The 72,089-nt window shown below is 41.1% G+C and overlaps 1 long non-coding RNA gene across 1 annotated transcript; it reads right to left on the minus strand.

Annotated features, from left to right (window-relative positions):
* Positions 1-14,780: 14,780 nt before the first annotated feature.
* LOC142833943 (uncharacterized) lies at positions 14,781-42,644 on the minus strand. The gene is made up of 3 exons (XR_012907474.1): positions 42,569-42,644; positions 31,984-32,090; positions 14,781-15,620 (listed from the first exon to the last, which is right to left on the minus strand). It is a non-coding gene; the product is annotated as an uncharacterized LOC142833943 (long non-coding RNA).
* Positions 42,645-72,089: the final 29,445 nt, after the last annotated feature.

Below are 72,089 nucleotides of genomic sequence, written 5' to 3' on the forward strand. Positions count from 1 at the left end.
GTTACCATCCAATGGCTAATATTAAGTACTGAAATAGAAACGATCACAGGACTTTGTTTTGAAGGTTGTCATGCGGGCTTCTCAGATGGTGTAATTAACACATTTATGGTCATATCCTTTGGACTTTCACGTTACCTTTCCACCTGGCAAAAGAAAGGTGTTTTTTGTTTGTGTTGGGGGGGGTGTTGGGATAGGCAAGTGTACGTGCATGCACACACGTGGAGACTTTATCATAGTTTTTGAGAGACACTACTTGTAGTTCACCAATTAGCTAGACTGCCTTTCCAGAGAGCCCCAGGTAGCTTCCTGTTCCTGCTTCCCCAGGGCTGGGATTACCGCTTTCGCTGCCAGTTCAGGTTTCTTACATGAGCGCCGGGGATCTGAACATAGGTGCACATGCTTCTGCAGCAGGGATTTTACCAGCTGAGCCATCTTTCAGGCCCCAAGGGTTATTTTTGTTGTTCTTTTCTTCCCCTTCCCTATTTCTTTTCATCTTCTCCCCTCCATCCCTTCCCCTCCCCTCCCCTCTCTTCTTCTCTCCTCTCCTTTCCTTTTCCCCTTTGTCTTTTGAGACAGTCTCATTTAGCCCAGGATGGCCCCCATGTAGCTGAGGTAGATAGGCCTTACTAGTTGATCATCTAGCCCCTATCTAAGACTATAGTCACCTGTTACCACTCCCTTCTCTTCCTTTTAAGGAATACATTGGCAGACCCGTTCATATTTAGAAATCCATACAACCAGAGAGAAAAGACACTTGTGTGTATGGGAGACAGATGGGTGCTAGAATGGGAGGGGCTGAGATTGTAGCTCAGTGGTAAGATATCTGCCTTGCATGTATGATGCATTGGGTTCTATATCCAGTACCACCAAAGCCAAAGGTGATAGGTACAAAGGAGACTGTAATTTTTGGAGTGTAGGATAATCATATTTTAAAAGAAAGGCAGTGAGAACTATCCTAAGTGCCTGAAACATTAGATGACTTGCCATTTTGTTGGTCAGATGGTGCATCATTAAAATCATTGGTTCAGATTCAGTGGAGCAAAGCTTTTATAAGCCGAAGCTAAGTGCTTTTTCTGCTGACATTAAATAATGGGATTTTCCTAGATCATATACAAATAAGCTAATGGAAAGAGCTGTCTACATTGTGAGCATTCCCCAGCATAAAATTGTCTCAGGCCACTAGTGTGAACAATGGCGTGTAAATCTTGGCTTCTTGAGGCGATATCTGATTTGTGTATAACATACAATTAAGTGTGTCACAGTAATAATTCATGATGTCAGCTTACAGTGCCATGACCGCTGGATGTATTCCTTCCCTTAAAGAAGCCAGAAGACAACAGATGAGGAAATTGATTTATTGGCCAGAGTGCGACATAGGGCTCCGGAAGAAAAAGCAAGGTATCCAGGCTTGCTTCTCCGCTTGGGACTTAAACTGAGAGGGCCACTGGATGTCATCCGTGGAGTTAAAGAGCGTCGTGTCTTTGGTATTCTTTTCTTTCTTTTATATTTATGTATTATAGCACCATCACTATTATATTTACTATTGAATGGCAGAGGCATGGTATGTGGGGTTGTGCAGCCTTTATGTGGGCGTGTGTACGTCATGACACACACGTGGAAGTCAGAGGACAGCTGGCTTTCTCCATCTACCTTCATGTGGGTTCCAAGAATCAAACCTGGGTTGCCAAGACTGCTTGGTTGAGCCATCTTCCTGTTTAAGCATGAAGATCTAGCTTTAGTGTGTAATACACAATTAATTTCGACACTTTTAAATTTATTTAACTTTTTAAAAAATTTTACAGACCAACCCAAGTTTCCCCCAACCCACCCACATCCACTTCTTGGAGTAGGGAAAGGCCTCCTTTGACTTCAGAGGGGGAATCTGGTATACCAAATTGAGGCAGGACCAAGCCCCTCTCCCCGGTATCAAGGCTGAACAAGGTATCCCACCATAGGGAATGGACTCCAAAAAAGGTCAATTCAAGCACCTGGTATAAGTCCTGGTCCCATTGCCAGGGCACCCCCAACAGATCAAGCCGCATAACTGTTGCCCACATTCAACTGAACTCCAGGAGCTCAGTCCACTGCTTGACTGTGGAGACTTTTCTAGAAGACAGTGTTACCATGTTACCATTAATTCTTTGTGTTCCTCCCAAAAGAAATACGTTTTATTATTTATTTATTTATTAAAGATTTCTGTCTCCTCCCCGCCACTGCCTCCCATTTCCTTCCCCCTCCTCAAATCAACTCCCCCTCCCTCATCAGCCCGAAGAGCAGTCAGGGTTCCTTGCCCTATGGGGAGTCCAAGGACCTCCCACCTCCTTCCAGGTCTAGTAAGGTGAGCATCCAAATAGCCTGGGCTCCCACAAAGCCAGTACATGCAGTAGGATCAAAACCCAGTGCCATTGTTCTTGACTTCTCAGCAGTCCTCATTGTCCACTATGTTCAGCGAGTCCGGGTTTATCCCATGCTTTTTCAGACCCAGTCCAGCTGGCCTTGGTGAGTTCCCGATAGAACATCCCCATTGTCTCAGTGTGTGGGTGCACCCCTCGCGGTCCTGAGTTCCTTGCTCATGCTCTCTCTCCTTCTGCTCCTGATTTGGACCTTGAGATTTCAGTCCGGTGCTCCAATGTGGGTCTCTGTCTCCTTACATCGCCTGATGAAGGTTAATATTCAGGAGGATGCCTATATGTTTTTCTTTGGGTTCACCTTCTTATTTAGCTTCTCTAGGACCACAAATTATAGGCTCAATGTCCTTTATCTATGGCTAGAAACCAAATATGAGTGAGTACATCCCATGTTCCTCTTTTTGGGTCTGGCTTACCTCACTCAGGATAGTGTTTTCTATTTCCGTCTATTTGTATGCAAAATTCAAGAAGTCATTGTTTTTTACTGCTGAGTAGTACTCTAATATTTATATATTCCATACTTTATTCATCCATTCTTCCACTGAAGGGCATCTAGGTTGTTTCCAGGTTCTGGCTATTACAAACAATGCTGCTATGAACATAGTTGAGCATATACTTTTGTTGTATGATAGGGCATCTCTTGGGTATATTCCCAAGAGTGGTATTGCTGGATCCAGGGGTAGGTTGATCCTGAATTTCCTGAGAAACCACCACACTGCTTTCCAAAGTGGTTGCACAAGTTTGCATTCCCACCAACAATGGATGAGTGTATCCCTTACTCCACAACTTCTCCAGCAAAGGCTATCATTGGTGTTTTTTATTTTAGCCGTTCTGACAGGTGTAAGATGGTATCTTAAAGTTGTCTTGATTTGCATTTCCCTGATCTCTAAGGAAGTTGAGCATGATCTAAAGTGTCTTTTGGCCATTTGAACTTCTGCAAAGTTAAACCAAGACCAGGTGAACAATTTTTTTTTTTTTTAGCGTAGTGTGTAGATAGAAGTTTCAGTTCCCCCTGGTCTAGTCCTGGAGTCATTTAGTCCCAAAGAAACACAAAGAGGCTTATATGAATTATAAACTGTTTGGCCTATTAGCTCAGGCTCATTATTAACTAGTTCTTCCAGTTTAATTTAGCCCATAATTCTTGTCTATGTTTAGCCACTTGGCTTGGTACCTTTTCTCAGTAAGGCTTCCTTATCTTGCATCCTCTCTGTCTGGTTGGCAACTGTATCTCTGCCTTTCCTCTTCCCAGAACTCTCCTGGTCTGGTCACCCCACCAATACTTCTTTCCTGGCTACCGGCATATCAGTGTTTTATTAAAGTAATACAAGTGACAAATTTTTACAGTGTACAAGAGCATTATCCCACAGCACTGTTATATTAAAACCTTGTTAGTAAAAAATTTTTAAAAACCATAAACCTTTACTTTACTTGATGAAAATCCTGACCATCATTTCAACCACAGTGTGTAGAGAGGAGAGACATGACAACAGTGACCTCATCCCTAAGAACGCAGTTTTAAGATTACATTACATTGTTTTCCTGAGTTATCACTCTTTTTGGTCTTGCTGAGAAGACAAGCAAGCCATTAACTTTTAGATTCTCTTATAATTTTATCATGTCCTAAAAGGAGCTAGGAATAAAACCCACTATCAGAGCACACCAGCGAGGGATTATAAAAAAAAAAATGGCTAGAGACCAGAGAAATGCCAGAAGAAAGGCTGCTGCTCACCACTGCTTTCTAAAGCTCTGTCAACAGATGTTTAAAAAGTGAAGACAGTAAGGTGCTAAGATCTGATTCTAAAAACAGCCTCTGCATATATAGTGTGACTTGAGATGCTCAGTGTTGCACAAACAGGGAACAGACCAAAATTTTAAAATTTTGGAAATTCCACAGAGTATGAGGTCCATCGACTAGAGAAACCCTTCCTTCTTTAAAGACTCTTTAACTTGTTCACCCAGTAAATCACAGAGCAAAACTCCACGTATAGCTTGAGTCAAAAAGAACATGCCTTACTGACCAGGCATCTTATGAGAAGATGTAATGTTTCATTTTCTTCTGACACAGTTTATCAACAGTGCAAGTGATCAGGTAAAGGGTGGTGAAAGAAATGGTAAGCATATAAAATTGGGAAATTATGTGGGTTCTGTTGGGAAATGTAAGGGAGAGAGACAATGACTGTAAGATTTAAGGCTCTGCATCATCAGTGATCTGAAAGATATCACTTTGGTTCTTGATGCCTTCTACTTGCATGTCTTATGAGTTCATACACTAGATACTTTATTGTCAAGGAAGCCCGAGACAGTATCTGATCCTTAAACTATATAGACATAACCAAAATAGCTTAGGTAAGAAAGTACTCTTGGAGAGCTTGGCCAAGGAAGTGACTGCAGTATTTCATGTGCATGTGTGTTCATATTGGAAGTACTGTTGGAGACAAGGTCTTATTATGTGACCCTGGCTGGCCTGAAACCTGTTATGTAGAACAGAATAGCCTCAAAGTAATAGATATCTACATGCCTCGCCCTCCCAAGTACTGGAATTAAAGGTGTGTTCTACCATTTCCAACCTTGGAGGTATTTGGTATATTAAATAGAATTTTTGGTTATCAGATACTGACTAAATATATTACAATGTAAGCTGTAGCCAGGCAGGAAGTATAGGTGGTAACCAGGCCGGAAGTATAGGTGGTGACCAGGCAGGAAGTAGAGCGGTGAGAACAGGACCCAGCTGAAGAGGAAGCAAGATGAGAAGGCCTCACTGATAAAAGGTACCCAAGCCATGTGGCTATTATAGGCAAGAATAATGGGCCAATTTAAGATGTAAGAATTAGTTAATAAGAAGCCTGAGCTAATAAGCCAACCAGTTTATAAATAATGTAGTAGACCTCTGTGTATTTCTTTGGGACGAATGGCTGTGGGACCGGGTGGTACAGAAACCACTGTCAACAAATGTGGAAAGCACAGAGTACTGGTCCTGAGAAACAGGGTTGCTGTGGTGGAAAACCTGACTGTGGTTTGTATGTCTCTGGGGACGATGCACAGAGAGAAGGTGAAGAATTTGGAGCTGGAGGCTGGAAGAGTCCTGGTAAATAAATCTTAGTGGACCATTCTTGTGGGATTTTGGAAAAGTAGGATACTCAAAATAATGCAAAGAGTGGAGGGACAGCTTGTGAGGTGGAGAGAACAAGGAATCACTTTGGAACTGGGCGAGAAGTAATTTGTGTTACAGTCTACCATGGAATTTGCTTTTATTCTGTCTGTAGCCTAAGAACTTGAGTTGGGGCTGCATTCAAAAGTAATGGACTAATTCGTTTTGCTTAGAAATTTTCAAGACAGGAAAACATGCAGGCTGTATCCTGGTTACTGATATTTCTCTTTATTACACTTTCTTCTTCAAAGGTTTTAAATATAATATCTCCTTTAATTCTTTGAGAATTTCACGCACTGTATTTTGACCATATTCAATTCTGTTCCTTCCCTTCCTTACCTACAGACCCCTGCACCCTACCAACCAACCTTGTATCCTCTTTTTTATTTTATAATCCACGGAGTCCAACTCAACATTGCTCTTATCCAAATCTACAGTGAAGACCAAGTGGAGCAGAAAGACAAGAAAAATATGCAGTTTAAGCACATTCTCTTTCCTGTGTGGATCCTAGCTTTACAGTTCAGATTTATACATTCAACTTGGAATGGCTGTAGAAGTCAGGAAGCAAGAAAATACCATACGAGGAAGAGGACAAGGAGCCTTAAGTGGTGGAGGGGATAGTAGAACATGTAATATGAAATATTAGAGAAAATACTGGGAGTTAAAAAGTGTAAGCAGGGATAAGGTAGGAGGAAAAAGAAAAGTGTGTGTGTATGTGTGTGTGTTTTTAATCAAAACTAAGAATATATGAAAAATATCTAATGAAAATACTTTGTAAATTAATTAAAATTATAATTAAGAAATAAAAATAATTCAAACAGAGCTATTTTCATGGGTGATAATAATGCTGCTCCTCAAAACATGGCTGATTAAATAAAAACCTCAGTGCCAGGCACAGGACACCTCCCTATGAGTAGTTAGTCACAAAGGTCCCAGAGGTCCTAGAACAAAGTAGATGATTGCCCTTGGTCTTGGAAGCTCACCAAGGCCTAGACTATAAGACTCTATTGTGTAAGGTCTGCTATTACCTTGCTATGCTCCTGTTCTTCACTTTGGGAATGGGATTGCTTGTTCAATGACACTGCATATTAGAAATAGAAAACTTATTTTTTACTCTATATGGGAACACAGTTAACAGATTATTGTGATCTTCACAGGAAGACCTGTGAATTTTGAACAATGTGCAAACTTCTAAGACTTTGAGGAATTTCAGAGATGAACTAAGTGCATTTTTGCATTATGAGATAAAAATGAGACCTTATGGGCAAGGGATATAATGGTATGATTTAACGTGTCTTAGTTGAAAATGGGTTGGCTTGTGGTGGTGTCTTAGCTTGCTTTCTATCTTTGTGAAAAACACCATGAACAAAAGCAACTTGGGGAGAAAAGAGTTTATTTCAGCTAATAACTTATAGTCCATCTTAAAAGGAAGTCATTGCAGAAACTCAGGCAGGAGCCTGGGGGCAGGAACTGAAGCAGAAACAATGGAGGAACATTGCTTACTGGCTTGCTCATTATGGCTGACTCAGCCTGCTATTTAATAAAGCCTGGCACTGCCACCGAATTTAGTGAGCTGAGCCTGCCTACATCAATCATTGTACATCGACTATTAACCAAGAATATTCCTCAGAGACTTGCCTACTGTCTAAATCAATGGAAGCATTTTCCCAACTGATGTTTACTCTTCCCATATGATCCCAGTTTGGGTCAAGCTGACAAAAATCTAATCACGAGATGGTTAATCTTCAAGGCCGATATGACTAGGTTTATAATCACCATGGAAATGCACCTGCAGTGTGGCTATGAAGCTATTCCTAGAGAGGATTACTTGAGGTAGGAAGACCCACCCTGGATGTGGACAGCACCATCCCCTGGGCTGGGATTCTGAACTAAACACAAAGGAAAAAGACATGGTAGCTGCATTTCTCTCCTTCCTGGATGCAGATGTCACATGATCAGACCTCATACTCATGCATCCACGCTTGTCCCCCAAATCATGGACGGTATCCTCTTAAACTGCAAGCCAAAATAAGCTTCCTCTCTTAAGCTGCTTGTTAGAAGTTCAGGCACAGCAATGAAAAAAAGAAAAATAACCAACGCATGAGTTTATTCAAGCAGGTAGAGAACTTTGAACAGGCTAAATCAGCCAAGTATTAAAACTATCAAATACACATTTTAGGAGGACACTTTTTGCAGGGGTGTGAAGATTTGGGTTGTGTGGAGGGTGTAACAGAAGTTGGAAGGACTGGAAGATTTTAGAGTGTGGAATTGGAAGCTGGGTGTGAATGTAGGGAATGTCAGTAGGAGTGGGAATCACTGAGTATATGTGAGAGAGACTGTTGACGTTGACGTTGACGTGGCACTTAATAGGATGTAGCACCTACTAGAAACAGGCAATTAAGGACAAGAAAGACAGAGAGAGAAAGAGACAGAGAGAGGCAGAGGGAGAGGGAGAGCGAGAGAGAGGGAGAGAGAAGAGAGGACATTTGGTTCCCAAGGTATATTAGTGATGAAGCTTATTATCAAGATGAAAGAGGATATCATTCGGGTGGGGAGGGATTCTGGTTTCCTACAAGTTGAGCTGGTGGCCCTGAATGCATAGCCCTATGAAGTGGCATAAAAGGCAATTGGAAACGCAAAACAGGAACGAAAGCGGTCTTGACTTCAAAGATGTGTTTAGTGTAGTCAACAGCTGAAAATCATGATGCAGATACAGAGGGAGAATGTGAAATCAAGATACAAAAAAGGAGAGGACTAATTTAAAAGATGTCTGAAGGGGGAGGGAAGGAGAGGCCACGAGGAGACAGACACTGCAGTCAAATGTGGTAGATACACAGCACAGGGTTCCAGAAGTCAAAAACATGGAGCCCAAGAACCTGGGGGACAATGCCGGCATGGCTGCTGGACTCAAGACTAAGTCATGAGCTGCCAGGAAAATGAAGTTTCATCTCCCTGGGGGAGCAGAACAAAGACTGCAGAGGGCCAAGCTCATAACAGATCACGAAGAAGCTAAGCCAGCATTTGTTCTTTTTGCTAGAACTTAGCAAACTAAGAGAAGCATGGATGAAGCAGAGAGGAGTTCAGCTTCAAGAAGAGTTTAAATTCTAGGCTATGTGGGAGGGAAGAAGCAAATGAGCCTGTGGAGAGAATCTGAGTACTCAAGAAAAAAACCTCACAGGGCATGGTGCACAGGCCTTTAATCAAAGAACTCGAGAGACAGAGTTGGGCAGACCTGCGAGTCTGAGGCCAGCTTGGCCTACATTGCAAATTCGAGGCCAAGCAGGGCGATGTAGTAAGACCTTATCTCAAAATCAAAGCAAAACAATAGCAAATTAGAAACCTCTTCATTTCTACGGGCAATGACTTTAGACACTTCTTCGCTCATCCCATTCATAAAAGCTGTGCTCTTTAATAAGGATCAGGAGACCTGTGCAGTCCCTGCTTGTGAATCTTAAACAATGTGTTCTTTCCCTCCTTATCACCAACTGTCCAGATGGTCCTGACGCACTGAAATCTGCAGCTTCAGGGACTCACACGCTCTGGCCTTATGATGAAACTCACCACCCACCTCTAAACTTAACAACGTAAAAAAGGACCTCTCCCTTGGATTGTATTTCCCATTGTGTTTCCACTCAGACTCCTCACAGAGCTTGTTTATCTGTTTTCTTAGACGGAAAGTAACAAGAAAGTGCTGTGTACCTGTTGGATGAGAATGGATCAATAACTTTTGGGTACACTACTGAAAGATCCTAACGACAGAGGAAGCTAGGCCAAGGTTTTCTTTCTGTATGTGTTCATGAGGTTGCAGGGGAGGAGGGAGGTAATGAGTTAACATCAAGGTCTTCCCCAGTTGCTCACTCTCCAGCTTATTTTGTGAGACAGGGCTTCATTCAACCTGGAGTTCATATGTTAGGCCCCCAATCCCTGGTGACCCTCCTGTTTCTGCTTCTCCAATGCTGGGATTCAAGGCTGGTGCTGTTGTACTTGGCTTTGGCGTGTGAGCACATGTGTGTGTTGGGCATGGGTGAACTCAGATTCTCAAGCTTGAACGGTAAGCAGTTTACCAACTGGGACATCTCTCCAGCCCTGGGTGAGGGTTTTTCACACTTTCTGTTGGAGGAGGGTCATGTGTCTATGTGTTACTTTCATTGGTTAATAAAGAAACTGCCTCGGCCCTTTGATAGGACAGAAGATTAGGTAGGCGGAGTAGTCAGAACAGAATGCTAAGAAGAAGGGAAGTGAGGCAGACACCATAGCTCTCCTCTCCAAGATGGATGCAGGTTAAGATCTTCCCGGTAAGCCACCACCTCGTGATGCTACACACATTAATAGAAATGGGTTAATCAAGCTGTGAGAGTTAGCCAGTAAGAGGCTAGAGCTAATGGGCCAAGCAGTGTTTAAAAGAATACAGTTTCTGTGTAATTATTCTGGGGCTAAGCTAGCCGGTGGCTGGGAGCTGGGTGGCGGGAACTACAACTTTCAAATTAATTACTGCTAGAACTTTAACGTTCAGTTCAAGTATTGAGGAAATTATATACATACATATATATATATATACATATATATGAAAGGAATTATAAGCATAACATGATTATTTGAAATGCGTGTAGAGAAATGTTTAAAAAGTATTCACCTCAAGACTGATCATTTTGAAGTGGGAATTTCTTTCCTTTTTCAGCTTGAAACTGTATTATTGTACTTTATCATTGCAAAACCTCTCTAGGGAAGTCTTTCTTTCCAGTGAACTAGAGTTGGATATCAACAACTATCCCTACCTTCCAGCCCAGCAACAGATGAAACAGGTTTTTTATGCTAAATCTCTGAAGTCCATTTTGTGGAATTAATTTGGAATCAGCAAATCAAGTCACTGATCATTCTGCAAAGTCAAGCAATCAGACAGGACATTTTAAAGTATGCAAATCGTTAAGCTAAAGCACGGCTCATTTCCCAGTCACTCCTTTTCCCCAGTTTTATTTCCTCGTGCATACTTGATTCTTCTCTCTGCAGGGATTTCTAGACTTCTTGTCTAAGTTTACGCAACTTGTCTTTGGCAATACCTTTTTAAATCATGGGTCTCATGGAAGGTACACAGGCATCAAATACACAGTCATCAAAAAGCAAATCTCTTTTTGTTTTTGTTCTTTTTGTCATGCAAACTAAGATGTTGCAAGTTTTCCAGACTACAGGGAAAGGGTTTCTGCTTTTGTCTTATATTGCAGATCATGCACCTCTATGGATGTAAAAGGCCAGGTTGACAATGAAGATCATCTTATCTTCATGACAGTACAAATGCCCAGTGACCTACTAACACCCCGAAATTGCCTAGTCAGCTTCTCAATGAACTTATCACTTATCAACAATGCCTTGGCTTAGACACTTCCCTTATTATCTGAGAAGTGGTACTAACCCTAAACAGGATCTCTGGGGAATGGTGCTGAGTGTGTATAATTTTTGGACAAAGGACACTAATCCTCTCTTTAAGAATTTCTTCATGCATATAAATAATACACATATCTCAAAATGAACCACACAGTGGAGAAACTTCAGGTAAAAACTGAGCATGTTCTTCATGAGGCTCTCCCCAACTGTTCCTCTGCATGACTTTATCCAAACTTCAGTTTCCCAAAGTTTGAGCAATGTTTTCCTAATATCTGTCAAATTCACTGACCATATACTTCTTAACATTTTAACTCAGTTAACTTTCAATACATTAAAGAAAAGTTGCATTTTAAAAGGAAACTGGTGTGTAGTTTAACAGGAATGAAAACATTGTCTACATCACAGTGAAAGCAGGACATTGATGTTTCTTGTGGTCTGGAAAAAGTTTATTCTTTAGGGAGTTCACTGCTATGACGGACACCCCCAACCTTCCCTATTAGGTCTTCTATGTACCTCTCAAGGACATAACTGAAGCAAGATGAGGCTACCGTACGAATGCATTCTGACCTCTCTGCTACACACCAAAATTAAACAATTAGGATCTCATGTAGACAAGATAAAATAATTATACTAATATATCAACTACTCCAAAGCAAATTTTTGTAGGATTAGAGAAAAGAATTGGATGAACTTATAAACAATATAAATTTACAATTTAGATCTTGTTTCTAGTTTGACACTTTGCGATGCCAATCAGACAGGAAGTGTGAGTCATGAGTCATTATCAAGGTACTCTTGATTCCTATTTATTTGTTATATAGCCAGGGATTGGACCTATGGCCTTGAACGTTAGGGAAGTACTCTGTCATTGAGCTACACTATTTGATTTTGACCTCTTTATATAGCCCATACCAACTTCTCAAGTAACGATCCTCTTGCCTCTGCCTCGAGTACTGATCTTATAGGCAGGCACAACCACACTCTGCTTCAACACTTTTTGTTTGTTGCTTGTTTTTATTTACTTGCAGTGCTGGGGACTGAACCCCTGGCACATTACTGCTGAGTTCCATCTTATTCCCCAGGTCCATGGTTTTCAGCAGCATGTAAGAGTCAGGAGTTTCTCTTGGGACAAAGTTAAATACAAAAAGAAGTGCCTTACACTGGATGAGAACAAAAGCCATTTGCCTTTGTCTCAGAACTCTATTTAGTTTCTTATCGAACTGGACAATAGTACAAAGCAATAAGACACTGAAGAAATAGAATTACATTTATTTGTGTGGCTGTATGCTGTAAATACATCAGTGGGACCTTGGAAGTCAGAGGACAATCGGAGCAAACTGGGTCTCTACTTCCACCTTGAGAGTCCTGGACATCAACTGCAGGCTGTCAGGCCCAGCAACATGCTGAGCCATTTTGACGGCTTTGAAAACTTTTAAATAAAGTTAATTCCTACTGAAATCCAGAACTAGTTTCTTTTTATAGATTATTTTCATCTTGCATATGCAGTTTTTACAGCTGTTATTTTTTCCCTTTCTTTCTCATATTTCACATAATCTTTCCTGCCATTATCTGCTTTACAATTAAGAGAGTCAATTAAATTATCCACCTGAATCATTTCTAGTACAAGAAGACGACAGGTGTGGGCCCTGCCCAAATCCTTTTGCCTCTCTATCTGAAGCTTTTCCTATTACACAACTCTATCTCAAAATTAAAAGATGTCCTAATTTATAAAAAAAAATCCACAAAAACATGAACCTAAGAAATAGATCAATTAAGATATGACCCCCTTGGGTTACAGAAGGATTTACAACCGTTAAGAGTCCTATAAATCTTGGAAATTCCCCTTCTGCACAATTAGAGCTCATCTGTGGCCTGGAGGAGCTCATGTATCATTTACATTTTGACAGAAACCCTTCAGAAGAGGAACTGTTTAGAGGTGAAAGATTTGGGTCAACATTATGTCAATCAGTAAAGAAAATAATAGAGCATGGAAGCTGTAACGTGAACCCCTGGAGAAAAGATGATGGAAGTTAAAAACAACTCCACAGAAGCGCTGCGGCCTGGGGCCTGGGGTGCAGTTTATGGGCTGTTTATGTAAGTGACCTTAGAGGCTGGATCACGAGCACAAAACATTGTTCCAGTTTTCCTAAGCTCAGACACAGTGGGAAGGCGGGCTCCTTCCATGGCGGTGGCCGACTCCTATACTGAAAACTGTGTACACGGTTTTAAATACTTGCCCTCTGACTTAGGACTTAGGTTGAGAGTTTTCAAAGTATGGCACCTTCTCAAACAGAATCCAGGCCAACAGGATTCTCGTCAAAAACGAAGAGTCTTAAGTCTTCATGAACACTTCATTCAACCCACTTCTCTAGGGGTGGTTTGGGAATCTGCATTTTAAAACACACTGCAAATGCAGCATCCAGAACAGGTCAGATCTGCTGGTCATCTTAGAATCCCAATTTGCTAGCATCTCCCTTGGATGTTTCTTTGTGCTAAGCCCTCTTCTGTGACTGTTTAGTTGGCATAAAAAGGAGAGGGCAGGTGTTTATGAATTACAGTCAAGCCCTTTCAGATGAGGAGTGCTTATCTAAGCTCCAAGCTCATTTCCACACTTATCAGCTGCGCTGAGATCAAGAGGGCAGTGGATATCTCTACAACTGATGCAGTCAGAACTATGGAAAGGGCAAAGGAACCCCAAGCTCCAGCAACTTTTAAAGACTAAGTATTTGTGGAAATAAATCTTCCAAGTTTCCATTCTTAAAGTAAGATGTATGTTATTATGATGTATGACCTATTGATTCCCCAGCATTTTCCCCCATCAAAATAATGAAGGAACGAAGCAAAATGGCCATCAGGTTTCAGCAGCTAAGTGGGTTCCTCAAAGTCTTCGTGCAAAGTGTTGCATTTATTATGACCTCCCAGGATCAGTGGTGGTTGTTCTTTATCTTTATTTCTAGCTAATAACTTCTAGAATTGAAAGAACAAAACAAGGTGATAAATTGACAAAAAACCAAGAGAATCAAATCTGCAGATACCTAAGATTAGAAAAAGTACCTAACATTTTTGAAGTCACTTAATTCTCATATTGCCTTGTAAATATTAATTACCCTTGTATAAAGAGAACATTTTTATATATATTATCAAATTACCACACCTTTATGCTTCGCACCTGTTAAATTAAGGGCTCTGTTCAGTATACCCTCAGAGGCATGAGCAAGACATAATGAGTGTTTTCTGGACACAGTAGTAACAGCACCCAGCTAAGAGTGATTCTTACTTTCTTCCTTGGAAAAGCATCAAGTTAATATAAAATTATGTGCATCAGCAGCAAATATTCCTACTAAAGCTTTAAAATATAAATATCAAATACACAAGCATTCTTATTCTAATGAGACAGTGGATGAGTTAAAGGCCCAGGCTGACAGACAATGAGTAAACTCCAGAAACAAGGAAGGCAAGGAAGAGGAAGGAACCAGAAGAAACATTTGAGAATCATGATAATTAAATGTTTGGTCTCAACCTTTCTGTGTCTTAATGTTGAATGCTACGTGCTCTACAGGTCTGGAATTTCCACTTAAGATCATTTTCTTCAAAGTAAAGAGTTCTGGGCATAAAATAATTAAAAACTCATGGCATTTTAACCAGTATGAACACACCATAAATTTTCCAGATAATAACTTTTAGACATGATTAAGAATAATCTCACTAACTTTACTTGGAGGATGCTGTAGGGTCAGTATTATCTTACAGCAGGAAAAAAAAATATGGTTTAACTAAGAACACAGAAGTAACAGCCATGGTGAGATGGGAAAATAACTTTTATTTTGAATATGATGTCTTTTCAATACAATATGTTGTCTTCTGAATTGGTAGACTCGATAATAACTTTATTGTAGCTTGGGTTGATAAGATGCTGGGTTGCAGGCCTAGAAATCAATATTACTTATTTATGCTTTGTTACTTATAAACCAATGTTTCGTCAGAATCCTTCATGGCATGATAAGATCTAATTATTTGACACCTCTGTTGCACAATAAGTTCAGGGTAGAGTTTCAAAAACACGAATTGAGGACTTACAAGTGTCAGGCTCTAGGGATACAGTGAATAAGCACGTCAAGACTGGTCTCCCTTAAAGGACTCACAGTCCGGTACAGGAAATAAGGCAGCAACCAAGCAAGCAAACATGTTCAGATAAAGACCAGTATTTTTGAAAAGACAGAGCAGGGTCATGAGATGAACAGTGGCTGGGCACATGGAAGCTTTTATAGACAAGGCCACTATGAAAGAGTTTTCCAAGAACACGATGTCTTCACTGGCAGCCAAATGATGAAACAAAGAAAGATGAGTGAAGAGGCAGGACCATCCTTGGTACGTCTCAGAACCGCCCCCAAAGGCCAGTGTGGATAGAATGGAGCAAGTGATTTGGTAGATGACTGAAGAGAAGTCGGGGTAAGGCAGACCACGTCACGAAAGCCCTACATGTTGTGTATTGGTTGTAGCAAGATACGGAGAAGCAGCATGGAGGTGGCCAAGTTGCTGTCAGACAGGAAAGATGGCAATATACTGGCATAGCAGGCTCTCAGTTCAACAGCTATGCCAGCATCTTGCCTCCTCTCCAGTTCCAAGTTATAGGAGCAATACCACGCCTCTCTGTCATTTTGTTTTTCCACAGTCTCTCCTTCCACCTGAGGGAGGAAAAACACACTCGTTAGTTAAAAACACAGGCTTTTCCCTAAAGGAACAATGCAGTCTTCCTTAGACTGTTCAACTTTGAAGGCAGTTCTGCACAGGGAGGTCCTGGTCAGTTCCTCTTTTAAATGTCCCTTAAATAAAATGAACCCCAGAATATTTGCTGCTTGCGAAATGACAAGGCAGTTCTGAAGGAACATTAAGGAATATTAAACACTGGCAATGATGATTACAGCCATAGTCACAGTCCGTAGCACCATGTTGACCTCAGTAAAGTATTTCATATTCTGTTTGTTAATGTCAGCCATTGGATGCACCGTAACAATATTAAGGTGTCACCTCACAGTGTGTGGCTACTTCATTGCTTTATGGGCTCTTAAACAGAAAGCCTTTTGAGCCAACAATTCTCAGGGTGGAATATTTATACAAATACAACTGAGAAAGTTCTACATTTAGAGATGTTCACTACAGTATTGGTCTTCATGGTGAAAGACTAGAAAGATTAGGAAGGTCCAAAACATGACAGACACCACCTAAATGAACTATGATATAGTTATAAAACAATGCTTCCTGGTCCTTATAGGTGATTAAGGCATAATAATATTATGTATGGTAACTTCTGTGTGAAATGTATACATATATTATATATATGAGTGCATGCTTATAACATTTTTCTTGAAGGTTACAGAAGTGATTATTTTAAATAGTGATTTATTATTTGAAATAATTAGAATCACAAATTACTTTTATTTCTATTTTAATGGATTTGTGTTAAGGTATCATTTACAAGCAATAAATAAGTGTGAGATGGAGCTCCAGTCTACAGAGATGAACCATTTTAGTCACTTGGATATAGCTAACATCAACTGTGTTTTCTAGAAACCAAAGTTCAGCATTGCACACAGCCATTCAGTATCACATGCGAACTGCATGGTGTGTGTTGTTTTGGTCAGCTAGGAGGTGAGGAAGGATCTATTACACAAGACCCCTTCCAGTCTTGCCCTGGAGCCAGGTACCGAGTGGAAAAGATACTAGTTAATGTAAGAGTACTTAAGAGAAGATACTAATTACTCTATGGATAGTTAATAGATCCTGGTTCATCCAGTATGGTACATGGTTCAAACACGAATACCAAAGAAATACAGATAACAAAATACACCATAATATGAAAATTTCATGGACTAAAATATCTCAAAAACAAACAAACAAACAAACTCATTTGTTCTTTTCATTTTCCTAACCCCTGGTTTGTGATTGTGAGGCAAACACAGGTTACATCATTTTAGGCAGCACACGCTACACATTCAGAAACACTTTCTGTGACCTTTCCGGATTCATTTCAGAACGTGAAAATTCCAGATTCATTTCGCAAAGAAACGTGAATGATGCTGATGATTGGATTTACCAAAACCTGTAATCATCTGAGCGCTCACAGGCCAAGGATGAGGCTCCCTTGGAGAGAGGCAGGGTAACTTTGTAATTCATGCCCTCCTTCCACCCCTTGTTTCCCTTCCTATCTGAAAAGGAGCACGGGCTTACTCTCTGCCCCAACCTAGAATTCAAACCCCAGAGGACAGTTTGCACCCTGTCTTAGTTTCTTTCCCATTGCCCTGATAAAATAACCTTACAGAACTCAAGGAAGTAGTGTTTGCTTAAGCTCCCAGTTCAAAGAGCAGTTCACCATGGCAGGCGTGTCCATAATCAGAAGACTGCAGAGACTGTACTGTTTCTCAGCGCTCCTCCTCATATATGTGCAGGGGATGCTCCTACCCATAATTAAGATGGGTCGTTCCACATCAATTAATGGAAACAAGATGATCCCCACAGTTATCCCCAGAGACATCACCCAAGTGACAATTCATTCTAACGATCACACTACCCCTATTGAGGAAGTTGCTACCATTGTTATACATTGGGGGTTTGTTTGCTTCTCTGATACCCAGTGAATCAAGGACCCCAAGTGACTACTGTTAATATTTACCCCTCATGACATAAACATTGAGCCTAACCATAATTATAACTACAAAACAAAACAAAAAATGGGCGATGAATACTGATCACAAGCCCTTAGCAGTTACAGCTGGATCATGAAATATGCTGGCAGAAAAATGCCCTGAAGAAGATACATGGAACATTTATAGTATTTTTATTCTAAAGAAATTTTTTTCTCTTAAATCTCAAACTTTTTTTAGTGTAAATATCAAAATAAAATTCCAGCTAATTTTAACTTTGAAACTAGCAATCTGATTTCCTTTATAAGCATTTGATTTGAAACCATTCTAGGAGCAATACTAGCATCTAGCATGCCCGAGACACGTGGGAGCCAGGGGAGTGCCAACTACACAAGCTATATCTCCTATGCAGAGATAAGGAAGCAATCAGCTCAACCACATGACTCCAGAGCTGGCACAGAGACTCTTGATGTCTCTTTCCAGAACCAGGATACAATTTACTTAATGTGTCATGTTTAAAATATTTCCCTAAAGGAGGCTGGAATGGGGGTTACTGATGATTATGAATAAAGAGTAGACTGTATTATTTTTTAAGTACAGCATTATGGAAAAATCTGTGGTCCAATCAAGAACATAACTGTGGGGGAAAAATACCATTTACTGAATATGTTGGGATTGCTTTTGGGAACAGACAGTTTAACAGGATGTGCTTAAAGCTACTCCCTAGTTGATAGAAGCCAGATGTGTGTCTGCTTTGCATCTGGTAGGCTACAAAAGGAGAAAAATATATATGTACACACTTAAAAATACATATATTATATACACATATAGCTTATGTATATATAGGTTAAAGTAGAAAAATACCATTTCTTAAATATAGACAATGATATAAGAAGGTCGCTGGAGAGCTATAAACCTTCAAGAGAACCACATGTATTAATGTCATACATTGTGTAGTTACTGTGTGTTTACATATAAAAATGTTCCAATGAGAGGAAAAATTACAGGGTGGCAGGGGGAATCAACTCTCTGTCTCCACACATACACACTCACACTTATGCACATATGCATGCACATCCAAACATGCACAGACAGAGAAGATAAAAATAAACACATAAAATAACAAAAAAGTTTCAAGTTGCTGTACTAAAGCACTCAGTCATATGATTATTGAAGAAAAACCCTTAAACGCGAGATCTTTTAAAAGAGTAAAAGTTCTCTTTATAGAAAAGGAAATGAAATAATACGATTTAGGTTTCTCAAAGTGCCTTTTTCAGTAGGAGGACTGTATAGCATTGTTTGTATATGTACATGGACACATTCATGGCATACATAACTTTAATTTTACAGGATTCTTTTTAGGGAATAAAACTGCTAAAGATATAACTGTTTAATTTAGGAATAGTTATGAGATTCAACTGAACATTTGTGTAATTGCTACAAGTACTAATATACAAGGGAACGGCTCCTAAACAAGTTTTATTTCCTGCCTGCCCTGTGGAGCACCCTCTTGTCTGTGGAATGACCTCAGCTCGTCCCTCGGCCCACCCAATGCTGTCCTTCTCCCAGTACACAGCTGTGGTACTCACAGCCTTGTTTCCTCTCAGGGAGTCCCATTTACCAACGTTACACCTTCTACTCATTCTTGACTTCTTTTGTTCCTTGTGTATGTTCTTTACAGAGGTGGAGAAAGAGGAAATACATCTAGAATGACGAGAGTTCAAGACAAAGCATAAATGATAAATTTAAGCCCTCAAGATCTTAGTTTTTAAGTGAATCCTATATAGAATTAGTTTTTGACCAGTAGAAAACGTGAAAGATATTTCAATAGGAGGATCTTTGGTAAAGAAGGCCAAAATTAAGAAATTTTGGCCTAAATTCATATAAACCCAGGGGGAAATAGGGGAAGAGCTACAATTAGCTTTTTAAAGTAAACAGCATGAACACTCCCCTACACAATCCTCAGAAAATGGCAGTGGCATCATTAGGATGATGCTGACAGGGTCCTGTGATCTCAGGGAGGTTAGCGATTCCACCAGTTCAACACTTGTGGGACATCTGTGACACGTGAAGCTCCACTGTGAGACTTGGGTATCTGGTCATGATGAATTCCCAGGTGGGAGTTGGCTAAAGGTGGCTCTTTAACATAGCACAGGCTGGACAGTGCTGGCAACCATTTTCACAAAGAATAGGAGCAAAGACGCCATTATGATGGGTTCTAGGCCCTCCCCCCCGTGTATGATTCTGCAGTAGTGGTCCCTGGCCTGGAGTGAGCTGTAGGACTTGTTTCAGCTGACCTGTGACATTAGACAGATTATGGCGCAAGTGTCATGATCAACGTGTTACACACCTCCCAGGACAAGTCTATAATCTCATTACAGCCTGGAAGTATGCAGGCAACTTCATAAGCAGTAAATTACCTAATTTATCTAAGTTGTGCAATGCTGCTTACCAAAGACAAATGCTATCTACCTTTTGGGGTCACAGAGAGATCCCATTGTGACAGAGAAATGAAGGTCGTAATAACTAAACACGATGTATATACAAGTTTTCAACAACATCTGGCCTATGAAAATTCTTTACTCCAGTCTAATAGACAGCCCTTGGTCCTTTTCTACTCTTTTGGATAAATAAATGTCAACAAATAAGTGAAGATTGTGGACTGAATATTTATGTTTCCTACTACCCTAAAATTGAAATCCTTCCTCACCCCAGTGGGGTTGCACTTAAAGATAGGGCTCCTAAGGTGATTAAATTTAAAGAAATTAATGTCATAAAGGGTGGTGACCTGATCCAACAGGATTTGTGACCTGGTAGGAAATGTTTGCGGTCCTCTTCCCCTACCCTGCCCCCACAGGATAGATGTGAGGGAAAGGCTATGTAGACACGGCAGTAAAGCCAGCAAAGCTGCATCATCAGAACCCAGGTCATCAGCTGGAGACCTGAGGCTGGAACTCTAGACCAGAGCTGAGGGAAAGCTGGCCTACACCACTTTCCTCAATGGCAGTCCGAACAGGCTAATGGTCAGTCCCTTCTGACAGCACTAAGGACTACAACTTCACACTCTGGATGTTCTCAGCGGTTCCACCCTGCAAGGCATGTTGATGCCATTGATGAAGCCGTATCGGCAACTTGGGTCCAATCACCATTGTGTTCACAGCTTTCGGTCTATTAAAAACTGGTACTGTGAGTCGCTAGTGATGACAGGACAATGTTCACATCCGAAGGCTCCCAAACTGCCCAGAGGAGCTGACTCTAAATGGGGTTTCGAGAAGGAATGCAGCCTAGCCTCTTTAAGGGGGCTTCTGGAAGTCAAAGGGAACAAGCTGGGTGGCTTATGGTGGGTAGTGGACTAGTTGGCACTCTGCAGGAGAGAAGTGCTTTTAGCCACAGCAGCTGCCCTCCGTGGCCACACTATGCAGGCACTGCACCATTATTCAAAAATTTCCAAGGCTCCTAAAGCCCCACAAGTATAAATAAAGCAACATCGTTCTATTGTATTCTCATACAACCGTACAGAGCTACACGTGGTGGCTTATGCTCTCGGGAGACTGAAGCAGGAGGGCTGCCTTGAGTTCAAGTCCACACTAATGCACACGCATAGCAAACGAACAACAAGAGCATGCTGTTTCCCCTCTGTCCTTCTCCTTATGCTTGCCTTCAACAGCTGTATCTCCGAGGTCTCACACTGGGCTAATCTTTGAAAACGTTGATTCCCACCAAGGAAAGCTAAGCGCTAATGCCCATGGGAGAAGAAGCTGGAATCTGAGTATAGGTGTGCCTTTTTAGATACCCCCGCCAAATCACTCTAGTATCCTGGATCATTTCCCCAGGAAATACCCAACACAAATAATGAAGAAACAAGGAAACCCAAAGAAAACCTGGACAACCAAGGCCACCAGCTCACCTTGGAGAAGACACGTGCTAGTAGGGGGACCTGGCAGGGAGCCGAAGGGTGGCCCTGGGGGCCACGGTGACAGCACTGGAACTGCGATCAGTACCCTTCAATACACATTCCTCACCCAGCGATGTTCAAACCCCAGGGAGAAGTGCTTGTTCCTGCAGAGGGCGAGGAAGCCACTGCCTCTGACATGTGTTATTTGCAGAACCAGGTACATTACTACAAATTTGATCCTTTTCTTTCGTAATCAGCATGAAACGCCATTCTTATGCTCTTAGGTTTTTTTTTTTCTCGTTTTGGGTTTTTTGGTTTGTTCTGTTTGCTTTTTGCTTGTATTGAAAAGGGTTGTTTCTTTCTAAAGCATTACATCTGGATTACAACGTCAGTGTAGTAAACGTTCGCTCTGGAAGGGCCGCATGGAACCAAAGCAATTTCATTTCCTGACGATGGCCACTAATAGATTTCATAAACACGTTGCCGTCTTTACAACATAAATATGGGAAGAACAGTTTTAATTAGTTTACACTCTCGTTTTCTCTTGTGCAGCTGCAACTGGAACCTCGGCAGGAAGGATGAAGGATGCATCCGTTGGGTGATTTCAATTGAGGTGCAGCATTCAGGAGGACGAGGCACCGTCCTGGCGATATGACGCTGCCATACCTTTCTTATGATGTCACTGACATTGAAACAAAGAGCAGACAACATGGGATGAGGCCCTTTCCCCAGGCCACTGGGGTGCTCAGCCCAGAACGAGCAACGCACAAGTTTTATAATAAAACAAAGAAAGTGCATACAAAAGATGTATGGCTTACTACTTATTTGGGCAAGCCATAGAAGTATCTTTACATAATAAACCAAAGGACATTTATTATATGAGAGAAATGGGTACTTTTAGAAATAGCATTCTCTTGAAATTATACCTAGAAAACATTAAAATTTACTGCCTAATTTAGAATAATTTAGCTGAGTCACTTTGGAAACATTAAAAATTAACACATTAAAAATATGATTGCCCATGGTTAAAATACACTTTCTCCACAATAAACATAAATATAATGAGTGTTGATTTTTGTGCATCCAGAACACACAGTAATCTCTTTAAGTGTACAGCAGGATGTCAGCGGTGGATCGTGGGAAACATAACTCTGTACATCCGATCACATGTGCACACAAGTGTTTGTGTCTCACTGGAGTCTTATTACTCAACTTATTTCTAATTTACAAAGTATCATAAAAACAACACAATTATAAGCAGTGTTGTCACAAGACCAGAATACTTCTTCAAGATAGAGTGTGCTTTCATTTCCCCTGGATTTTACAATCTGGTAGAGCAGAGACTACACCTACCGCTGCCCGGGGTTGGACTCAAACTAACCTGCTCTTTCTGGGAACTGCAGCTCTCACTAGGCCCCAACCAGATCAGAAATCCTCAGTCCTTGCTAGGCACTAGAATCTCTGAGCGTTTGAAAACTGATGCACTGGACACAAATACAGCACAGTGAGCAATTCAGACACTGCAGAGAACACCAATATATTTACAAAAGTTCGGAGATTACCTGTGTATTTGTGGTAGATACCCCAGGTAGTCACCTCTCAGATAGCTGGGTGGTTACATCATTACTAATGCATTATTAGCTAGCTAATAAGCTAAGTATAGAGTGGAGAAATCATAAGCCTCCATAACCTGGGAACTGCCATGAGAAGGCTCCATCTGTAGACAAGGAAGACAGGGTCTACAATCATGAGACTGTACAACCTGGCATGACCTCATCACATCATCTAAGTGTCCAAGGTACACATCAGAAAAGGAGGGGCACTACCCCGAACACAGAAGTTGTTATATTGGACTTCTTCATGAAACCTCATTTCATGCAAGGGTTCAGGTGCTATCTAGCTGAGTTATATAGCTGAGACGTTCTTCAACCTCACTATTAAGGTGGATTTAGAACACACATGAATATAGGAGTCAGCCCACAGGTCCTGCGGAGAAAGAACTGAAGGTAATCAGGGCGATGCTTGTTCTCTGTGGTTACACACCCACTCCTGTCACTACTGACCTCTGTGGCCAGGAGGTGTTTACACAAGGTGCCCCCACATCCGCCGTGGCTTTCCCTCTCTCTGCATCTCTCAGGTCCTTGATGTCCCTGTGGTTTTCCCTTCCACCACTGCATTCCGTTTGTTTACAGTCAGGTTACCTGCCTGTCATGGAAAAATAATCAACTTACTTCCCGATTATAGGCTACATTAGAGGCTTCAAAATACCTTTCCACATACAAAAAGCTAAATGTGTACCAAGGCTCCTCTAGGCTTCTCCCTCCAAATTAATGTTCTACCATGAAGGATGGCCTAAAAGAAACTGCAGCTACAATTCCCTGACTACTTCTTGGGACCACCTAGGAGAATCCTCGGTAAATGACCAGAGGAAGGAAGTCAGAGCACCCAGTCCCTGGGTTCCCTAGGGGGTCCAATGGCTGTGGCTCTCAACTGCAAGTTTCTCTGTTTCTCAAAAGGGCCTTTGTCCTTACAGGTTCCAGCAACCACTGAACTCTTGCTTCAGGGTGAAACCATTTTCTTTTCAGATCGTGTTATGGATTTTCCACATTCTAGTTTCCTTTTAAAACCACTCCATTATTGAACTCCCCATAAAATATCCTAAGCTGCTATTTTCTGAGAGGATCTTGACACATATTTCTCGGTCAAAGAGTTTCACAGCTTTGAGAAACCCAGTTTCTGGGGTGCCATTAGTTTGGATAGATAAGTCACCACCAGGACAAAACAGAGTGGATGACACCTGGACCACCTGCTCCTTCCTGCACCAGGAACCAGCTCCTCAGCCACTGCTGGATGATAAGCAGACCAGAGGAGAGGTGGGGGACAGAAGGGCTGATGGGGACCCCTTAAGTAAGGCAGTATTTCCATACTGAACAGTGTAACTAGCCCAGCTGAATGTTAAACTGGTATACAATGACATCACACAAAATGATTAATCAGACCAAATAAAGAAAACAAAAGTTATATCATCAATAATAACATGGTGTGTTTGTATGACAGAATGTAACAATGTACTAAAATATATCATATTTATTGGTATGTGAAAACAACATAAACTATTTGACAAAAGAGCAGAGCAGTTTCAAAATAGCATCAACTGTAAAATCCCAATTTTGTTGAAATAAGTATATACAAGCAGTGGAGAAATAACTAATTCTAGTTTCTATTTTAAACACAAACAGCAGTTTGACAGAGATACATTCCAAGATCCCAATGGGATTCTATATATCCTGTTATTTCCTACATAAACGGTAAAGTTTTAAATTACAGAGTAAGCAAGTAAGAGATTAGCAATAACAATACTGAAATTTACAGGCGTGTACTACCATAAAGCTTATTTGAAAATCATTAATTCTTTGCTTCTGTAATTTTTCACTTATTATTTTCAGACCACAGCAGGCCGTGGCTAACTGAAACTATGGGAAGCAAGACCATATGATAAAAGTAAGACCTCCATTATATGTGTTTTCAATTTTTCCCGCCAACAAACAGAAAGTTTAAGAGAAAAACCAAGCAACTACTTTTACAAACTGGAACACCGTTTTAAGAAGTGCTGAATTACATTTTAAGCTGGATGTTAAGAACGCTCAGTGATTGTGATATTTGTATTTCATTTCATCTCAATAAAGTCTTGTTGCTTCAGTCTTCAATACCAGGGCCTAGATGAGCCCCATGCAGCTCAACAATGGATAATTAACAACTGCAAGGAGAAGGTGAGCAGAAAAAGTAAACACAACACTATAAGCAAAACTAGCAATGTCTGTGATGAAATAAACCAAGGGAAAACCGGAACTGTTTGACTGGAAGGGGGTCGTGGAAGACCTCCCAGAGGGAGAGAAGCTGTGCCGGACAAGCAAACACTGGAAACAGAAGCATGGCTCCAGAGGCTGGGAGGGAGAGGCAGGCAGATAGGGAGAATGAGTTTGATCAGTGCACGCTGTATTTGTGAATGAAAGATCACGTGGAACCCCATTAATATGTATAACTAATGTTAAATCACTTTTCAAAGGAGGTGGAGGCAGAAGGACCAGCAGTTCAAGGCCATTCTTGAGTCTGTAGTGAGTTTAAGGCGAGCCTGAGACACAAGGGGTCAAAAAAAAAAAAAAAAAACCCTAGAGAAGCCAAGATGGAGCTTCACTAGGGAAGAATAAAGACTCACCATACACCAACTGCTCAGGCACCAGAGACAGCCAGGAACTAAAACCAATAGGCTCTGTTGTCCTTATCCTGAAAATGTAACTTGCAAAGATCTTGACTTTGACAGCGGGAAACAGCATCTATGGAAAACACCATGGGACACGACATGTACTTGCTTTTAACAGAGAGCAGACGCCACACGAGAAACCCGAGGATCCTGTAGGAAGGAACCGTCACGGCACTCCTGGGATTACACTCTTGTGGGTGGTGAATTCCTTCCTCTATGGCAGATCATTTCTGCACATATCTGCAATATCTTTCTTTTCATTATATTCTAGCAGTTTCCTGACCACACAGAAGGAATTGAGAAGAGTTGCGTATGTAATTGGTATTTAATCTACTTCCACATTGCCACAATGTTGAATATTAACTTGCTTTTGGTATCAGTCCATGGTGTAGGAGGGGTTGGAAGTGTTAGCAGGGAGAGGAGCAATTAAGGAAATAATGTGCTGCATTAGGATAACCTCCTAAAAAGGAAACCCGTCATTGAAACCCAGTGTCCAAAGTTCATAAAACTCACTTTAAAAATTAACGTATATTCTAAACTTTAACTATATATTTATATTTTTGCTTTGAAAACGTGTTTCAATGCTAGCTATTTTAGGCCAGTCAGTGGGATGGATTCACTCTGAGCTTACTCATTACCTTTAGCTCTTTCTCAAGTTAAGTGTGGAAAAATGTAATAGTCCCAAATCTAGAAATATTTACAGCACATATCAGGTCAAGGATCACCGCTCAGTCTCAATAATGCAGGAACAAAATTTAACAGGTCTATTTTACTTACCACTAAAGTTCTTTATTTGACCAAACCAATAGAGTCAGTTTTCTTCAACATGAACCAAATTATTTTCTTAGAAGCACATTACTTTACCCCACTTAGATCATTCCTCTTTGAAGCCCAGGCATCTTATTAATAAGGATATTTTAATAGTTCTATTTTAGCTCAATTATAGCTCAATTTTACACCACCTGCCCCAGTGAGATATTCACTACAAAAAGGCAAAGCTGGCTGGAGTTCTTTTAAAGTTTTGAAAAGTTAATTAATATTCAGCAAGCACTTTGAAGATAAAATGTAAGTGTCTAGAATAATTATGGTTTTTTTTTTTCTGTGCTGGGCATTGAAGCCAAGGCGTCGTGCATGCTGGGTAGGCTCTTTACCACCAAGTTTTATCCCCAGATCTACTTTTTAGGACAAAAATAAAATCACAGGAGCTGCAACCTATAATCTTTCGGGACAGTGCTTTTGTTTTTGCGTCCATGGTCCAATCACCTCAAAATCATAGGGCGCTGTAAATATAAAATAGTGAAATATGCATTTTCTTTCAGGTAAATGTAAGGTCAGTCCAAAGGCCAAAGAAAACCGACTGTGCTTTGGACACTGTATTACCCCCCAACACACAACTGTAGGCCCAAGCACACATAAGCACACTATTCTGAGCATGCACGGGACATTGAATGACCAAACAGTGAGACAGAAACTGACTGGGTATGATTTGAAGTCTCCTTCTGATCTCAAGGGTCTGTTATCCCAACCATGCTTCCCAAAACTATGAATCAGAAGAGGCAGCCCACATCTCCTATTCCAGCTCCCTTTGTGTGCACTCTGTCGTTCCTAAACCACAAGCTCCATTTACTGTATATACGCCAGATCATTAAGAACCATGACTCCCACAGACAGTGGAAGCTGATCAATGATATAAGTCAATTTACTCATTTTTTACACAGGTCTTACTCTACAGGTTTGTCTGGAACTCACTGTATAGCCCAGGCTGGCTTTGAACTTACAGTAATCCTCCTGTCTCAGCAAATGCTAAAATTATAGGGATGAGCCACCATACCTGAACTTTTAAGGACACTGAAAAGATGATATTTCAAAAGAAAAACTGTCAGAGGATCCAACAGTGAAAATTACCTATCAGACTAGCATTGCCATATTCTAGTAAAATACAACAATTCCCTTGCAGGGAAATTTAAATTGTGCTGAGGGGACACAGCCATTCTTTCTCCAGGGCTTCTGCTTATGTAGAAGGCTTTGGGCTGAATGGCCTTCCAGAGAGTGAGTCTCTTTATTTATTTATTCATCCACTCTTTTAATGTGTCAAGTCACTACACACTAGGACACTCTTTCCAAATATTTCTGAAACGGCTCTGAGGAAGCTTATGCTTTATGTGAACTCTGTAAGTATGTGAAGAGGCGTCTCCACTAAAGATTATAAAATCAAAATACAGATCAATTCTGAAAAGTGCTCATGTGCTCTTTTTGCAGTATCAAATCACCAGCCAAAATTTCTGTACATAAAGGGAAATAAACATACCCTTCTCATTAGCATGATAATGTATGTACTAAGTGGCAAGATTATATGGTTTTAAAATAATTCTCTGTAATTTATTATCAGCTAATGTTATTTGCATACCTATTTTACATATGTATAAATGTCTCAGGTGAAAAGGGGTCGTGAGTAATAAATAATAAAAATAATAAATTAAGCCTACTCTAGAAAATCATTCGGAGTCTTTGCTTTTGTGGGAAATGATGTTCAGTTAGCTACATCCATGACAGTCTTTCAGTGCAGTATGTAAAAAAGGCCTACTATCACAGCAGACATGTAATTTTTCTAAGTTTCCCTAGGTTTGAGGCTGTACAGAGATTGGAAGAACCAGAGGACCAGGATGCCTGTTTCTAGACAGTATCTTCTCAACATGCAGGATGCTCTAAAGAAAGGGATGCGGCACGAAATCTCAACAGTCTGGTTGCCTAAGCAAGACCTGCATGGTGACAGCAGACAACATGCCAATGTCACTGGGCCCCACCGGGGTGGCGGCAGAGAGAGGAAGGATGGGTCTTCTCCAGGGAGGAGCTCCATGAGAGGTCATCCAGTCACAAGTGGACGGCCCTAAACTTTATACATATGAGCAACTCTGAATGGACTCAGCAGGTCATGTACCCATACATATGCAAATATGATAATATAAAAGAGGTCATGAGTTTGAGGGGTAATGGGGAAGGACATAGGAAGAGTTAGAGGGGGAAGAGGTAGAAATGATGTAAATATAGCACTCATGCACGAAATTACCAAAAAAATTTAAAGAAGATTATTTTCTTTAATCTTAAGAATGGCCAATAGTGTTAAGAAATTTCATAATTTCAGTCAAATCTTTTAAAAATAATTTCAACTTTTTATGTTATTTATCTATTTTCTTTATATTTGGTGGCAGTCCCTAAAATTATGATAACTGTTCAGAGACTCATTGAATTTTGCAATCACATAATAGTCTGAGAGACAAAATACAAACAGCACAAAAACAGTCAGAGCTGGCTAGGGGAATAAAGGACAAAAATTTATTCCTTAAGGGTTCATAATTGTAATATTTTAGCAATGGATATGTAAAATAGCATATGTGTACTAAATATCAGCTTCTAAAAGCCAGTAGCTCATAAAGGGCAAAGTATTCATTTGTAAATTTTCATTATTTAAAGCCTTCCAAATAGGAAATTAATGGATTACAGAATCCCAAGGCCTGGTAAACATCCAAGTCGCTGTTGCTATGCTACGGGGCCACCAACACCTTGCTCTTCTCCAACAGCATGACCCTCTTGGCAATTGAGGGGCAACATGAGGACCGCAACTCCAGGGTCTTCCTTATGTACCCTGTGTTTTAGACTCTTGATTTCCATGCAGAAAGTCTAGTGCTGCTATGAACTGCTGGGCACGCGAATACCATCCTCCAAGGAGCAGAACAGAAAACACACCAAAGCCACTTGTAGAGAAAGGTATGGCACAGGGTTAGCCATTGGCATATACTGGAGTGGGGCACATATGGTCAGCTCTGGCTTGATCCTGCCCTCTAAGACAAATGAACAGGTTCTTTTAAAGGGACTCCTTCTCTGAGATTTAATAAACTGCATGCCGGAACAAGGACCTTCTTGGACATAAGTAATGCCAATTTTGTTCACTTGCAAGCGGCTTGCAATGCCTCACTTGTGAATTATTTCCTGAAAAATAAATCCCGCTTTAAGCAATTCCAGGAAACACTGAGAGTTTATGGCTACTAACTTTGGGAGATAGGGGGGAAGAAGAGCTATTTGACCAGACAGGAGAGTAGACGTTCGCTGCTTAACTCAGAGAAGTAAAAACTAGTCAGTACAGACAGCCTAATGTACAAGAGAGGCCAAGCCTCAACTAAATGTGTGCGCATCATGCATCACTGTGGATGGGGCTGTGGTACAAACGGTATGAGCAGTATGCAGACTTGGAGGATGCCTTCAGTAGACCCCTTTTCCCCCATTCCCCAAATCAAGATGAAGCCAAGAGTCACAAGTGCAAAGCCAGGGTGTGGCAGACAAAAGGACCTTGTAACTGAGGTCTGCTTTTTAAATTATCATCTTGCCCCTCTGTTTCCAAGGGTGTTTATATGGAAACGATGTTGAAAAAAATGCAAATCTGACTGTGGCGATTTGAATAAGAATGCCTTCCAAAAGCTTGTACTCTGAAGACTCAGTTCCCAGACTGTGAAACTTTTTGGGAAGGGTTAGGAGGTGTGGCCTTCGTGGGAGATGTATGTCACTGTGGCAGGCTTTGAGGGTTCAAAAGATGCAAAGACGCCATTCCCCGTATCCTCTTTGCCTCTGGCTTGTAGATGGAAATATGAGCTCTCAGCTGTCCCTGTCACCACACTTCACTCCACCACTGTGGACTCCAGCCCTCTGAAACTGTAAGCCCAACAGCAATTAAGGCACTGGTTTTTTCTAACTAGGTTAGCGTTCAGGGACAATTAAGCATCTGGCCATTCATGATGCAATGGATACTTTAAATATAAACTTTCTGTTTATTAGTTATCTGGATAATCAGCCCATGAAGCACGCTGTCATGTGCATTTTACATGTAAGGCAATTAAGGATCAAAGAGTACAGTGTTCTGCCAAGGGCCACAGAAGCCAGAAAAGCGGTACCAGTTTGAACCCCAGTTCTGTTGCAGGGTGGCCCTTCTGGTCTAGTTCCTAGGCTTCCTATTCTCACCCTTTAATCTTCAAGGCTTCCAGACGCTTTCCCTTTCCAGAAGCATCTTTCTTATCCTCATCGTGGGGTTTCATTTCTCTCTCTATGCTTCTGGAATACACAAGGCCAACAACTAGGTCAAATGGTAAAATGGCGTTTGCGGTTCCTAATCCCTCATGGTAGACACGTTCCCAGCACATGATATATACGCTTTTACTTTCTGTGCTTAACTCTGACGCTTTTTCTATAAATTCTTGCTGCGTGACAGGACAATCAGGCCTTGTGGCTGTAAATCAGAAAGTCGATTTGCCTCCTCAAAGAACTTTACCGAGTTAGACATTCTCTACACAGAAGCGCTCACAAAAGCAGACTCAACGCGTTGAAGGATGACTGCCAGGATAAACATTGGTTCAACCTTTCCATTAACAGGATTTAAACTGTTAAATGTGTATGCAATTCCAAAAAAACAAAAGTGGGGAGTGGTTACATCTTTTATGGGAATCGTTATAAGAAAGGCATTCTTTTGTGACCTGGTACCCAGCGTGTGCACGACTGCACAAGGTTTCACGAAGCAATAGGTTGCTATGAACAATTCACTTGAATGTTTCTCCAGCTCCCCCTCTTTCATTTCTTGAATATCACTCAGTGTGACCCATAAAGCTGATTTCACGATCTCCTAATGGGTCAGCCCCTCACGCTGAAAGACTGGAGCAGAGTCTACTGAACCCCGTGCTGCCGCTGCCCTTATCTCTTTCCCACGGCAGACAGCATTAATGCAGCCAGACATTCTTTCTGAGTTCAGCCAAGCTGGCAGTCGCTGCAGCACAGATCACTTGGACAGAGCTGGTACAAAGGCATCACGTGACCACTGATTCTAAGGAGCCATGGGACAAGGACAGAATAGCTAACTTTTGTTTGTCCTCTTTCCCTCTCCAGGGTTTGCAGTGTTCAGCACATAGCAGGCATTCAAATGTCTGCTCAAAGTGGAATCAGAGGGCGAGGTCTGGCTCCACCGACCCTCTGCGGCCCCTTTCTGTCCCTCCCTACGCCACCCTACTAACTTTAAATACAAATCTTTCAAAGTTCAGTGACCTTGAGCCCTGTGTATTCCCCCTGTTCCCCAGGCTGTGCCTTCTAATAGCTATCTGCATAACACCACTCGATGGTCTCTGTCTCTCTCCAAAACAACTGGTTTAGACCTAACGATCGCGGACATAAAGTCATCAGAAAAGCTGGTCCAGGAAGGAAAGTGGGAAACTTACAGGCAGGGACCTGAGCTGGATGCTGACGCACATTCTCTCATGTCAACTCTTCAGCGATGTGATCAGTTTTGCATCGTTACCTCATCTTGCTGGTGGGGAACCAAACCCTGAGGGGGAAAAAGGACACCAGTGATATGGTTAGCATGTTTGGAAAGACTAGGATTTAAATCAATCAAACTCAACCCCTGTTTCCCCCACCTTCTCTCTCTCCTACCCGCTCCCCTCGAGCTACTCCTGAAAAGAGAATATGAAATTACAAAGAAACAATGACCAAAAAGCCTCAAACTCGTTTGACTTGTGTGAATTTAACAAGTTATCACACTGAATAAACAAAACTCAATATCTTAGTAATATACTTCATCATATAACTTTCCTTTCTCTTTACCAAATCTTTGTGAGTTATTCATTACCGAGTTTGTTTTTCTTGGCAGCTGCAAGTCTTGGCTGAGACATAAAATTCTTGCTGTGAAGCAATTCAGATATATTAAGTTCTCTATTACACAGAGAAAATGAAGATTGCCTGTGTGTTTGCATGTGTATGATGGGTCAAGTCCAAGGGAAAGTATGGAAAAGAAACAATATGTGAATTGGGGTTATATGCATGGGGCAATTAAAAGAAGTTCAAAGCAGAATCAAGAACTGTAGCCTTTGGCTCTCACTAGTAGCAATGTGCGGAAATGCTGCAAGATAGAGGAGGATGGGTCAAGTTTAGCTCACATCCACCCCACGCATGTGCCTTCTGCCTGGTGTGGACACAGGGTCTGCAGTGTGCAATTTGCCCAGTCATGACCATGAGTCATCGTAACCGTCACTAAGAAGGTCATTCAAAAAAGTGTATTTCTGGTACAAGTTTACAACAGCAATTCTCAACCATGAACAAATCAAGTCCTGTCGGTGGACACGGGTGAAGGATGGGAATGGTGCTGAACACCGTGCAATGCACAGGGGACACCTCCTTAGAACAAGCTAAGGCCCAAATGTGAGGAGTTCCAAGGCTGCGGAGTTCTCGCATCTGGAAACAGAGCGGTAAGAGTGCCTGCTTACATGGACCAGTTGTTGTGAGCCCTGGTCTGCTGGATGGAAAGCATTTAGAGTACCCTTTGCTGTTGTAAATAATGAATGAGTGCTGTTGTAGCTGCATCTCCAGCACCTAAGTGCAGGACGCTGCAGAGAGGTACTCTCTGGTGTGACCCACTTATCAGGTAAACTCGCAGGGAGGGGGGCACTCTGTGGTCAAATGAATTTTGAAAATGGTGAGCAAAAAAAAAAATCAGACAAATATAACATGGAAATTATCAAAATATTTAGTTTTATTTTAGTTTATTAGTATTTATCTGGACATCACATGTGTACCAGGCACCCACAATGGCCAGAAGACAGCATCAGATCTCTTTTTAACGTAGAGGTAAAAAGGATGGTTCTGAGCATCTTTGTGGGCTCTGGGAACTGAACTCAGGTCCCCTGCAAGGGCATCAAGTGCTTCTAAATGCCGAGCTTTATTTAAAATCTTTAATCAGTGAAATACATTGCATCCCATTTTTACAAGGGATGTGGTCAGTGAATCCTATGTAGAACTCTGTAGAAAGGCAAGATTACAAAGTCATAAACTCTTGAGTTTACCATTTACCCTTTTTGAAAGCCTCTCTCTCTCTCTCTCTCTCTCTCTCTCTCTCTCTCTCTCTCTCTCTCTCTCTCTCTTCACATGCATGTGTGTAGGGGTGATGCACATGTGTGCGCAGGTGCATGTGTCCATGACCACACATGCACAGGGCAAAGGAGTATGTTAGGTATTTTCCTCTGTTGCTCTATTATTATTATTAGTAGTAGTAGTGTTTGTGTTAGTTTATTCAAGACAGGGTTTCTCTGTAACTCTGATGCCTGTCCTGGAACTAGCTCTTGTAGACCAGGCCGGCCTCAAACTTACAGAGGTCCACCTGCCTCTGCCTCCCAGGGGCTGGGATTAAAGGTGTGTGCCAACACCACATGGCTCTAATGTTATTTTTTAAGACAGCATCTCTCTCCCACTGAACATGAACTGGCCTTTAGACTATTCATATTCTCCTGTCCCCAACACTGGGGTTACAGGCTGCACAGCCAGGTCAGACTTCTTATGTGGATGCTAAGGATTTGAACCCATGTCTTCCTGCTTTCACAACAAGTGTACTTACCTACTGAGCCAGGTCCTTAGTCGTACAAAAAGTCTTTGGTGCATGAGGTTGTTGCATGTTACTAAAACCTTAAACATGTGTTTTCTCCATGGTAAGGCCACCATGATCAGATAGGATGAAGAACAATGTCAATTCCCAGGAAGATCATTCCTCTAAATGTCTATGATTGAGGAAGCTCAAATAACCAACACTGGAAATTGAGATGAATGCGATGTTGAAATTAAATACTACTTTCTTTGCTGTGCTTTTGTAAGTGAATCCCAATTCTTTAGGCACAAAGTCAAACTAGGAGAGAAGACTCAAAAGATACCCCAGCATAAACTTCTCAGTTTTATCTTGTCAGTGCCAAGTAAAGTCAGCAGAGAGTATGGCACCAGAGTGAGAAGCGAAGGAACCAAGAGAGTTATGGGCAGACGCACATGTTATTAGGCTTCCAGTGTGTGCTCCGAGGAGGGCTGAGTAAAGGTCCCGGGGGCAGGGCAGTCTCAGTCACTGTCATTTTTATGGTTAAAATGCATGATGGCAAATACAAGAAATGTAAAAGTGAAACGCAAACTGCTGCCTTTTGTATGTGTTTCCAGATGACCTCTCCGACGGCCCAGCATTGTCTGGGTGTCCAGAAAGTATTAACACAAGGCTGTGTGCATCGCTGGCCATTCGCTCTGCTCCTCCCCTCCCCCCTCCAGTGGGCTGGCACAGTTGGACCTGCACCTTTCAGGATGACAGCAGCGGTGCTTTCCCGGACTACAGAATGAGAAGCTACGCCTTAAATCACACAACGTACTATTTTCATTACAACACTAAGAGATTTTATTTATTTTTTAAATTTTATTTGGGGACAAGGTCTTACTATGCAGCCCACAAGAACTCATAATCATCTTGCCTCTGCCTCCCAAGGGCTAAGATTACAAGCACGTACAACCACGGCTGGCTTCTTTTTTAGTGTAGGTCCTCGGGTTTGAACTCAGGTACGCATGCTTAAAAAGCAAGCACTTCTACCTACGGAGACATCTCCCAAGTCTCTCTATGGGATTCTTAATTAATAGATTAAAAACAGGTTTAACAGCAGTTATCACGATTACCATAACGATTACCATAACATCAAAGACATGCCATGCGCAAATCATTTCAAATATCAGGAATAACTATAATGTGGTATCAAAGTATCCTAATCCGCTCATGATATAGTCACAGTTATGGTAAATCTGACTGAGTACCGAAAAAATGCTAAATTTCAAATTAGAGACTAGTAAAAATCAATACAAATTTTACAGTTTTACCAACCTCACATCACCTTGAATTCTATCCACACAATGCCCCACAGTCTACGGACTATAGGTAAAAAAACTTTGAATTCAGATGATTTCATGAAGGCTCAAGAACTTTGAATAACGAAAAGAGCAAGATCACAGATCCATTGTCCTGTCTAATTTCTTTTCATTGGGAAAAAACTGTGCAAGTATATAGTTTTTGCATATTTTTGGTCTGATTATATTCTCTGTGAGGAGAACATTAGTTTAGCTTAATCTCATTTCACACATGACGAAGACAAGGCAGGCAGTTTTGAGTCCTACCCAAGTTAACACACATGGAAGTTAAGTGCTGAGCTAGGACTGGAATCCAATGGTCAGAGTCTAATGTCTGTGTATAGTCCCTAACTTCTGCTTGAACTCTCTGAGGGACCACCGGCGGGAGCAACTTTAGGTACATGTCAAGGCTGCTCCATCCTCAGCAACCTTTTTAAGTGGACCACTGCTCAGACTGAGCGACCCTGGTAGCTAATGACTTCCTTGTTCATCCTCGTAAATTACTGGGTATAACCAACTGTCATTTTCCAGAATGCCATGTGCTCTGGGAACTCCATTTCTGATAATAATATTGGCTGTTTCAGTGTTTTCTTTCATTTCCAAGGGCAAACACAAAAAGAAATAATGGCTTCCCATTGCAAATGACTTTGTGCTTGGTTTGGGGGTCCTTGGGATGTGTTTCCCTAAAACCCCACTCTCCAGGCTCTTATAGAGGCATGGCTTTCCTGGGAAACAGCCATTATGATTCAGAGTATCAACAAGGTGCTCAAATAAAAACACGCTAAAGCTCTCAGTATTTTTGCTGTCTAAATATCATCTTACATTATGAGACATATAGTCTATATATTTTTTTTATTTTTTAAATTTAAATTCTCTAATCTTTTCTCTAGCTTTTCTGTTTTGACTTCAAATTTAGTTTGATCTCTCCCTCCATGCAAATATTATTAATATTCATATGTATTAAAGTTCTCTTCTGCACTATAATCATTGTTTTATGTAGCCTGCAAGTTCTGCACACTCTTTAGTCAGATGTTGCTGCTGTTTTGCCATGCCCCCCACACTGAGTTTCAGACACAACAAAGTGTTAGCCTTGACTGCGGGCTCTGCACTTGGACAAGATCTTTAAAATATGAACTAACTTGTACAACCGCCACTCTGTCTCAGACCGATACCACTGGGAAGCTAAAGATAAGAAACTTCAATCCATAACTCCCGCAGGACCTGAAAGTCAGGTGTGTATCGACACACATGTGTCATGACTCGGTCCTTTCCTTCCCCCATGTGGGTCTAGGCTTGGCACCAGCAGGCACCTTTATATACTGAGCCATGTCTCCAGCTGGGCTACTATACTATAGCCCGCTTAAACATTAGGACTTTCAAAATAAAAAGTTATTCTTTTATTCATTTGTCAAGATTCAGAGGGAAATTTTTTTCCACGTGTTTTCATGGAGTAATCTACAGAGAAAATTTATTTGGCTCCCTAACATACTGGTTCGACTTTATTTGGTCATAAAAGCAATTGCCTATGTCTATCTCCTGCATCTTGCTAGATGTGGACATGATCTTGAACCAATTTTTGTAAGAAAAAAAAGAACATGATATAATGATTCTCAAACGATTTTTTTTAAAAAAATTAAGTTTCACAAATAATCTGCTCAAGTATCATGATATGCAGCAAATCAAAAGCAGAGATGGGATAAGAAACACACAGGTTCAAAAGATGAGACTGCACCATTTAGGAGATTTTTGGTGCCTTTAATCTTGCCAGGCCAGTTTTCTGGTCCATAAAACAACCAGTCACTGCAGCTAAGCTAACACACGAGAGCTAGGGACTGGTCTCCCACAGTGCAGAAAAGCACAGTGTACAGGAAAGGATTGACAGATCAGGCAACCGCTGCAGTCGGGATGGCTCTGAGCACTAGGAAAGGTGAGGCACATATTTTATTTGGTGTAGACAAAAAGGTCTGCATGAAGTTGATTCCCTGGCCAGTCAAGGAGGTAATTAATATCTAGAGATGGGTTCTAGATTACAAGTGAATAATAATGACTTAGACTATTTATATTTTAAATTTTCCAGCATGAATTTTTTTTAGCTTAGCTAATTAGTGCCAAAGCCTGTCATCTTGATAGTTCTTTATAAATACGCAGGGTTTTTTTTTCCATTTTTAATTTAGACAATTTTCAAAAAAAAATAACTACCAGCACTTATGTTTGGTAAAATGAATTCTTCATTTTGAGTGGTTTTTAAATTTGTTTCTTTGCTGAGACTTGCTTTTCCATTTTTATTTATTGTTTTGATCATGTGTTAGTTGATAAAGGAAATTCTGGACACCTGCTTTGAGCAATTACCAAATCCATTGATTTTTAAAGGGAAGTGGGTCTCTCGAACTCATCCTGAGTCACTACTCCAGAGGTATGGCTATCTCTCCAGAACATGAAAACACACAAACAGGAAAATCACATGAAAGATTCAGTGCTTTAAAAATTCGTCCATTTGGTCTTTATTTTACATTTCTCTCATTTTATTTTTGTGTAGTTCTCTAATTTTATCAAAATATTTTCAGTTACTGCCAGTTGGAAATGATAAATCTGCTGGAAGAAAACATCTTTGGGATAATTTGACTTAATATCTAATAAGATCAAGAGGATGTAAGTGAAATTTTCCTTTTACATAAAACTGGAAATTTGTCTCCAGAAGTTAAAATGTTATAAAATTTTAACTACTTAATTATTAGAAGCAATTAGAAACTGCCATCATACTCCAATCTGGGGATAATTTTACTTTAGAATATATTTTTTCTTTGCATGCATACGTTGCACCTAAAACATCACCCTAATCCCAACGTCAAAGGCAAACAATAACAGCACAGCTAGTGGCTTTGACGAGTCACTGGGGGCTAAGTACAGAGTGTTGTTTTTGAATTATCTGTCAGGCTGAAAATTAGGGTTGACTTCTTTTTCTTTTTTAAGTTTAGTTGAGTTCCACAGTCTACCCATAAAGAAAGGAAAACCATTTTGAGTTACAGCACAGAACAGTCCCGGAAACACCAGTCTACAGAATGACCAGCAGGAATGTGAAAGCTCTGGTCTAAAGCGACAGGAATCCTGGTTTAAAAGGCTCCACTCACCGTGCAGGGAAGAAGAGCTCAGACTTCCATCCACCCACTGCTACTGGCTCTTATTTTTAATCTGGTTTTGTTTTATTTCATTGCTGGTGATTGGACCCAGCGTTTTGTGGTGCAGAGCAAGTTTACTGCGCTTACTTAAGACTCACAGAAAATGAAGTTAATGGAGTTGAGATAATCACTAAATGGCCGGGCTTAAGCCAAGAAAAAGTTACAAAATCCACAGGTGAGTCAATAGTGAATTTCTGAGAGGAAGTGTGCACTATAATTTAACTATCTCCGGCTTTGTTAGGGAGTGGATCTCATTAGCTTGACTTCTGGGATATCAGTCCCGTGCCTGTACTAAAACCCTAGATTGTAAACAGTTTTCAACTTAGATGCATAACAATATTGGTCTTGATATTCCACGTCACATTTAAATCTGAAACACAAGCGCACACACATACACCCAGCCCACGGTTTTCAGGGCTGAACTCTCTAAGTTATTCAGCATACATTCAACTTACTGACACGGCCCAAGTCTATCTGAAATTGACAGAGAAGATTAAAGATATCACCAGACAGGCTAGATTAGGGATTCCCCCTTTTGCTGCCATCCTGTTTCAGAAGCAGGATTACTTCCTAAGAACATCAACTTAAAACATAATGGAGACAATCTATCATAGCATCACCTCCCAGAAGAAAATTTATGCCCATCTAAAAACTATAATGTACTACTTCATTTTCCGAACTGTAGGACATGAAGCAAAATCACACACACATGCACACACACACACACACCCCACACATACACGAACTATCATGCAAACTAAAAACAATTCAAAATAAGTGAAAAAATAAAATGTATTCTTGAGCCACAGACTCCTACACATTACCCACCCTGGAGGACTTATAATTAAATCATACTATGTCTTAATTTTTTCCCAGTTAGTTTGAAGGCATGCATACACAATGCCACAATGGCACTCATTTTCCATTCGGGTCTAAGTCTTTAAACTCCAGTTGTTACGCCCAGGGCAAGGAAGTGAAGCTGAGTTGGACAGAGCTAGGGAGTCCATGGGCTTGATTTGCTATAGAACATGAAGCCCATTTGCAAATGGCAGAGCTGACTTCTGTCGCTACTGTCTGCTCCCAGAATCAGCAAAGGGCCATGGGTTAAATTCTTAGACTTCTCGTGGTCCTGACTGCGTGCAGATGCAGCTTAGGGAAGAAAGAGGATCAACACACATTGCTCGTCTTAGTAATTTTCCCTGTACTCTCTAGCATGGGGCTAATCTGTCAGAAATGGCACAAATACAAAGATGTAGAGTGGGCCAAAAATACTCAAAGTAAGAGCACTGAGACGCAACACTAACTGTATTTCCCCTGCTAAAAGTATATTTTTAAATTACTAGAGCTACTGTTTTGCTCAAAAGAGTGGTGCTATGTGTGATATTGAAATAATGGTGTCTCGAAGGAGCTTTTCTTGAAAATGGAAGTCACTTGGTTAATTCTGTGTAATGTGTAACTTGCCTTCACGTGCTCAGCAGCTAGGAACAGAGCATATCTGGTGAAGCCACCATCAATATTTCAGAGATTTTGGATGAGGTCCCCCCCCACACCGGATCTGATGTCATACATTCAATAACTATATATTGGCTAAAATGTTGATTATCCAATAAAGTAGAAAATACTACAGACTCCACAAGTAAATCTTGACTTTAAACTCCACTTTTAACCTCCTTGTTACTGAAGCCAACACATATTTTCCCTATAGCCATGCTTAGATTTTTTTCCCCTCATCTCAAACCTCCTCCCGATTTGTTGTTGTTGTTGTTGTTAACTTCCTAGGGTCTCCCTTATAGCAAAAACATGGGACGAAAAACAGCCAGAGAATCTGCAAACGAAGCAAGCATGTTAGGGTGCTTACATGTAAAAATTAAACAGCTGAGCTTTCTACACATTTGCTGCCATTGTTTAAAAGCCCCCAGTGAGAATGTAGCTCACAATTCAAAGATCGAATCTTACCATTTCTTACTTAAGCTGGATCTACTCTCATTCAAAAAAAGGGGTTTTTTTTTGTTGTTGTTTTTCTACGATAGAGAACTATGTTGCAACAAAATTTCTCCCTCATTAAAACTTTTGAAATCTCCGGGGGTGAGTTTTAAGCAGCACTTGTAGTCATGAAATACCTCAAGAGGATGTTAAAGATTCTATATTGTCCTTTAATACTATACTTTATCCTAAAATATGAATAACCAGTGACTACATTGTAGCCTTTTTACAGTTTGAATGTAAGAGCCCCTGCAATGTCCAGATGCTAAACTACTTAGACATAAGCAATGAAGAGGAACTGTGGCAACCGTGGGAAGTGTAATGGTATCTAACCTCAGGATGTCAATATCCCCAGCAAATACATCCCACAAAAACCTAGCGCTGATGAAAAGACTCACTAAAGAAAATCATCTGTGTTGTGAAATTACCCTAAATAGTTAACAACTGTCTTTAACTGCAGCTTCAATTCTGGGCTGAACTAAATCTGATTTCAAACTGAGAGAAAAAAAAGATAACACGGAAAAGTTGTTTTGGCTTTCCACTTTTTTCCACTTCCATTTTTATAAAGATGTTCAAATATTAAACATTGCATAGCTTTCTTCTTATAACAACGTATATAAAATCTGAGTACACGCCGACTTTGTGCCGTCGGTCAAGTATCTTGTCACTAGTACATATGCGTCAGAGCTTAGAACACGTCACCAGAGGATAACTAGATATTTTACAACTTTCTTGCTTTCTCTCATATCTACCATGAAACCAATAGCTACATATAAAATAAAGACCTAATAAGATGTAAAGAAAAGAAAAAATTCCATAAGACCTATCCCCACAAAATATCTATTAGAGAGACACAAAGCAAAAATGCTTGTTTGGGGCCCAACCTAGGTTTCAAGAGGCTTTGTACAAATTACAAAGGAAAAAGGGGGCCAACTTCCTTAGTGGGGAACGACTAAACATTATTATTTTTACCCTTTTTGATCATAAAAAAAATCGAGATAAAGGCCTTGTCTAAGGAATTGCCTCTGGAGACACTGAAAAAATAACGAGAATAAGAGCGGGAAATAACTTGGAAAGTTAGCGCCCACTCCAGCAGAACACAAACTCTTTAAACCTAAAGTTGCGCGTCACTTTTAAGTCATTTAAGACAAAAATTAAGTCAATCAAAACTCCCTCAAAACAAATTGTAAATCTGAGCCTAGTCGAAACTTTTGTCTACTAAGCATTTTAATCCACAGGTAATAAACTCCGCACAAAAATCTTGCATTTTTTTCCTCTCTAATTCCACTTCAAAGGTGCCAAGATTTCAGTGAGGAAGCTGAAAGGCCAGATTCGGATACCAAAAGACGTCCCCGGGCAGGAGGGTGTCTGGCTTGAGCCACAGACACTTGCTCCAACACTAGGTTTAGGTTCTGAGCCCTCATTCCTAGCCCTATAGGCTTCAGGACAGGGACAAAGCTGTCCCCTGAGAAGCTTCTTAGGTGGCCACTTGCGCCTGTTCCGCTGCCTTCTGCACCGCCACAGTCTGCCTAAGGGAACCCTGCAACACCTGACTCCTTAGAGAAGCTAGGGGCTTTGCAGATGGGGTCACCGAGAGCAGGGTAGGGGCTTAGGAACATCCTTTCCCTACTGTAGGCACTGAAAGCAAACGACTCGTCCTGGTGTGGGTTTTCCTCGCGCGCCTGGTTTCTACTCACTCTCCCGGAGCAGCCCGGGAAGTTTCCGAGCACCGGAATTGGAAGTGGCGCGTGGGCAGCGCGGGGACTCCCCAGCGGAGAGCGCTAGTGGCCACCGCGCTCCGGTTCCCTGCGCGCTCGAGGATCGCGCGCGGCCCGGGCGTGTGGCCGAGCGCGGACGGCTGTGCGGGACCGCGCTCCGCTCCCCCGCGCGCCCTGCGGGGCCCCCTCGTGACCCGGGTGCCCGCCGCGCGCCCATGCCCAGGCCCGCTTACCTGCGGCCTCCCCGGGCCCCCGCGCGCGCGTCTTCGTCCCGCGTTGTGCGCAGATCGAAGACGCAGCGGGCTGTGCCATCTCCGCGCGCCCACACCTGCCGCGCGGCCCGACGCCCCGCCTCGGCCCCGCCCCGAGAGGGACCGGGCCGCGCCCCCGCCGGGCCAGCAGGAGCTGCACACCGCGCAGCTCCCGAGCGCCGCAGCACGGAGAGGGACGTGATGGCCACCGCCCTTGTTCAGCCACTGCGCGGTCACCTGCGTGAGCCAGAGCGCCCGGGACGTGCTGACGGCTATGCTGGCAGGGGTCCTCCGAAACCCTATCGGGTGGCGCCCCCGCACCCCGCGGTGGGGGATGTCTAAATGGCCTTCTGGCCAGAGGGGCATTCTCCCATCCGTAATATTCGGAGCCTGGCAGCCTGGAGGCCTTCCGGGATGGTTTTTTTCCAGGTACCCACCCACGCTCGCTCTAAATCTCTCTACTGGCCTTCTCTTTGGATGAATGTTCCTTTTGCACTGCCAATGCCTCCAAGAACGTCATTTCTAATACTATAGCATACAAGCAGAGATGTATGCTTCCCTAATCCTTTACAACTAAATTTCAGGTACCTGAAGGTAGAGGCTAAGTTGCCCATCTTGGAAATTTTCAAATAAATACAGAATTATATACACAGTAACAAGTTTTTGTCTCTGGTCTCTGAAAGCAGAGCATGAGGTCTTTTACCCTGATGTAAGAGGGTAGAATTGTGTTTGTTCAAGTAAATGCAATTTACATTTTAGCAAAGGCTCCATTACCGCCCCCCCCCCCAAATTATACAGGTTGGTTGCAGAAAGGAGACGAGCAAGATTCATGGTGATATTTTATTAATTATGTGATAACATCTTAGTGTAAAAATTATTTATTCAACCCAGGTGAAAATTAATCACCAAATGTTCGCTAATGAAATGGTACTCATTACTGAACCAGCTAAAAAAGGCAAGTCAAGTAGGGTTGGCTTATTACACAAATTTCACTAACCTAAGCATATATATGAGCCCAAGCTTATGTCTAAGACTGAAGTTTAATTTTTCCTTAGAAAGCAGGTGCATAAAATGTTTCGGCTCTCTCCTAGCTATGTGTCGGGAGGACAGCTTAATAGTGCTCAGTACACAATAGTAGGAACCATTACACTCAAGATGGCTCTGAATCACGACCTTATTTTGAAGAACTGAAAATCCTTAAGATGTCTCAGCTACCTTGATCAAGACATAAGAATCAACAATTAAGCACATTGTCACTGTTAAAGTCATCCTGAAATGTTTTGAAAGAGAATAAACTTTCACGTTTATAGTCATTGTGCGGAGGAAAATCAAATACTTTCAAACTGTGAAGAGCATGCCTTAAAATGTGAACCCCAAAAGAGCTAAGCACTGGGGGGGGGGGGCGGGATGTACGTAAATCTATTTCTAGAAAACCCGAAAGTGTCCTTTGAAGTGCAAAAGTATTATTCTAAATTTATTTATTGAATCACGATATCATCAAATGTAGGTGGCCATTTAACACAGTTCTTTTGGTGAAGTGGTGAAGTGGGGAGGGGGGTCCTTTTATATGAATCCCACCAGGAAAGACTGTCAAAATCCAATAGAATACCCTGTAGATGAGTATATACAAACACTTCATTTGTGGGACTTTTAAAAAAGGTTTTAGACAGACGGCTAAAATAATATTATAGATAAGACTAACTAATTGTTTATTCAAAATTATGTATCATGATACTTTAAGTCGAAAGAAGCCAAAGAAGCGATAATAAATCTCAAATAATAAATATCAACATAAAGCAACACAAAATTTGTCTTTCGGATTCTGATCCAGGCAAACAAGTTGTTTGTCCCCAAACAAATAGAAATGATGGCATCATAGTTTTGAACAGCAAAGAGATGAACAAAGCACAGGAAAGTTCCCATGAGCTGAAAGAAACATGCCAAATGATTTCAGTGTTGGCCATTCACCCAACCAATTGGCAATGTTGCCAGTTTCTTAGACTTTAGATCTGATTTTTAAGAAATATTTCTCTTTAGTGGAAAAACCTAAGAGCAACACAGTAGATATCTGTGCTTAGTGTTAGTTGGCATCTGCTAAAACTAGGTGGCCTGTGAATATCTGAGAGTATTTTCAAAATGTCTCAAAGTTAAGATTGAAGCAAACAAAAAAATGTAACAATGACGAATAAGACGTGGAAATCTTTCAAAAACAACCGTGTTTGTTTGTCTTTGTAAAATCTATGGATTTGCCAGACATTGGAAAGAATTACCTTCCGGTTTTAATTTTTTGATAGCTCCAATCCCGTGCCTTCTATTTTTGAATCATATTAGATGTAAAAAGAGGGGCAGAAGGAGTATGTGTTGGGTTATGTGTGCAGTGAGAAAGGAAAAACCCTAATGGAGACAACGTCCTGCTTTTCACATTAAACATCATAGGTAAATAGAAACAAGCCAAGGGTGGTACCTGACATTGCATCTTTCATTCGGTGCTGAGTTTTAGAGTTGTTACTTTATACAATTTGTGTCATGTTCTCTAAACAGCAACACAAAAACACAGCTGGTTCCATCTAGTTTTCATACAGAAGAATAGTAAATAAACAAATCATTGAAATAAACTGAGTGAAGAAGAAAAAGAACTGTATCCAATTTTGTTCCTTGTATGAATTTTTGATAGAAACATGTTCAAAAAGTGTTTGTTTCATTTCATTACAAATGAAATGGGCCGTATGGATGGTTCTGTGGATAAGGCTACTTGACTCATGACCTCAACTTGATTCCTTTAGACCTACATGGTGGAAGGAGAGGCCAATTTCTGTAAGCTGTCCTTTGACCTTCACGTGTGTGCTGTGGCTCTCTCACAAGCATACAGACAGGCAGGCAGGCAGGCAGACAGACAGACAGACATCTCACACACACACCTCACACGCTAAGTAAATAAATAGATGTAGCAACAATTTTAAAAACTGAGGTGACATCTTTGGATTACCTTTGGATAGGCAAAGTGTATTAAATGAGCAGTCAGTTTCCAGACTTTTTCGGCATCGCTCATTCGGCTCCTTCTTTAGAAACTGCTACGAGACTTCTCTTTACTGAAAATGTACCGAAGGACACCAGCTGCTAACACACAGTAGCTAACATGTAGAAACCCCTGAATCTTTCTCACACACAAATCTTTCTGATCCATGGTGTTGCTCATCTTTGAATCATCCACATGTTGAATTCACAAAGAATAACACAGAGAAGGAGGTAGTTAGTTCTCAACTCCAAACACAGAGAAAACTAAGAGTATATCTACACAGGCTCAACATCAATCATTAACTGGGCTATGATAGTATAATTTTCAGGACTATCTAACTCTGATTTCATCTGTTGAAAGCAATATTGTAATAGCTTTAGCCTGACTCTCGGCTACAGAAACAAACGATCCATATTCACTACTTGTAATTCACTTCACAACTTAGAGACATCAAATGTTGAATCAAAAAAGCAGAGAAACAATGAAACCCGACTGTAATAAGCTTAAGATCATTTCAAAGAAAAGAAATTATTCTTCTCATTCCAAAACCTCCTGATGGCTTCCAGTCTGTTAGATTTGGGTTTAAGTGAGTGGTGACCCAGAGTGGCCCATGGATATATATGAGAGAAAACAAGAAGAGAATTGGATTCACAGCTAGAGACTTCCTGCTCACTGAGTGTATCAAGGACAAGCAGCATTGGCATCACCCAGAAACCTGTTTGAAATGCCTGCTGAGCCAGAATTGGTCTTTCTAGAAGATGCTCAATCTGACAGCACATTAACGTTTGGGAAATGCTGACTGCCAAGATCACAGAATTGAGATAAATGTTGTCCGTCTGATGTTTTGGCTGCTGGTATTTCTAATTGGAAAAACAGAGAAATACTCATACCATAAAAAAAAACCTAGAATTTTTTTTTTAAATGAGGCCTCAGATATGGTAAAAGATTTCTCAAGATAAGGGTTTTAGAAGAGCCTTCTAAAATCGTATCGTTAGGATTACAGGCGAGTTAGACAGATGCATGTGATCTTGGCTATTTGTTCTAGACAAATTTCTATTTTGCTTCAAATCCTTCAGAATTCTATGAAAAATCCTGGGTTGAGTTTATTTCAGGTTTGAGAGACTGAGAAAACCAGCTGACTGTATAACGTGACTCTGAATGCTTTCTTTCCTAAAAAAGGATAAAGCATCAGCTTCTGAAATGGTCTGTCGCTGGCCATTTAGGAGTCATGCATCTCCCCCCTTTAACCCCACCATCCACTCGATCCTCAACTGAACAAAAATATTTTCTGTCAAGTAGTCTTTTCTCAAGAACTAGAAAATGATTGATCTAAACTCACAAAAATGTTGGATTGCCCATCTCTTAAATGTATGCATAAGAACATACAAGCCAAGACAAAAACAAGGGACATGTGGGCTTCTTCCAATACTGTCAGGACAGTCACTGAAGATTTCTAAGTATCACCCTAAATTCAACACATTATATTTTTTTTGCAAAAAGAATGGTCAGTCGCTTAAATAATGCAGTTATTTGCAAAATAAAAAATACAGAAGCAATGCATTGTACTTTGAATCATTCTACACAGGATAAATGATGGTTGGCTGTTTCCACTGTAAAAAGGAAGTCCTAGAAATCATGTTGGAAGGAATTAATGTTTTTGTGTTTGTAAATTAAACCAGGAATACACCAATGAGTCTTAGGAACCTTCTTATGCTGGCATTACAGGGTACAATGGAAAATACAGTCAGGCCTCATACTAAACAGATGTCATATTTTATAGCCACTATGCCACTAATCTTGGATAAATTCCCAAGATCCTTGTCCCTTGGTTTGTCAAGCAGGAAAAGAATGGTGAAAATACTGAAATGCTGACATTCTGCAATCACTGCAAAAATCATACAAAATACTGTGTGTAAATTGTTTAGCAGAGTTTAAATCATATTACTGAAGGAGAGGGAGGGAGGGAGGGGGAGAGAGAGAGAGAGAGAGAGAGAGAGAGAGAGAGAGAGAGAGAGAGAGAGAGAGAGAGGAGACTCTACAATGGCGCTGCTCTGCAACCCAAGTGTGCTGTACTGTATGGAGCACATCAAAGCTTTCAGATGTCTTTGGGCTGTTTGGTTTTAAGGCTAAAAAGCCAGCAACATTTGGAACCACATCAAGGATTCCATTCTATTCCCACTCCCCATCCAGTGAATGACTAGTTAGAAGGCCACGCCAATATGCATGTTGAATACAAGAAAAAACAAGTTCATAGCCAAGGAAACCTGGCACATTCCTTAAATCTTTGTCCAGCCATGGGAAGAGAGCAAGAATCTAAGTAGATGTCCAACTAAGACACAAATTTATGTGTGTGCCTCTTTCTTTCTCTCCCCCCCCCCGCAAAGTTTATGTGTGTGTGTGTGCATGTGCACACAAGCATTGTGTATGTGTGTGTTAGAGAAATGTGCAGACTATATTTCTTTATGGCCACTATCCCCATACACTCAAGGAATTACCTAAAATGTGAGCTTGCTGTCTTTAGGGATGATATCCAGAGGCAGAAGGCATTCTTGTCGTTTGGACGTGTAGTTCCAGCACTCAGGAGGCAGAGGCAGGTGAATTTCTGTGCATTAAAGGCCAACCTTGTCTACACAGAGTTTCAAGATAGCCAGGGCTACATAGTCAGACCCTGCCTCAAACAAAGAAAGATAGAAAGAAAGAGAGAAAAAGAGAAAGAAAGAAAGAAAGAAAGAAAGAAAGAAAGAAAGGAAGGAAGGAAGGAAGGAAGGAAGGAAGGAAGAAAGAAGGGAGGGAGGGAAAGGGAGTGGGAGGGAGGGAGAGAGAAAGAAAGAAAGAAAGAAAGAAAGAAAGAAAGAAAGAAAGAAAGAAAGAAAGAAAGAAAGGAAAAAAGGGAGGGAAAGGGAGAGGGAGGGAGAGGGGAAGACAGGAGAAGGGAAAAGAGGGAGGGAGGAAAAAAGAAAACGAACAATACTTAACAGGAGTCTTTCCCCCTGTTTAATCAGGCTGTCTTACCTGACACACACATTGATGCGTTCTTGAAGCTGGACTTTCCACAAGTGGTCCTCACCCCCTTCTGAATTCCTGCTCAGTGTTTCTGTCTCCTGTTATCTCACATTTGGAAAACAAACTAAAACAACTCTTCCAGCTGCTTTGCTTGTCCCCTGCTCGCCGGTCACCGAAAAGCACTTTTCCTTACTTTGCTTTGCCCCGTTAGTTTGTCCCATTTTCAAACAGCCTCTTCAATAAGTTCAGAAGCAAATGTCCTGTCCAGCACTTTAGTTTCCAAATTCATTGTTCTATTTTAGGTGAAGATAAGAGAACTAAACAGAGGTTCAAGATACCTTGTGCGTTTTTAAGGTATTTAATACTGCATGAGTCCCCAGGTTTTTATTCATATCCTAACAAGCATTATAGTCCATGCCTTTCCCTATTGGATGCTGTCCCACATTTTCTGCTCTTGAGTAATGGAGAGTTTGCAAACTCAGCCATAAACAAAACAAAAGGAATTCACACACTCGGTAGTTTTTTTTTTTATTTTGTAATGAAAGTAATTTCTAAATTAGAATGAGTAACTGTGAAATATGCAGCTCTAATGGATGATTTATATTACACCTCCTGCATGCATGGTCCAGGAAACATTGTGGAGGAAGGAGCTCAAAGATTGTAAGAGTCAGAGGTTGGGGAGAACTGTTACAAGACAGCATTAGCTGGGCGGACGCCTTTAATCTCAGCACTTGGGACACAGAGGCAGGGGGTTCTCTGTGAGTCTCAGGTCAGCCTGGTCTATAAGAAATTGTTCCAGGACAAGCTCCAAACTACAGACCCTGTCCTGAAAAAAAGAGAAAAAAAGCCAAAACAAAAAAATCAATCAAACAGACAAGACAGCATCTCCTGGAGATGCTGCTGCTATGGCACTCGTGAACTCCCAGCAGCTGTGGGTACCTGCACAAGGTCAAGACTGTCTAAAATCAAGTCAGTTCAAATTCCTGTGTAGATTAAGCAAAGGTTCGTAAAGCCCCATCACTAGCTAAGGGCTTTTGGCAGTAAGGATACTGGGAGAGGGAGAGTCAGCTTTCTTCAGGAAGTGGCCCCTAGTAGGTTGTTCATGCTGCAGTAGATGGCCTGAGCCCATGCGCATGTGGACAGCACTGGTGGGATTCAGTGGGCTGTGTGTGGAGTTGTGAAGGGGACATGGCAGAAGGGGTCTGGGAGGAGTGTGATGGGGTTGATATGACCAAACTACATCATATACATGTGCAACATTATCAAAAAATGAATAAAAAAATTTTTAAAAATCTATCTAAAACACACTTTGAAACCTCAACCTACTATCCTCACGTCAGCTTTGAAGAGAAAACCCCAAACACTTCCAGGTGGAATTCAAGATATTTTCACATATAACCTCAGGAAATATCAAAAGCCCATTGAGGAGAAGGATCCAAAGCTAAAGTATCCCAGGCAGCTACCAAGGACAACAGCCAGCGGCAAAGTGGAGACTGGAATCCTGGTCCTGTGATGCTCAGAGGACGCCAAGCAAAGGAATTACTGATAAGTGGATCTTTACTAACAAATTCATGACATTTCCCTAAAAATGTTTAAAATAAATACTCAGTTCTATCTTCTGTCACTGTTATTGGAATAAATCACCCTGGGATAAACTGAGGCACAATATAATGCTAACAATTTATTGTGCAACTATTACAAGTTACCACATACCTGAGGTAAGTTTTGAAGTTGAAGTGGGCCCTGATACACACTAGAGTCAACGCTTCTTTAAAATATTAATTCACTATATGTTGCATATGTAATAGCAGAGTGAACTTCATGTCATGAGGGTTGGAAGCAAACAACACAATACACAAATTCCTTCCCTCTGTCCCTCTCGCCCACTGTGTGTGTGTGTGTGTGTGTGTGTGTGTGTGTGTAGGAGAGAGAGATCAGGAGAGCCTCCCTTGTTTGCCTGCTCTAGTTTCCCCTTTGACAGGCAGTGCTAAGTCTATAGAGATGTCGAAGTGGATATCGTTCGCTCTGGGGGGGGGGGGCTGTCTTAGAGCAGGAATAGACTCATGTCACAGATGCGGTGTTTTTACAGCATTTTTCCAGCAGTAGATCACATGTGATTATTTTCTTAGATGTGGGCTACAAAAAAATAGAAGTCATACACTCTTTTGAGGGGTAAAAAAAAGATCAAACGTTTGCGGGCTGAGCGAGCATAGAGTTAGTGCTTAGAATGAAAAGATAGATCTAAGAAGATAATTGATGACCTTGTTTGTGAATGGCTGCTGTTATTAAAATAATAAAGAGCTTAGACATACTCTAAGGTTTTCAGAATTCAGGAAATTGGAGAAAGAATGACCACAAACAAGCTATTTGCAGATAAAAATCAGGAATGATGCACAACAAGATGATAGCTGTAAAACCCTTCGGTTTTCAGAGAGCTATTCATTTATAGTACCATCAGTCTGGACCCTTGAGATGCTAACGTGCAATAGACATATCGCTTTGATAATGGAGTATTTCGGTACCCCAAGAGGGCATAAGAATGTATTAGTAACCTCTAGCTAAGAGAATGCTATGGTATGGGTAAACGTTTACAAAAAGGTCAAGTAAAACGGATTTTTTTCTAGATATCTTTTTAACAGAGATGGAGAATACCTTTCTTTACACATTTGTGAACATCTGTATAAAAGAGAGAAACTTCAGTAGGTGCAGCCCGAAAACTGTGAGGTTGGATTTATTTGGATTCCCATATTTCGTGAGCTATAATGGAACCTAGAAGTTTAGGGAGAGGGCGTTTCTAGCTTTTCAAACAACAGAGACCAAGACTATCTATTTGCTCCTCACATTCCATTTCTCTTGTAAGCTCCCAAATTTGCTCTACACAAATACTGCTTTGTATAAACACTCAGCATGTTTTCAAAGTAGTTAGAAAATAAAACTGGATATGAATTGATAAAGTGTATATGTTTCCTTGAGGAATGGTTGTTTTCTGCCTTGATCAATGCTCTAAAATTGGTGGAGAAAAAGAAAGGTCCTGAAATGAAAATAGCTCTAATTTTTCACCATTTTATTTGGTTGCATCTGAGCAACCAAACTGTAATTGTTGGAACATTAATATTAGTGATTTTTGGTCTTTTTCAATATGTTGTAATTTATATGTTAAAGCTTTGCTCTAACCAGATTGAGTTACTGATTTTATACTAGCCAACAATCTCTGTTTCATGTGTTCTTACTAAGAGATCACTTTCTCTGTCACTTAAGAAAAGCAGGGCGTGGTAAACTAAAATGACATCATTCCTTTTTTCCACTGGAATACAAATGCTGGTTTTAAGTGCTTTCCTGGAAATGTGTTCTCCTCACACTGCCTTGTCAGCTTATTTTCAACAAAATCTTTTAAGATGCATTTACAGTACAAGATCATTGTTAAAGACTTCTAGTTAGAGATTTGCAGAAACATGGAGACGGGACAGCCCAACTATCTGACGACCAAACTCTTGCCAAATGGAATTTCCTCTGTGTAGAACAGTGCCATCTGAATTTATTTCCTTGTATATTTAAAGATTTTAGAAATTACCATAAGCCCTAGTAGTTCTCACAATTGGGATATTTTCCATTTCCTTTTCTGCTGCCCAGCACAATGTAAAAATGTAATTAACTAGAGTATCCTCTTTGTGCTGTGTGCACATCTCTCCTATCTGTTGTTGTTGGAGAAAGGAATCTTTGCTGATATAAAATGGAGACATGAGGGTGTCATGGCTGTCTGTGCAATGACAAGGTGAGGAAATGGAACAGAACCAGGACTCAGAAACAATGAGAGACAGAACTTCAAAGGAATGTGTTTAAATTTCACGTGTTGTTCAGAATTTCACCTGAACAGTGGAGCTTCCTTTTCCCCATCAAGAAAATCTGAAGCATAGCATAGTTTCCTTTAGAAGAACCAGAATTAAAAAGGCAGAGCAAGAATGATGCTACGCCCATCAACAAAGGGTCCCACTAACCCCTGGAAGGAAGAGGGCCTTGAGAGTAAGTAGGGAGGTGAGAGGAGATATTCCCCAGAACCATCCACAGGCAAAGGCAAAGGAGAAGATAGCAGAGTGAAGAACCAGAATAGGAGAGTGTAGGAACGTGTTACCAAAATGACACCCCAGATGGATGCATAAGAGTCATTCAGTCACTTGTGACTGTTGATCCATTGGACATATAGAACATATTCTGAGTATAGGTCTGTAAACTAACACCCTCCAATCACTTAGCATCTAGTTAGTGGACTTAACTTATCAGGGCACTTGCCTAGGTAAACAGTGATGCACGGTGTTCTTTGTTCAGTGTTGAAGTCCAGAATTAAGTTAGAGAATTCAAATAGAGAGACCTGCGAGCAGACTTGTGACTTGAAAGTCTGCTAGGTCTCCTGTCCCTGCCACCAGTCCAAACAGTCCTTGGCCACTGGGACCCTTATAATACCCAAATATATGCAGAGTGACTTATCTGGAATAACTTAAGTTTTTAAGGACAATTTCAAAAGGTGGAAAATTTTAGTATAACCCATAGGACAATAAGCTTGCTCTCTCCACTGTAAAATTCTCAATACAAATTTCATAGATACTGAAGACAAAAATGTACCAGTGTCCAAAACTCCACTATTGTTAATTCAACTCTCTTATTGTTTGTAACAGAATCAGGAAGCTGAGAGAAATCTTGGAAATCATGTATTTAAATGTTTCCCCTCACAAATGAGGAAACAGAGCCCCATCAGATGTGACGACGTGAGCAGAGTCACACAGCCAGCGCCCCGCAGACTGCACGTCTGCAAATCGGGTTCCTAGGTACGTGGCGCTCTTTCTAGTTACAGTGTTTTCCAAGTTAAAATTATATGCTTTCCATGTAAATAACCTACAAATTTGTAAATTTTAGGTTACAGTATAGCAAAGAGTGCTCAAATTGGAGTCTCTCGTGTAGCTCAGCTACTGATTGAGTAGAGGATCTGGACAAGTGACTTATTCGTCTGTCACCTGGTTGTTGGGCACCTACCAGGACTCTACCTTTTACAGAAGACACGTGGCAAGCAGAAAATCTTACATTCTTTATATGCATAATTAAAAATAAGCAGATATTGGGACTGGTAAGTTGCTTAGTGGTCAAGAGCACTTTTACAGAACACAAGTTCAGTTCCCAACACGGAAATGGTGGCTCAAACCCACCCCTGCCTCCAGTTTCAGGATATCAGATGCCTTCTTCTGAATTTAGAGGGCACTATGTATGTGCATGGTGTGTGTGTGTGTGTATATATATATATATGTACATGGTGGCTAAACATTCGTGCACATGAAACAAAATAAAGTTTTAAAATGGAAGAAAATAATCATATTTAGTATGGCATGGGTGATGCGTCTAAGGAAAAAAATAAGCCTGGATGAGGAATAAGAATGACAGAAAGTTTTATAAAGGGTACCTTAAAAGTGTCCCTGAGAACAATAGCAATTGTATATAGGGGACAGTAGAGCCTGAAGCATCACGCTCAGTTCTTTCAGAGCTTATACTAAGAACTGTCGGGTGAGCCTTGGCTTTGTCTGTACTCACATAAGTAGGTCCTACGAAATCCCTGAGTAGTTGATGCACCTGTTATATCCACTTCCAGATGAAAAAAAAAAAATGGAAGAGACGCTTAACCAAAGCTACGAGCTTGGAGGGTCACAGACTTAGTCAGTTCTAAGCCTTGTGTCTTCAAACCAACATATTCTGCTTGACATAAGTTTCCAGACTACATTCATTTAAATGAAATTAAGAATTGTTACATATTTGGGTCAGAATTTGTACCACTATCCACTAGATCCAGACAGATCGTGTTTGGAGATTTTCGCCCTTTGGTTAACACTGTGCGTCTGCTGGCGGTACCTGCTGTTCCCCATGCTTCCTCCGTGCCTCACACTCAGGCGGTGCCTGCTATTCCCCAAGCTACTTCCGTGCCTCAAGCTCAGGCTCATCTGTTTGTGCACACATTTTTGCTATCGGAACTTGAGCTGGAACTCTGATCAAGCCCCTTTCTACTTTTGGGGTTGATCTCTGAATCATGCATTTTACCTTTACATCAGGAATTCATGAGATGAGCTCTGTACAATGTCAGTGTGCTTCATAGTTCTCTGTCGAGTATAAAAGGAAGGCCCAGGAAAGGCAGATGAAGTTCCTGGGAGGGAAGAGGGACCACAGCAACCATACGCCTCTAGTGATGGCATCTAGAGATGGAGGATGCCCGTTATGTCTAAAGAGCCTCGGTCACTTGGTCCCAGGGAACTGTTCTTCAGTTTGCACAATTGGCTTGACTGCTCTATTCTCTTCATGGCACTTAATTTTAAATCACCTTCGAAACTGCATTTGTTGAAAGTGTAGACAACAGTTCACTGTGGCCAAGCACTTTCATAATAGAACAACCAAAAGGGCTCAGAAATGGTGTTGGGAAAAAAAAGAGAAATAATGGACTCCTGCAGATGTTCTGCAGAATTGGATCTCTAAGAAGAAATCTCCCTCTGTGGATGCTGGGCATGCAATCAGTTCTGATTCAGAATTCTCTATCACTCTTCCACTGTAGTTGGGTAGTCTACCACACTGAGTTTGGTTTCCTTAAGAAGTGTCCAGAGTTGTCTTAAGATATCTATAAATACGCATGCACTAGGTAGAACTGTTTAAAATTGTTTAGTGAAGATGAAATTCAGCATAATTCCCCCAATGGTGATCGCTCCGAGAGCTGCTGTGACAGACACCTCTATAAAGTAGAAATTGACCAGTAAGGGCTCACCCACAAGCTAGTGTTGGTGAGGGAAGTTGAAAGATTGAAACCCGGATCCATTGTATTCTAAGTTCCCTAGTGAGAGATGTTATCTTATTCATTTACATATTTCTAGTGTGCATGACAGCATATATTATATAATAGCCTGTTTGTGGGCTATTGAATAATTGCTTCTGCTGAGCCTCAGTAGGAAATATGATAGTTAAAGGAGATGACCCAGCTTCAGAGTAAGTGATCCTGCACTCATGAATGGAGAAAGAGACAAAACTAGAAAATAGGCTAGACCAGGTGGGAGAACTGTGTGAGCAAGATGTCAGTGATTGAGAACAGGAGGACCTTGCCTTGGCTATGGCCAAAAAGACCCCTTCCCTACAGATACTAGTGGCAGCTGCTGTGTTAGAGGGGCCCGTGTTGCGTGGCTTCACTGTGCTCACGACGCTCTCTTTCACTAGCCCTCAAAGTCATGAGCATTTGCAATAGCTTCCCACAGAACTAGTTTCATAACAACATAAAAGAGAGCTTGGAAAAAGAGTTGTACCAAGCAACTGATACCTGACTACAATCTCATGTTTGGTTCTTGTGAGTCTATATGCTGATTAGCTACAGGGCTAGTCTTTAACCCGGACCCAGTTTCTGACGACATAATGACGATGCTGCCGATGAGAGAATAATGAAGAGGAGTAGGCTATGTGCCCACTAACATGCACATGCTTACTAACTTTGATACCATCACACTGTCCAAATTCTTAAAGTAATAGAGAGTACAGTTTGTAGCATGCACTATCTATGAGCAGCATTTTCCTTGCTGGGCATACTTCTGTCCACAATGAGCAAAGAAGGAAAAAGATTACTGAGTTTGTGGCTACGTATAATAACTGTGCCATACTGAACTACACCCATGTGGTGTACAAATATATATTCTCCCCTGATTCTTGCAGACTTGAAGTAAGCAACACACCTGCTCTTAACCTTTACTGAGAAAAAGATTATCGTTGCATCTGCGTCCAGACTGTTCTTGGTGTTTGGAATACACATATCCAAATTACTCAGTTCACTGTTTGAATCAGTGAGCTGCCTGTAAATAGTGAATGTTTGGAGCAGTGATCAAAATCAGAAATGTGTATCCTTTCTCCCAAGCAGTACCCATGCTGCAGTTAGAAGGAAAGTCTCTTGTTAACAGGGTGAGCTTACAGAGCACACTCCGTTGTTTTTATCTTTCTCACTCTCGCAGAAACTTGTGCTTCTTTGTCTCTAAGCAGAACAGAAGCTGTTTTTCTCGCCACTACTGTATTAATTCCCTTGATTAGAGAGTAAGAAAGCCATTGGCCAATTTCTGAAGCAAATGCACACACACACACACACACACACACACACACACACACAGAGAGAGAGAGAGAGAGAGAGAGAGAGAGAGAGAGAGAGAGAGAGAGAGAGAGAGAGAGAGGCTGGGTTTGTTGGTTTGCTGAGCAGACATTGTCCATTCCAGACCGATGACACAGCTTTGAGTTCAGAATAACGAAGACAGAGAAGCGGTCACACAGAGCTCACCACAGTCTGGCTAGTAACTCCCATATTCTGGATTTAGGGCAGTGTCCTCTTGACGCTGAGGACAGTCATCTCAGAGGTGTGCCTTTAAATGAGTTGAAAAACAGCCCTGAAGAGAAAGCTTGCCTTTATGGTCCCCCGCCCTCCCACCTCTGTCCTCAGTGATTGTGGGCACATGGCTATCATATCCCCATCTCCCAGCTTTGGTCTCTTTCCCGTGAAGTTGCTTTGTTTTGTGTCTCTGGGAGGTCTGCCAACTCTAGCCTCAAAGATCCCAAATGAGGAGATAGGAAGTTCCGAGACAGTGTTACATTGGCTCTTCTTCTCCAGGCTTTTCTTTGCTGATAGCCCCTCCTTGTCTAACATCTTCTTTCTCTGAGGCAGTACCTCTTCAGCCAGAGATATTGAAGTCACAGAACTGGATAGACGGCGAAATACCAAGAGTCCTCAAACCCAATTCCCAACATAGGCATCTCTCATAGAAACTACAAATTGTGATTGTATGCACATTCTTCATAGGAGAGAATTCTTAGCACATTAGGTGTTCATTTCACTTAGTTTATAGAAAGTTCTTCCTCGGCATCTTAGATCTTTAAGCACTTAACACTAGCTAATATGTGCTGCATACTTATGTAGTAAGTATATATCACTTTCTCTCCTTCATGACTTCTCTGTTTTGGGTTTGGAACACCTTTTTCCTAAATAATATGTAAAAATTAAAGCATGGAAGTGGACGGGGATTATAAAAATTTGCAGACACATAAGCTTAACTTGGTTCGTTCATTCAGTGATGAACTAGATCACGCTCTGAGCCAAGGCTTTGCAAGGAGCTCGGGGGATATATGATATTACACACAATATTGTCCTTGTAGGGTTTGTAGCCAAGTGAGAAATACAAGTGTGAGAAAGATTATCCTATCCGGTCAGCTGGATCCGTGTGCGATGGGATCAACTTTGTGCACCCAAGAATTATTGACGTAGAACAAGGGGTGGGGAATCTTCTAGGATAAATCAGGGTCGTGATGGGTTCTGAGCTTTACTCTGGATAAAACTAGGAGACCAGAGGAGAAACTTGAGCTTTGAGTCAGAAGGTTTTAGACACTTTGCCATTGTTGACACGCCATTCTGGTTAGATGCTGAACACTTGCCCTTCTGGTTCAGATGTGGTTATAGCAGTAAGCACTGCCTCCAGAGAAGACCCAGGGAGTCCACCATAGGCTGGGTCACCTCTGTGTTTGCTCTTCACAACCGATGGTCACAGCCTAAGGATTCATTTGCTTGAATGGTCAGCTTGTCACTCTGGATTGTGCTGTATAGACCTGTGGTCAGGGGAAACCAGTCCTTGCTTTGATTTGGCATTTTGATCCTGGTTGGCTACACAGAGTTTAGCTACAAAAGACCCCAGGTCGAACTTAGAAATGATTAATTTTCTCTTCCATTTTCTCACCATATGTCGCCTATCTGATCAGAGATTTGTGATTACAGTGGAGTTTCCCTCTCTTTAATTCTCTTTCTAAATATGAACTTGGGAAATATTTTGAAATATACAAGTTAAAATAATGACTCAGACTGAGATGGCTGTAGTTTACATCACTTACACGGCTCCTCCCCTGTGCTTGGGAGCCACCGTCATATGCATTTATAGCCCGCATGGAAGCTTATTATGGTTAGGTCGTAGGTATCTATCTTCAAACGCCATCCGATGATCTTTTCAACGTGATCTTGCTTTGGGATATTAAGGCTTTCTGGTTCTTAACTTCATAAAGAAAATGACTGCCAGGCATGATGGCATATGCCAATAATCCTGTCACTAAGGAAGTAGAGGCGGGGGAATAAGAACTGAAAGGCGAGCCTAGACTCTGTGAGACCCTGTCTCAGACAGCAGAGGCTGCCCTTATATGTAAATATTTGTTTGTATTTAAGAATGTTTCCTCATGTAGCCTCTAAACATATACTGAAAGCTTGTTTTACGCATTTCTTAACTTCCCTTATCAAACTGCCTGGCAAATTTAAACATACACCTGTGTGTATGTAAAATTTTCCATATTGCTTTGAGGCACTGTAAGGATATCATTGCTTTAACTTTTATTTTAATTACTATGAATGTTAAAACTCTTAAAAATCTGTTTATTAAAACACTTCTATTACTTTTTTTTAAATACCTGGTTCTCTTCTCATTCCATGTATGATAGTTTTATTGATTTGTTATTAAGTCACATAACTCTTTTAAATATAAAGGTTTAAACTCTTAGATTTCCATAGAACTATGGTATTCATTTCAATGTATTTGTAAGTTTTAATTTTGTTTTACAATGCTTCAAAAAGTACAACCAAGTGTTTGACCAGTCTCAGCTGCACAGACTGGTTTGTCTGCAGCTGCAGTAAAGGGGCAGAACTTTCCTCTCCTGATTTAGTTTCTCTTTCAGTTTGACGTAGAAAGAAGAAAGAAAGAAAGAAAGAAAGAAAGAAAGAAAGAAAGAAAGAAAGAAAGAAGACTCCTGAACTTCACTCTTAAGAAAAGAAAAAAGAAAGAAACTAACTAAATCCTTCCAAGTGTGGTTATAAATAAGTCAAGAGGAGTTCTGTTTCTCTGATAAAACTACTTTAAAATGTAATTGTGGGTATGAACTGGAGCCTAAAAAGACTGACTCTGGACTTGCCTCAATATTTTAGTGTGAGTGCATGAGAGAGAGAGAGAGAGAGAGAGAGAGAGAGAGAGAGAGAGAGAGAGAGAGAGAGAGATGAAATAGAGTTCTGGAAAGAAATCTAGTAAAATTCATATAATTCATTCCTTTCTGGAATGTGGTAACTTCTCAGTCACCATTAAAAATGTCAACTTAACATTTATTACAACTTTTGTTTAAATTCCAATCTTTAATAAATTCTCCTTAGTGAAACCTTCATGGCTGAAGTTATTTGCTTATCTGTAAGTGAGAGAATGTTTCCATTTTGCAGTACTTTGTTCCGACTAACTAGCCTTTAGAATATTAAGTATCAAGCTAGCCACAGCTCACAGAAGACCCTTGAAATCCTGAATTCTGTTCCATTTCACCATTCTGTCTCAGGTCATAAAGACTGATTTTTTTAAAAAAAAGTATGTGTGCATTTAAGTGTGCACACATAATTCTGTGTTGACATGTGTCCTGATAGTGTGACAGTGTATTTACATAGAAAAACCTGTGATGGTTGAATTTCACATATTAAGGACTTTTCAACAAATGTTTTTGGAATTTAACACATACCTGGTACTGTGACAGGTACTGGTCACAAATAACAAACTTTCTTTGTTCACTGATAGAACACTGTGGAACTTTATGGGCAAACCCTCTTGAAAAAAAATCTCATTAAATTTTACCACTAGGTCTAATTCTTTCTGCTGCACTGGTTAAACCCTAACTTCCCCCAGAAACAGAGACTAGGCATTGTGTGCTGAAGGATAGGTGATGTTTTCTCTACAAATGTTCTGGGTGACAAAGTGAAAGTCGGAGAAAATAATGTACTCATGGAGCCAACTGAGAACAGCAATAAGGGGTCTAAGAGCATCATGGTTCCACGAACAGGGGGATACTCTATGTTATTGTGATGACATAATCTGAACAAGACAGTTCCAGAAACAGAAACATGAATCAGGCAGAATTGCTGATCTACCTCAAGTCAAGCAGATTATTGGCCTCTTTGCTTTCTGGGGAAGGTCAACATTCCTTGAAGCAGTCCTGCTTGTAATAACAAGGTCAACTCTCATGGGTGTGTTCTGACAATCTTCTAATCTAAATACTTCTCTTACATTTATTTTTCATCCTCTTCAAGATATCTATTCTAAAGTTTTGGTAAGACTGACAAATTTGATTTTAGAGAATCAAGGTGAAAAGAGCAATTATCTCCTGACTACTTGGTTTGCTTTATTTACTAGTATAGGAACTTACATCCTGTGGTTGATGCAATTCTAAATCCCTAATCATGAGCATCACTGAACCTTCTTGAAACTGTTGTTTGCTCCCTAACACTTGGCAAAACCCTAATCTGAGGAACACTTCTAGAGCACAGCCATTATTTATCTCGACAGACATGTTTCTAACCCTTCACCCAGGATTCCCAGAACAGTCAAATTTCCAATAATTTCTGCTCATTATTTCTCAAATTAGACCTGGCTCAGGCAAATCCCATAATGTCTTTGGAGATGTTTTCTTCCTGAATAACTACCAAAACATCTGGAACTTGGAGTTCTCAAGGGATGTTTCTACAATTTGAACAGCCGTCTTAAGTAGCGCTGTAGATTGTTCAAGCACCAGGGCCTACATTCTCACGGTCCCCCTTTCTTCTCATTCAGTACATGTATGACTTTCTGGGAAATGCATATAGTCTGATACATAGATCACTGGTAAATTCAGTTCTAAAGTTCTAAAACTTGTCTCTTTAGGAAACCAATTTGAGCATGAAAATCAGGCAAGGAAGAAAAGCAAGGGTTGGGAAAGGAAATATAGCAGAAGAGTTGAGAGAAATTTTAAAAAACTGAATAAAAGCAAAGCAAAGGGAAGTTCTAGATCAACCCTTGTGTGTTTTAATTAATTCAACCGTTTTCTGAGTCTTCTGAAAGGCATCTCACCTGCGCACCAACACGTAGATTTGGTCTCAAGTCAATGTGTGGGAAGTTTTCAAAAGAAACCTGGGAAGTGACTGAAATCTGTCCTCGCTTCTGATCACAGTAACACGACACACTTTATTGCTGGATCATTGTTAGTTTAGCAGCAGAAGCCAAAGCAAACACTTGCAGAAATGCTATCATCAGCGACAGGATTAAATCTAAAGTAACAGCCAACCACACCTGAGACTGCGCATCCAGTCAGAGCCATTTATACCATGGCTTCCTATTTCTGCTCTCCCAATGCAGAGGACAAATATCCAGAGGAGCAAACACCTCATATAAACTCTCAGTGAATGAACAGGAGTGTGTGGGACAGTGAGAAGTCAACTCGGGTGTTCCGTCTGGGGTGGGGGAAAATCCAAACCATCCAGAGAATACAACATGAAATTCGAACCTGTTGATCTGAACGTGTTGCAAGGGGCGGCCGACTCTTGACTCATATATATTTGCTTGCTGCAGTTTCTAAGCAACTCTCATGTCGACCTTGCTTCCTTGTTACCTTAGTCTTCCTTTCAATTTTACCCGCACACAAAGGAATGCCAACTCTTCCTCCCCTAAACAGACAGCGTCTCTCTTCTTCCCTGAACATGGAAAATTAAGGCACTGACAGAACATTCAAATAAAGTGACCAACGGTTGCCAAGGGCTGGAGGAACTAGATTCCCCCAAATTAAACCGGCTACACTGTTTTCCTGACCTCACAGAGGACTTTTCCTGCTCTCAGAATCTCTCACAGTGCTCAGTGCTTTGTTTTTTTGTCTTCTGGCTTGACTTTGCCCTTCGAAGAGGACCAAAGGACGTATTTAAGCTAATGAGTAGTCTCGGTTATTATTATAATATTAGTTTACTCCACGAAGCTCACCAACTAACCCAGGAATACATTTTACTGATTTATTTGGAGTGCGTGAGGAAGAGTGTGGAGAAAGAGGCTGGGGACCATCAGAAAAGATTTGCCTTTGTAAGGCTCTCATCATCCTCATCATCCGATAGTGAAAGATTTATTTGGGCACAGCTGCTGCTGACTTACAAAAGCAGCTTTCTGGGAATAGGGGTTTGTAACGACTTGCCTGGACACAAAAAATCTGTGAGAGAATTACATCAGAGCATAGGTGTGTGTACATTTTTTTCTTTGCTACCATTATTTTGGCTTATAATACATTTTCACATCAATCAGTTCTTGCTGTTATCATGTGTGGGACTGCATTTCCAGCTGGACACACAGGGAAACCGTCTGAACCTAACTTCCACAGCCTATCAGGAGACGGTTTAACATCAGACGTGTCCTCCTAGACTTACTGCGCACAAGTCTGCCTGTGCTTTTGTTTCCATATCAGGTTGCTAGACATTGTGTCTCTTCTCTTTGTGTGTATGTGTGTAGGTGAAACACAGGTGTGGGGAGGGAAGCCAGTTACTGCTATATTCAGAGGAGTTTCAACGACACATGAAGAATAAAAAGCTTACTTTTAATTAGGAACAAAAGTATGCCAATGACTAATTGTTCATTTTGAAAAAGAAAAATTGGAATTCAACCCCACTGTACAACGGACTTAAGATAAAACATGCATTGTCCATATCTGTGACGAAAACTGTGTGTAGTGGCCGCATGGCAAACCACCAGAAGGCATTCTTCTGTGTCACTTCTCATTCAATTTGAGAGAAGGTCCATTTTAGTTCAGTTTAGCCATAGGCTTTCTTGTCCAACCAGACTTTTCTCCCTTCTGTGTTCCTATCATGTTTGGAGCCTCAAACAGGAAAACAAATTTTGAAAATATGATATGAATTGAAAAAAAATCTCATATAAGAGCAAGTACACTAAAAAGAAACATTTGAAAAGGTACGCATGTGTGTGCACATCCATACAATGGACATTGATTTTTTTGGAACAATGAAAATCATGCTGACATTCTTTTTATCAAATAATCTCATCATACCACAGACCAGATATTTATGGCGACAAGTTGCTTACACTGTGTGTAAGTTGTTGGCCACATTTGAAATATTTTATAGAGAACTTTCTGATCCCAATTTGACAAACATCAACATCATAACAACATCAATTGTGTTTCCTAATCTTTTATTACAACTGAAAATTGCTCTGTATATAAGACTCACAAGCACCCATACCTACTTTGTAGTTGATGGTATAAAATAGTAGCTAAGGTTATGAACCTGGCTAGGGAGTGTAGCTCAGTGGTAGCCACTTGTGCAGAACGCACAAGTCTCTGGCACTACACAGTAAAGGGAGAGGAAGGAAGGAGGAGAAGGATGGCAGCCAACTGTGTTGGTGCATGCGCAGAATCTCAACCTTTGAGAGGATGGGGTGGGAAGATTATCATGAGAATGAAGCTTGCCCTGCTTCATACTAAGCTTGTGGCTAGCCCAGGCAACGTGGTATATAGCCCTTCTTTTAAAGGCCCCCAAGATTTCACATTCTGGATCTAGACTGCTAGAGTTCAAATACTGGCTATGCCACATGACTTTGAGAAAGGTGATTGAACTTCAACTTTCTCATCTGAAAAACAACCACGTTAATAGCCTCTATTTTACTGAGCTTCTTAAGCGTTAACTGGGAGAATTCACACGAGATGCTTTAAACTGCTTGATAGGCAGAGACAGCCAGCTTTAAGTATTCATACTATTCAAGTGCTTCCTATAGGCTCAAACTGGATATTCCATTGGGGAGGGGTTGCGTTAATGGCTAGAAATTACTGGGTTTTCTAATTGTCTAGTTCACTCATATATTAATTGCCTATAAGTCTCAGGTTAGCCCAATTTAAGAACATGGTTCCTATTATTACAGAAAAAATGTTATAGGAACCATGTATGTATAGCTGGAGTCTGCACATTTTTGCTCTGCCAGATCTAGTCGTTCCCCTCCTTGCCCCTTCTGTCCTTCCATAGTTCTTGCAAATCTGTTTCTTGACTTCTAAGGTGGAGTTTTCACAACATACACTGATTAGCCATTCAGCAGCTGTGGCCTCCTTTCTGCCTTCTCTGTTTGCCAACATTATGATTTCTGGCAGGTTCTCTTCCTTGAATTCTGTTCCCTCTATCGCCAGTCTTTCTCCGTACTCAGAGCTTCGAAGCTCACTCTGCCTCTCTCCACCTTCCCTTCCTCCATGTCCTCCAGTTCCTCCTTCTAGCCAGGCAGTGGGAATAGACTTAATGACACAGATGCAGGGAGAGGCACTCCAGACCAAAGAGCTGCAGAGTGTAGCCCTGAGTCTCTTCTGTTAGAGTCTAGAAAGTGTCGTAGAAGGACAGGTAACTGCACCTAAAATTTAATCTATGACCCAAAGAAGGATTTGAATGAAGGCAACATTTTTCTTGAGTTTAAAACTTCTTTCACTATTCTAGTTTCTTACAGCAACAAGTTAGGTGACTGGAGATATATTTATTTTTTCAATATCTTACCTTCAAAGGACAGACAAGTTCCCCAGACATTCCTAAATTTACTCTTCCATATTAGCTTTTCAGATTTACTGGTAACATTTTTTTTAGAAGACTGTGCCATCAGAAGATTTAGGGGATACATTATTAAATTACTCTCCAACATTTTACTGTTGAGTCAGTTTTTCACTCCAACCTTTTTTTCTTTTAGACATCTACATGCCTGCATCCAGGCTTCATGTCACTACTAACCTCAAGCCAGAGGCTAGAGAGAATAATGGAGCTTTCTTCACTGATCAGGGCTGAGTAATGCAGAAGCTCACCTCCCCTGGGGCTCATTGTGTGCTGTATCCCCACCATCTCTGGTCTGCTCTGGAACTGGTCCAGCCCCAGCCTCCTGCCTGCATGACCTGAATGCCCTGTTCTTGCCAGTCGCTAAGACTTCTGTCTGTAAGGGATCTAACATGCGCTGGTAACACTGAGTTCTGCCTTCCTGGTCTCTTGGTTTGCTAAAGTCCCTAACACAGTTCTGTGTCAAGCGTCTGTACTATGCAGGAATTTGACTTCTTGATAAAAATGAAAGACTTGATCTCTGCCCTCCAGGAGCTGACCAACTAACCGAGAAGCCAGAATATAAATGGTAACAACGCAATGTGAGTCACTTCATAACTGAGGCTCAATTGAGTGCACAGAAGAACTGTCGTACACAGACCTGGGATGGACAGGGCCCTTGGAGCCTTCAGGAACTCTGATAGAAGTACCTTTTTTTGTGGTACATTCTAGGTCAGCAGCATATCCTGACCTAACAGCAGCACCCTTTGGATTCTTCCGTTACTATTTACTGAACGTAAAAAGTCTTTCAAATTCTTCCATCTACCATCAGTGAGAAACGATTTTCTCTTCCTTAGCAATCCCATAAGACTCAACACACCTGTGATACTTACCAAAGTTTAACGTGCCTCACAGCTAACTAAGCGTGTCCTTACTCTCTCCTCGAAGTTAGAAATTCCCAGAGAGTGTGATCTCTGTTCACCTCAGTGTCTTGAACGCAACTGATGCTTAGTAAGACATTTTATAAACAAATCAACAAAGGAAACATTTCCTTTTGAAAGGTTCTGGGTGTGAAGTATCAGCATCTACTTGCTGTGACTCATTTCCTGTTGATTTTCGATCTTACTACTACCAGAGTGATTCTAGCCGATACCAGATCTTATCCGTATATAATATGTAAGAGAGAAATATTATAGATTCTGATTATTTGCCTTTATTTTTTAGTAAAGGACCTTCCTCAGAAAACCTGTGGTTTATAGTTTCATAGCTTGAGGGGAAAGACGTAACGAAAAAACACCGAGGTAGATTTGTTTCTAAAACTGCTTAGTCAGCACATGTAACCTTGCCCTTGAAGACCCAGTGAGAAGTGTGAATACAATATTTACTGGATTTCTACAACAGTGATTGTTAGAAACTGTAAAACAATAAAAGGGATGGAAACTGAGCGTTTGCATAGAATTATGCCTTGTGGTAGCCTGTCCAAAATTGCTTTCATGCAGACTGCTTAGCACCTGTAGGCACCACTGACTGTCATTACTAACCCCGTTTCGCTGATCACAAGATGGGGTTTGGGAAGCTGAAGAAACTTGAACAACATCCCTTGTTGAATGTGTAAGGAACCTAGGATACAAACCCACTACTATCTAATCCCCAAAGTCCCGTCCTCTATGGTGCTTATTCATCAGCAATGTCTCCAAACCCCCCAAAGTAGATGCTGTGGACATCTCATTTTAATATATTTTAATGTATTATAAGTAAAATTAATAATCTATTCACTCTAAAGAGGTAGTCTTTTAGTGACTACATCATTATTTAACGCTTTTTTGCATCATGATTTATAGGTTTGAAATGGAGGTTCATAACTGAGCTAAATGGCATTGAAAGTGTAAGGTAGAAGATTACATTTACAACCTGGGAAAATCCACAAAATGAATTATAATCTCATTTGAAAGCATTAAAGTTATGGCTTGGCAAACTTCTGAAAGGAGCATGCCAACCTACTGATACCCACTCTTCTCATAAAGGGTGGAGTTAACATGATGGGAGAAGGAATTTAGATGATTTATTCAGTAACTTACTTTTTTGAGCTTTCAGTTTTTTCTTAAAATGATATATTTGTATTAATTCTTTGTGCTGTGGGATAATGCTCTTGTACACTGTAAAGATTTGTCATGCATATTGGTTTAACAAAAAGCTGATTGGCCAGTAACCAGGCAGGAAGTATAGGAGGGACAATCCAGACTAGGAGAATTCTGGGTAGAGGAAAGGCAGAGACACAGTCACCTGCCAGACATAGAGAGAGGAAATGAGAATGCCTTACTGAGAAAAAGTACCAAGCCACATGAATAAACATAGACAAGAATTATCACTTAATTTATGTTGTAAGAGCTAGTTAATAATAAACCTGAGCTAATAGACCAATCTGCTTATAATTAATATAAGCCTCTCTATGTTTCTTTGGGACTGAATAGCTGTGGAACCAGGCAAGACAGAAACTTCTGTCAACATCTTTACAATGTTATGCAATGAATATTGGTCCTATTCACCCTTCCTCCTCCACCTCATTCTTCCCAGATGCACACCCATCCCTCCCAATTCTTATAGTAATAAGGGCGGCTGGGCTGCGTCCCCAACACCCCATCCACCTGCTCGGCTAGCTTATGCCCCGAAATAATTACACGGACACTGTATTCTTTTAATCACTGCTTGGCCCTTTAGCTCTAGCCCTTACTGGCTAATTCTGATATCCCGATCAACCCATCTCTAATAATCTGTGAGCACCGGTCTTACCAGGAAGATTCTAGCCTAAGTCCATCCTGGGTCGGAGCTGGGGCATGGCGTCTTTCTGAGGCGTCTGCTCTGGAGAGGAGAGCTGTGGAATCTGAGCTCACTTCCTCTTCCTCCCAGCGTTCTGTTCTGTTTACTCCACCTACCTATGCTCTAACCAATAAAATGGGCCAAGGCAGTTCCTTTATTAGCCAATTACCTTCCTCCATCCCCTTTTCCTTTGCTTTTTTAAACTGACCCTCCATGTCAAATTTGTGCTGCCAAATAAAGTCCTGGAGGTGGAGCCATCCAACAGAGCATGGTAAAACTATCACATCCTTAAAGAAACTTGACATTTTTTTCCTAAGAGGTCATCAACTACCTATAGCTCCTCTGTGAGAGATGGGGACTTGTGACCACCACTCCCATCCTGGCTTGATCATGTGCAGCTCTTGTGCAAACAGCTATAGTTGCTGTGAGCTCAAGATTGCAGTTGCCCAGTTATATACAGAAGACACTTGGATTCTCTGATCTCAAACTTGCACAGTCTTTCTGCCCTCTTTCCCATGACAATCTCAAAGCCTTTGGGGACAGTGGGGACATAGACCCTACATCTATGTGTGAGTGCTCCCAGACACTTGGTCTCTGCACTTTGCTCAGTTGTGTGTTCCTGCACTAATTATGTTCCACTGCATTAATTTATGAGAACAAAGATACAGATTGAGAGGGCCATTTGCTATTATCTCCATTTAGCAGAATAATAGAAGTAGGTTTAAGGGACTATTGGTATGGAGGTGGGAGAAACATCTTAAGGGTGGCGGTGATGGTAGGACACAGGTGATAGGAAAGGGAGAGGAGAATGAAGAGGTTGGGGTGGAGAAAGGGATGGGAGGGCAGGTAAAGGGTGGGGCAAGAAATAACCAACACTAAAGATGTTTTTAAAGTCATATGGAAAATATTTTTTTGAAACAAGGTCTCACTGAATGGCCTTGGCTAGCCTGGAACTCATTCTATAGATCTGGCTAGCCATGAGCTTACATGTTCTTATAAAATTCAAGTTACTCTATATAGGGGAGATTACTCCTCTCAGAAGCCATAAGGTGCCAAATAAAAAGGTTAGTGACAACTGTGTGATACCCTATTCTCAAGCTGTCAGTCAGCGGTGTCCCTGAGACCCCCCAAACAATACGGGATATTGACACTGCTCTGATGGAGGAAGGTCATTGGCTAATAAAGGAACTGCCTTGGCCCATATTATTGGTTAGGAGATAGGTAGGTGGAGTAAACAGAACAGAATGCCGGGAGGAAGAGGAAGTGAGGAGACTCGACAGCTCTCCTCTCGGGAGCAGACACCTCAGCAGAGACGCCATGCCCCGATCCCGGGCAGACACACGCGATGAAGCTCTGACCCAGGATGGACTTAGGCTAGAATCTTACCGGTAAGACCGGTGCTATACAGATGATAAGAAATGGGCTAGTCCAGGTGGGAGAGTTAGCCTAGAAGAGGCTAGGTAGAAATGAGCCAAGCAGTGATTAAATGAATACAGTGTCTGTGTAATTATTTCGGGGCATAAGCTAGCTGGGCAGGCGGCTGGGGTGTTGGGGACGCAGCCCTGCCGCCACTCCTATTACTACACTGCTCTTAGTTGGCCACCATAAATTGATAGTAAGATCTTGTAGATGAAGATACCACATGTACTGGCCACAGAACACAGAGAAATCAAGTTCGTACTGATAAGGGCGCATCTCCTCCACAGGCTAGATTTCATAGTTCTGGAAGGTACTATGTAGACTGCTGAGGGAAAAAAATCAAGACTCTTGTCCAGCTATGGATCTTATGAATGACAGTAATGACCAGTGTGGACAGATAATGTCACAGATGCAATTAGTGGCATGAATTTTATGGGGTAATCAGCCACTTTCTAACTGGAATTAAGACCCACTACATGGGAATAAATGTCTGCCCATAAAGTAAATCTGGCCAAGAGCCCTATGATTGGGGATCTCAGAGGACTCTGGAGTGAGCATTCAGTTTTTTTAGTTATGAGGTGAATAAAATTCTAGCATCTTCTTCATGCAGATAGACACATAGAAAGTGCTTATCAGAGTGCCCAAGTAAACATGATTTATTTTAATAATCCTTCAGTGCAAATGCTGATTAATTCAATATTAAATCAGTAAATGTTTATTTACTGGAAGTGTTAGGTAATATTATAAATACAATAAGTACAACCGTGAACAACAAATAGAAGACTGTTGATTACTGAAACTGAAAATAACATGAGATTTATTGTAATGCCACTACGAAAGCATTTACTGAATGTACAACATTGTTAGGCTCTTGACCTGTCAATCACACATTAGAATTTTTAACACCAATCAAGAATTAGTTGGCCAAAGCCTGAGGGCTGTTGACTAAGGGATCTAGGATTGACTCTTGTGTTATTGGTTCCAGGGGCAATCCTCTTTTCACTACACCCCAGGCATTCTTCTAAGTATTTAACAAAGGAATTTACTCCTATTAATCCCTGTATTTTCAAAATGATATTCTTAGCGCATAATAGTGATTGGACAAAGCAGTGTATTAAGTAGTCAGATACAAGTAGTGCTAAAATAAAAATAGAGGGCACTTGCACTCACAATCTTTTCAATTCAGTCATTCTTCAACAGGTGGTTATGGGATTTTCATGTTTAATCTATTTCAAGGAATATAATAGGCATCGTTATTATAGATATAGAGGAGTATAGCATATAGTCTACAGTGTATAGAAAATGAAAGGACTTTCTATGAAGGTGGTTTGGGGACAGGGTTCAGTGCATAAGATCACCTGCTTGCTACACAACGTGAGGAGTAAATTGTCCATGTCAAAAGCCTAATTCCAGCCTAGTTCTACATTGAATGAGAGACCTTATCTCAAGGAAGTAAGATGAAGTGTGGCAGAGCAGGACACCCAGCATCCCCTGCTGGCTCCCACACACATGGGTGCATGCACCTTCACCCAAGCTAAATTTAAAAAAATAAAATAAAATAAACTCTTGGAAGGGTCAACTCTTGTTCTCACCATCCCCCCTCTTCCTTGGTGGTCACGGCTTTTTCATTCTTGGATGTTTCACAGTAGGAAACAGACTTCCTCTCAGATGTGTGAAGTGGTTTTAAAGACTAGGTTGTTCCCAGTGTAACAAGCCTGCTCAGAGGATCTAACACATGATACGGGGAAGCCCTTCCATGCCTCTGTCTGTAGCTTTATTAGAGATGAACGTGAATGAGGGCAGTGCAGGAGGGGCATTTCCTCGTGTGTATAATCAGTGGGCAATCTGGACCCACAGCACTAAAATAAGCAAACATGGAAGAAACATCTTCTGTTGGGCTTCTAGAACCTCTCATGGGTTGAACCCTCTTGCAAGCCAAAAGGCAAGGCATGCAAGGCAGAGTGTACACAGACACCATTATTCTTGAAACAAAAGGCAGACTGCAGAACAAAGATTGCCTAGAACAACACTCTTGTGGCATGAACCCCCAAAACACAACAACAAGGCAGAGAGAGAATGCTGAGAGAATACCTTGGTTGTTCTTTCTCTTTCATCCACCCCACTTCCAGGATCTTCCATTAGCTAAACCCAACCACAACGCAGCCCAGAGTAGGACATGTGGTGGGTTTATAACTGCAAGATCCAGAGCAAGTCAGAGGATGGTAGAGAGCAATGGGAAGGAAGGAGTGAGGCAGAGCAGAGGAGGCTGCTGCTTGTTTGTTAACCATAGATTCATACAGGAATCAGCACTAACTCTATTCTGCTAAGCCATTGGCCAAAAGCAGCTTCTTTATTCATTACCCAATAAAAGCAATACATAGACAGAAGGACTTCCCACACCATTAGCTGGTCTTTTTTGAAGGTGGTGTCACACACCCTTTGTTTAATAAAGATGATCTTTGACATTCTCCTTCAACACCTGAGACAGTTTACTGAGCCAGATGGAACCCATCACAAGGCAACACACAGCGATGCTCAGTGAAGAGCTGTTCACACTGAGCTATGCAGACTAATATGCCCTGAAGATAAAATGTCTTAAGGAAAGAGTCTAGCTACTCTTGGAATCTTTGAGCATAGGTTAAACTCAATATTATTAGCACTATGTAACACGCACGGACTCTGGACCATGTTGCTATTTCTACAAGGTGAACTTTGGACTAACAAAGTAAGGACAGCTATTCAGAGAATAATGGAAAACGCTCGAGTAAATGCATGGGTCCTTGCTCTGCTACTTAACCGTGGCATGTGGAGACCTTACTTTACTTATATGAGTCTCTACTTTC

This window comes from Microtus pennsylvanicus, chromosome 13 (assembly GCF_037038515.1).
Source record: "Microtus pennsylvanicus isolate mMicPen1 chromosome 13, mMicPen1.hap1, whole genome shotgun sequence".
NCBI lineage: Eukaryota > Metazoa > Chordata > Mammalia > Rodentia > Cricetidae > Microtus > Microtus pennsylvanicus.